General features: G+C 38.0%; 1 protein-coding gene, 1 non-coding gene and 2 pseudogenes across 2 annotated transcripts; 1 reads left to right on the top strand and 3 right to left on the bottom strand.

The window, feature by feature from the left end:
- Positions 1–470: 470 nt before the first annotated feature.
- Positions 471–3442, bottom strand: LOC107768254 (auxin-responsive protein IAA13-like; annotated as a pseudogene).
- Positions 3443–35400: 31958 nt separating this feature from the next.
- LOC107790435 (uncharacterized) lies at positions 35401–37891 on the bottom strand. Its single transcript, XM_016612365.2, has 2 exons — positions 37344–37891; positions 35401–36929 (listed from the first exon to the last, which is right to left on the bottom strand). The coding sequence occupies exons 1-2, from the start codon at positions 37716–37718 to the stop codon at positions 35667–35669; spliced, it is 1638 nt and encodes a 545-aa protein (XP_016467851.1). The 5' UTR covers positions 37719–37891; the 3' UTR covers positions 35401–35666.
- Positions 37892–55680: 17789 nt separating this feature from the next.
- Positions 55681–55787, bottom strand: LOC142175000 (small nucleolar RNA R71). Its single transcript, XR_012704197.1, has one exon. It is a non-coding gene; the product is annotated as a small nucleolar RNA R71 (small nucleolar RNA).
- An 8016-nt stretch (positions 55788–63803) lies between these two features.
- LOC107760332 (pescadillo homolog) lies at positions 63804–65847 on the top strand (annotated as a pseudogene).
- The last annotated feature ends 6242 nt before the right edge of the window (positions 65848–72089 follow it).

The raw sequence follows: 72089 nt of genomic DNA, 5'->3' as shown, positions 1-72089 counted from the left end.
TGAAATTGTACGTTCGGTCTTGCCCGGAGAATGTAATATTCGTGTATATCCTCGTGTAGAAGAAAGTTAGAACAAAAGAAAGACTACTGAAGATAATTTCACACTTTCTATATCAGAAAATTCCAGGCTGGCTGATTTGGAAAGGCTCGAGAAACTGGACCAAAAGATTGAGAAACTTGAAAAGTATTTGATTAAGAAAATCGTTCAATTACAATTCAAGATTGGTGCAAAAGATCCGAAATTTGTACTTGAAATGGATGTAACTAGTAACTAGTCGTATTTAAGTATAGAAATTGGACTTACTGGTCTAATATTTAAATATTGAAAATGGCTTTGTCTTCATAATTTGACCTAGGAAAATAGACAAAACAAGAACTTAGCATATGATCTAGTGAAGTAAGTATGTGTTAAGCTGGGTAAAGTTCATAATTTTTTGTTTAAAAGAAAAATCATTAAAATTTCAATAAATTTTAAAATTTGAACTCATAAAGATAAAAGTGCAATGTATTAGGAGTAACAACATAAAGATTGAACTCATCAAGTTTAACTTCTGACTCAACCTGTACGAAAGATAAAAGAGCATTTCCATATATACATTATGAGACAAAAAAGTTCAATTAAGCACGGATTCGTGTATCAACTATAAGAGGGATTTCAAGAACTACCCTCAACGAGGCTTACATTAAAAAAAGAAGCTAATTTAGACAGAAAAATGGGTACAAAACAAAATTTGCAACCATAGAAAAGTATCAAATTAAAATGTCTAGACAATGAATAGATTGGTTTTGTTTTGTGTCTCTCCATTGTTTTATCCGATTCTTCTTCTACATACCAACTCCATTGGCTTCATTATTCTTAGCCTTTCCACAGTGCTGAGAAACATCCTAGAAGACAATGCAAAAAAATATGTAAGAACCAATGAGGAGAATGGAATTGCATAATTTCCATGCTTTTGTATGACAAGATTTTAACTAACTATAGAGCACTAAGGACAGCTATGCGCACAAAGCATCTTGCGTCTATGCAGGGTCCAGAAAAGGATCGAACTCCTAGGATCGTTACAGGCAGTCTACGTTCCCTAATGCAAGCATTAATGGCTAGGTCACACGAAAATAATTTTACCGTTATTCTAAAGCTCCCCTTCAAAGTACGATAATTATAAAGAGAATTTCTTAACCCCATGGAACATCTCCCACAAGCATCCAATCTCCATCTTTATCCTCATATGTAAGAACAAACTCGGATGATCCATCCAAAAGCTTATAGGACTTTGTCAATTCTTCCTTTTCTTTATGACCTATTTAAAATAGCACAAATGCAATTGAGCATTATACAATCACTAATAAGAACAATCACACTAACATACAATTAACTCGTCGATAGGGATTTAACTAATTAATCATATACATGCTCGCACTATAGAGAATTTTGTCACTATCAAGTAATACTTTTTTTTTGGTAATAACGGTGAAATTACCATTAACAGTCAAAACATACACCTAAAGAGCACCTAATAACTATATCCACACCTTCAAGTAATATATTTTAATTATATTTTAGATAAGCTGATAGTGCAAAAATAATTTTGCAATACAAACTCTCTTAATCCCAAACTAATTAAGGCAACATGATTTTAAAGCGAATGTAATAATTTAACTAAAGGTAGTCTGGTGCACAAAGCATCCATCATTCACGCAGGATTCAGAGAAGGGTCGCACCCCATAGGGTGTAATATAGACAACCTACTCTAATGCAAGTATTAATAATTGTTTTCGAGGTTATAACCCATAATCTATATGTCACATGTAGTAACGTAGATAACTTTACCATTGTTCCAAGGCTAGCTCCCATTTAAATATAGTAGTTTAACTAATGGAAACATAGTTTACAAGAAGAATTCATACTTTTGATTGATTTGAAGAACATTTCCTCCAAAGTTTTGGCTAAGGTTTTATAGCAAGAATGAGCATTCAAATCCACCATTCTTGTAATTGGCAATCCATCCATATTCACCTACGCAAACCCTAGTTGTCCTCTTTCTTTGACAGTAGCAACATCATTCTTGGTATTTTCATGATTTTTCTTTTTCTTGGAATTCTCATGATTTTTCTTTTGAAACTTGGAATTCTCTTCCTTTTCGTTTCCAGCAACTACATTTTCTTGTTCAACATTTGTAACCTTTGATTGGTTAACCAAACTGTTCATCCTGTAAGTTCTTACTGGTGGCCATCCCACAACCTGACTGCTTCAAAAATGCAAATGTGTCAATTATATATACTCCTCTCCACCCATCAAGTATTATATGTACTCTATTTTTATTAACGGTTCTAACTTAAAAGCTAACATGTCAAAAGGGGAAAGAGAGACAAGATGTTCAACGTACTCCCTCCGTTCACTTTTATTTGTCAAGTATTCTAAAAATAAATTTTTATTTTTACTTGTCACTTTTCGTATATCAAGAGAAAAATAATTTATTTTTCCTGTTTTATCCTTAGTATTAATTACTAATATATTCCAAATTATTTTCTAAATTCATTAAGACTATACCACAATTAATATGAGTATCATGGTAAATTATACACTTTATTTATTGTTTCTTAAGGGACGTCCAAAGCTCAAAGTGGACAAGTAAAAGTGAACGGAGAGAGTATTTACCAAATTAATTTATATATATGAAAAAAATATCTCGTTATATATGTATTTAACCAAAAAATAGAATATGTTATTGATAGAATAGTCTAATAAACACCTTTACTTGTCCCGTTTTGTTATCATGGTTATTATACTCCACGGGATTTTAACCAAATTAAATACTAGTAGTTGTTAAAACACACTGCTTTAAGTTGAATATGAAAGTATTTACTCGTTATGGAAACTCTAGGTATCAAAGTGTGGACTTCAAGTTGGCCACGCAATAACAACCTCTAACTCCCCAAATCATTACAACAGGAGGAGGTGTTGCCTATCAACTTACCTTGTCAAGAGGTGACAGAAGCTCAACAAAAAGTTTAGTCTAAATCTACTTAAACAACCTAAAAATGTCCCTAGCAACCACAGTATTCCCCACCACCCACACATCAAATCAAGAAAAGAAGAAAAATAATTAAAAATAAAAACCTGAAAGTTGAAAGTGAATATAGAGTAGGCAGCTAACCTTAAGGGAAGAATGGACCAATAAATATAATTGCTAAGTGACAGAAATGAAACTATGCATAAAGTACAAAACCTTTGGCCTATTTTTGTAAGTATTATGGCAAATATAATGGTAGAATATTATCTTATGTCAGAATAACGAGCAAAAGAGATTCTTTAGCAAATAGTATATAGTATAATCAAGCTCAGTTTCATCAGAATAAGATGAAGACTCTGAAGTACACGTGTCCATTTTTGACACACTTGAACTTGTATCTTCACCAACTAGTAAACCAAGGGTTGTTTCCATGAGAAGGGGTTCAAGATTGTTATAAGAAACAGTTCAATAAAGGGATCGGATGAGAATATAATGAAGTGATGTTGGGAGAGAATAAGAGAACTAGAGAAGTAAAGGTGAAAGGAGAAGAGAGAATGTATAGAGGGTTTAACGTAGCTTAAAAAGCAGGCCGAAGTTGAGAAGCAGAGTCAATATTTGAAATTTATGAGTTCGGAAATCTAATATGCTTCGAGTTATTGGGTTCCGACAAATATTATTGGATTCGGATGAATATATCTAGTAAGTATTGTTTAAATTTTATATTTGTATTAAAAAACTTATTATATATTCATAAATATTTCTGCCATTAAACAATAGCAGACAAGATCTCCTACTGATGGTTATGTCTTCCATTGAGCCAATAACAATGGCAGACAAGAACAGATCAATTCTGTCTCTTCAAGTTTCATTTACATTCGTTTCCACTTCAGTTTGATTTATATGGCCATGTGTTTGACTTTACTAGAAAGTGTTTTTCCATGTCCCCGGATTTCAGGGGCGGATGTTGCCTTTGGGTTATGTGTTTAAGTAGGCGTTTGGACATGAATTCCAAAAAAAATTTAAAATTTGAAATTTCACTAAAATTTGAATTGATGATGAAGTAGTGTTTGGTTATAATTTTTGCAAAATATTTGGATGTCTTTGTTTTCAAAATCATGAAACATGATTTATATCCCACAACTTATAAAAAATATCAAAACTACCCCAATTTGATTATCCTACTTGAAATAACAAATCAAACATGTTATTGTTTAACTGTTATCATATTCTGCTTTAGTGCCATACAGAGAGATGCAAAGTCAATATCACATTTTCTAACATAGTCAGCTTTCCACTGCTATTACCACTGTTACCAAACATGTAGGTTAATAATTGATGGGGTCATTTTATAAATTTTAAAAGTATAGGGTAAATTTGTAAACTTAAAAACTAGCAAATTCTCATTTTCAAGTGAAATTGGAAAAATTGGGAGGATTTTGATAACCAAACATTGTTTTCAAAACAAAATTTGGAAAAAAGGAAAAATTTTGTATATCCAAACGGGCTCTAAATATATTCATAATTTTCAACATAGAGTATAAATTTATTTGTGAAAATCTATTAAAATTTCAATAAGTATTAGGTTGAACCTATAATTTTAACAGTATAATGAGTTTGATAAATAATTAAATTTATTTTTTTGTAAAATAATTCCATATCTTGCAAATATCTTGTCCAACATCAACAATGTAATTTTTTTTATACTTGCAGGTCGCCTAAAAAGTATATACAATTAATCCTTCACAAAATATAAGATTTCTATTCTTGAAAATAATAAGATAAATTTCTTGCTATAATAGATAAAGATGACTTAATAACGTAAAAACTTTAAATCATATGTAGATATTAGTTAAACTCTTTAATTATTCGACTCCTATTAAGTAAACTACTCTACTAGTCTACTATCCAAACCATATAAGATTGGAGTTTTTTCTTCTTCTACTTTACCTTACATCATAAACTTTTAGTGAAAATTTTCATGTTTAATTATATTTAAACAAAAAATATGGATTCCTTTTGATCCTTTTAGTCATATTTGTTAAAGATGAAAATTAATTGTTAAAACAAATTTCACGAGGTTTTTCCAAACTTCAATTTTAAGTATTTTATTACTTCTTAAATTCCACTCAAATATTATCGAACGACCGCTAAAAGCTCGAGACGAGAAAGATAAAAGCATGTCGCATCAAAGAAACAAGCAGACACAAGTCACAGGATTCGTAAAATGTCAAATGTCACGTAATTCGACAAGTCAAGCAGCTGACCAGGAAAGTACATTTTCACTTTAATTCTTTTGTCCTTTTTATATTTAATCTATATCTATATCAATATTATTATAAAGTGAAAAGCGTTAAAAGTTAAATTACATATGTCTTTAATAATTAAATATTCTACTTAAAAAATAAATAAAAAGAAAAGGGTGCTATAATAGTTTTAAGAAGTGTCTTTTCTTAAAGAGCTGTGCCCTTTCATTTGGGAAAGGGTCAAATACGGTTAAGGGAATCTAATCTTCATATCCGAAAAATAAAAGACCCAAAATCCCATTCCTCAAATCAGATTATTTAATATGGAGTATTTAGTGAATTGGTATCTTCTTCACTGTTTTAATTTTGATTGTTATTGAGCATTTATGTTGGTAATTTAATAGAAATGTTATAAGACGTGAAAAAAAGATTATGGGTTATTTTACTTTGCTAACACTTGAGGGGGAAAATCTCCATACCCCGATCAAGTGCATGAAAAAGGACTTGGATTCTAATGTGCTACATACATTTTTCATCCTTTAATTGAACTTATTCATTTTTCTCATTTGTATTATTTTCAAGTGAATATTTAATTTAGTGAGAAATTACTATATCCAATGTGACATCATGGTGTAATAATTTAATTGATTGTTGGTGTTAGATTAATTTAACAACGATTGCTCTCTGAACTCTTAATTTACAATCTATGTTTACCTTTCTTATATAAGTGTAGTTATTCACTGGCGGTATTTTAAATGCAAAAATAATAATTAATTTGAGATGTGATGTAAGGCATTGCATTTATATATGGTAAAACATGATTTGCTCGGAATTAATATCTAACACTTGCTGCTCTTAGAGTGCCATGTTCATAATAATTATGATTTATTTTGTCTATTTATTGGTTGTTGAGTTTCTTTTTAATATAGAAAGGTATTAAAAAGAGGGTGAGTGAGAAATGGAGGGAAATGAAAATTTTGAGTAAAATTTTAAGTTTCCCTCTTCTTTTAATGAGACATTGTCCCTCATTGGTAGAGGAAAAGAAGTTTTGTGGGTTTATATACAGATGCACTTCATGTAGCTCTTAAAGAGTTAAGAAGAAGACAAACCTCGCGCCGTCGTCGTTGCTCGCTCGGCTTCGGCTACGGCTTCGGACCAAATTTATTTGTTAATAGTAAATATTAACGTAATAATATCCGTGTTTGTAACGGATATGTTCCAATCCATGCATTTGTGCGTCTCCCACCATTGCCAAATGCTTGCTCCATAATAGCAAGTGATTACTGTCACACCTCCTTTTTGCGCGCCCCGCCCCGAAGGGTAAAATGCGCGAGGGAGTTTTTCCAATTTAAGTGACAATATTCGAAATGAGATTATTTATTTAATTCAGAGTCGCCACTTGGGAAAGGTTTGGCTTTTGGTGTCCCAAGTCACCGGTTTATCTTGAATCCCAAATCGAGGAAATTTTCGACTTTTCCAAATGAAGTCTGCGAACCAGAAATTCTAAGTAAGGAATTCTGTTGACCCGAGGGAAGATGTTAGGCACCCTCGAATCCCGTGGTTCTAGCACAGTCGCTTAAATTGTTATAATAGCTAGATATCTGATTTAAATACATGTTATGAATTACGTGCTTTTATTAAGTTTAAACCGCTTTTATTATTATCATTTATTTTTATAGAATTACAACGTCGTGAAAATGCATCTCGAACCACGTCACAATCAATGCACTCGTGGTTGTCGACACACTTTGACTCCGTTGAGATTTGGATTCGGGTCACATCAATGTGCACCCATGTTTAAGAAGGTTAAATTATTAAAAGTGCGCCTAGAGCAGCTAGCGTATTGTTATTTTAGGAAGGCCGCAAAATTCGCTAAACGGCTTTTCCCGAATTCTAAGCATTTTAATATATACATTTAGAGGGCCCCGCAGCTTGTGCATTTTTGTTTGTCGAGGCTCGTCTTATTTTTATTTAAAAGGATAAACCTACAGTGACTACATTTCTATTATGTTCGTCTCTAATAAAATGAAAGAAGGAGAAATACACGCTAATTACATGCTTGACCAACTTCGGATTCTTATTTGATTATCTGATTTTATGAGGCGTGAATTGTTTTGTGCCTTATTTCATAGATGAACATGTTGTTCAATTGCTAGAGGAGATTAATGTACAAGATTAATAAAACTGCTAAAGCCTATGTTAAATGTTCTTCAAACCCGAATTTGAAACTTACTTATTTAAACCAGGTCAGTAGAATTAACTATCGGAAACTGCTACTAATAGGGTTTGAACGTGGTCATGCGAACTGCCTAACGAGATCCGATAAAACTACATTATACCTGGCAAGGTTAAGGCATTCTGCTCTATACATGCAAAATATAGCCGAAAGGTTAAAGCATTCTGCTCTATACATACAAAATATGGCCGAAAGGAAGTCTAATTATCTGTGTGCCAAACACTCATGCATTCCTTATCATACAAACCACCAAATAGCTGAAATCACAATTTTAAAACAAACTAAGCTTCAATTAAGTACATGCTACCTGATGTGTTTCTTTATTGAGTTACAAACTAAACAAGTTACACAAATCTAATAACATTCATAAAAAACTGTAACTGCATCAACGAATGATTAAACTCTCGCCTATTTTTATTTCATGCTTTCATCAGATGCGAAGTTCTAGTATGTACCTGGATGTTGGATAGAACAGAAGAAGAAGGGAGGTCAGTAGAGCAATAGAAGCAATACCAAACAGCAGTAGTAACAGCAGGTAACAAATAGAACAAATCCCAGTGCAAGATGCAGCTAGAGCCGATGGAAAAAATGGCAGAATGACAGCAATAACCAGTAGTATGGAATCAGAATTCAGGCAGAACAAATCCAGAAATGAACTAATGCTACACACAACCAGTAACCTCAGTCAGGACTCGGAAATCAGTGTGGAGCTGACAAGTCCAGACCGGTGAAAATCAAGACAACAATGGAAATGCAGTTCCTATTTTCTGTGTTATGCCTCTCTCAATGTGTATCTGTATATCCCCTCTATTTCTCTCTTCTTTTCAAAATTCAGTCCCCAAAATCAATCCCCCAATGTGTATGCCTTACTTCTCTTACCTCTCTATGTATTTCTTTTTGACAAACCCAGAAGAATCCAGTCTCCTTTTGTCTCCTTTTTTTTTCCAGTCCCCTTTTCTAATGGAAATTCCCTCCTCTTATAAGCCCAGCCTCAATCCTTTACAGCCTCTAGACAAATCAGAACCCCTCCCATGTGGTCTGTGGTTTTTCCACTCAACTATTTAAAATAAGACCTCTACCATGATATTCCCTGACAGACATATCTCTGAATGGGCTTATTATTTCTAAATTAAAACAGGGTATAGGCAGCAGGGGTGTGTTCTGACAACACCTGTTGACAAGCTTATTTTAATCCTAAAGGCCCTAAATGCATATGCTGTGCACAAATGCACATGACAACAATTCAGATTGCAACTAAACAAACCAAATCCTGTTATATTTCTGATTCAAATCAACAACTATAAGTAGCTAAACTCAATCCCTAATTGATTCAGACAATGCTTAACAGAAGCAGATCAATTTGTTATTGTTCAAACAGCTGAAACTAATCGACGACATATGTCGACTCGACTATACTAATCATAACATGTACAATCGAAAACCATGATCAGAAATCTAACAGTACTAACAAAGGGGTTCAGATTGCAATGTCAAAACAGAGATTAACTTGGGGATTGACTACTCAAACAATTTCAATTCAATCGATTAGGCAGTTTACATAGACACACATTATCGGTGAATGAGGAAACATTTGACCAAATACAGAGGTCCAGGCAAGGTGAGCAAAAACAGTTGGTAAAATTCAAAACACAAATTAAACAAGACGTTTGGTCATATGAACAGACCTTTAACAAACACACGAAATGAAATAAAGAAAAGCAAACGAACTTACCTTAAAATCTTTGAAAGAAAAAATCAGAAAAATCAGCTCGTGTTTGAACGGACCCTTCTTAGGGTTGAACGGACTTTAATCGAAGTGTTCTCAGCTGAGAATACTTCGATTAAGGTCCATTAGACCCTAATCACTTTAGCTCAAATGGACACAGGCCAGGCTTGGGGTTTCTAGGGTTCATAGATGGTAGATTTGGGATTTGGGTTTCCATGGTTAGATTCGGACCAAACCAAGCATGGTTTGGTCACGAGGGAGGTTCGGGGACTGTCTGGTGCGAAGCTGGGGTACATCGGTGACAGTCGAGGTTATGCTCGAGTCTTCAAATGAAGATTCGAGACGATGGGGGAAGGTTCGAGATCAGTGGTTTGCAGATCTATGTTCAGGGTGTCAAAGTGGCCTAGGGTGTTAAGGTGGAGGTGACCGGCGTCCATGCCGCCGGGATTAATGGTGAAGGGAAAGGGGGCGGCTAGGGTTCCAAGGGGTCTGTGGTGAGGACGATGGAAGGTAGGGGGTGTTTGGATGGGGCGTGGGGTATGATTGTAGGCTTATATAGTTAGTGGGTGAATGGATCTCGGCCGTCGGATGAGACAAGATGAAGGTCCAGGATCCTTCAGCTAGTGGGAAACGGTGTCGTTTCAAGTGCAAAGGGTTGGGGTCGGTCCGGGGTTGAACGGGTCGGGTCCAAACAAACGGGTAAGTGTGTGTGATATCGGCCGTTGGATCAATTTGGTTTGACGGCCCAGATCAATCAATATCGAAACTACGTCGTTTGGATGCCCCTAAGGTCAGCTGGTTTGGACCGGGCAAAACACAGGTTTTAGGCTTGATTTGGTTCAGTTTTGGGCCTGTTTTGTTTTAACTTGGACTGGCCTGGTCCGAAAATCCTTCTCCTTTTTTTTTAATTTCTTAAATTAATTTGCCAAATAATACTATATAAAACATTGAACAACAATTATCACACAATTAACATTTAATTATACTAAACACTTAATGACAAAATACAATGAAAGATGCACACATTTTATTTTTCTTTTAATAAACGGATTACGGTTCACACGACATATATATATTTTTTATTTTTGTTTGAATAAAATAACCACGGGCAAGATCACAAATAACTAGCAAAAATGCCACGTAAAAATCCAGAAAATGTACAGCAAGACCAATTGCTATTATTTTGTTTCTTTTGGAGTGATTGTCGCGTAAAACAAAAATCACGTGCTCACAGCTGCCCCTCTTTGTTCGGAAACACGAAGAGTTTTCGTGCAAAGATAAAGTGAGCGGATATGAGCGATTTTTGCCTATTGGACTACTCCGTGTGAAGCATGTTTTGAAAGATCTGACCGGATCTTTGCTTCAAAGATTTCCTACATATCCTGGGCTAAACAGGAATCAGGTCAATGTAGTTCGGGAAATTCTTGGCAGCTGGGACTACCATGGGATTCCAATGCTTGCTGTTACTGCTGTTGCTATTGTCACCGTTGCTTTACTGACCGCCTTATTACAACCAAAGAAAAATTGAAACTGAACTAAATACTTATATGCATGTCAACTGCTAGTTACAACATTCCTATCTATGATTCTTTTGCGACTTGATCTTGGGTCTTAGCTGATTTTGCTTGGAGACTTCGATCCGAATCTTGATGCTTGCGAGTTGTAGGTGCTTGTTTAATCTCTGGGATACTGAGTGAGACGCGACTGGCAGAGTTCGGGACCTTAATCAAATCTTGGAGCGATCAGCCTTCCATTTTCTCCGGTATCTCGAGACATCTTCTTTTTGTCTTTTTCTTCTTTGATTCTGAGTTGAGACTCATCTCGTGGGTCGTTTCGATCCGTGTGGCTCGAGGTTAGACCTGCGGGAAAAAACAAACGAACGAAATATTCTGCCCGAGTTTCACTAGGAAAAATTTCGTGAGTTATTTGCCAGGAAGTTCATAGAATTGATGAAGGAATTTGGAAAATTTCAGTTTCCAAAATGCCAATTCCGGGATTGGATCCACGGTACGGCCACAAGATATGAGTGCTCAGTTTAGGGTTGGAGCCCTAAGGCTGGCGGGATGGAAATAGTTCAATTTAGGGTTGGAGCCCTAATGCCGACTAGCTGGGGAGAAGTTCAGTTTAGAGTTGAAACTCTAATGCTGACCAACTGGGGAAAAGTTCAGTTTAGGGTTGAGACCCTAATACTGACTGAAGGAAAAAAGTTCCGTTTAGGGTTTAAAACCCTAACGCTGACTGAATGGAAAAGTTCAGTTTAGGGTTTAAAACCCTAATGCTGATTAAAGGAAAAAGTTCAGTTTAGGGTTTAAAACACTAATGCTAATTAAAGGATAAAGTTCAGTTTAGGGTTTAAAACCCTAATGCTGATTAAAGGAAAAAGTTCAGTTTAGGGTTTAAAACTCAAATGCTGACTTAAAGGAAAAAGTTCAGTTTAGGTTTAAAACCGTAATGCTGACTGAATGGAAAAAGTTCAGTTTAGGGTTTAAAACCCTAATGCTGACTGAATGGAAAAAGTTCAGTTTAGGGTTTAAAACCCTAATACTGACTGAATGGAAAAATTCAGTTTAGGGTTTAAAACCCTAATGCTGATTAAAGGAAAAAGTTCAGTTTAGGGTTTAAAACCCTAATACTGACTGAATGGAAAAAGTTCAGTTTAGGGTTTAAAACCCTAATGCTGACTGAATGGAAAAAGTTCAGTTTAGGGTTTAAAACCCTAATGCCGACTAAAGGAAAGTGTTCAGTTTAGGGTTTAAAACCCTAATGCTGATTAAAGGAAAAAGTTCAGTTTAGGGTTTAAAACCCTAATGCTAACTGAATGGAAAAGTTCAGTTTAGGGTTTAAAACCCTAATGCTGACTGAATGGAAAAAGTTCAGTTTAGGGTTTAAAACCCTAATGCCGACTAAAGGAAAGCGTTCAGTTTAGGGTTTAAAACCCTAATGCTGATTAAAGGAAAAAGTTCAGTTTAGGGTTTAAAACCCTAATGCTGACTGAGTGGAAAAGTTCAGTTTAGGGTTTAAAACCCTAATACTGACTGAATGGAAAAAGTTCAGTTTAGGGTTTAAAACCCTAATGCTGACTGAATGGAAAAATTCAGTTTAGGGTTTAAAACCCTAATGCTGATTAAAGGAAAAAGTTCAGTTTAGGGTTTAAAACCCTAATGCTGACTGAATGGAAAAAGTTCAGTTTAGGGTTTAAAACCCTAATGCTGACTGAATGGAAAAAGTTCAGTTTAGGGTTTAAAACCCTAATGCCGACTAAAGGAAAGAGTTCAGTTTAGGGTTTAAAACCCTAATACTGATTAAAGGAAAAAGTTCAGTTTAGGGTTTAAAACCCTAATGCTGACTGAATGGAAAAGTTCAGTTTAGGGTTTAAAACCCTAATGCTGACTGAATGGAAAAGTTCAGTTTAGGGTTTAAAACCCTAATGCTGACTGAATGGAAAAGTTCAGTTTAGGGTTTAAAACCCTAATGCTGACTGAATGGAAAAGTTCAGTTTAGGGTTTAAAACCCTAATGCTGACTGAATGGAAAAGTTCAGTTTAGGGTTTAAAACCCTAATGCTGACTGAATGGAAAAGTTCAGTTTAGGGTTTAAAACCCTAATGCTGACTGAATGGAAAAAGTTCAGTTTAGGGTTTAAAACCCTAATGCTGATTAAAGGAAAAAGTTCAGTTTAGGGTTTAAAACCCTAATGCTGACTGGATGGAAAAGTTCAGTTTAGGGTTTAAAACCCTAATGCTGACTGAATGAGAAAAGTTCAGTTTAGGGTTTAAAACCCTAATGCTGACTGAATGGAAAAGTTCAGTTTAGGGTTTAAAACCCTAATGCTGACTGAATGGGAAAAGTTCAGTTTAGGGTTTAAAACCCTAATGCTGACTGAATGGAAAAGTTCAGTTTAGGGTTTAAAACCCTAATGCCGACTAAAGGAAAGAGTTCAGTTTAGGGTTTAAAACCCTAATACTGATTAAAGGAAAAAGTTCAGTTTAGGGTTTAAAACCCTAATGCTGACTGAATGGAAAAGTTCAGTTTAGGGTTTAAAACCCTAATGCTGACTGAATGGAAAAGTTCAGTTTAGGGTTTAAAACCCTAATGCTGATTAAAGGAAAAAGTTCAGTTTAGGCTTTAAAACCCTAATGCTGACTGAATGGAAAAATTCAGTTTAGGGTTTAAAACCCTAATGCTGACTGAATGGGGACAAAGTTCGAGGATACCAACTGACCTTTTTTTTTGAATTTTCTTGTTTTAGTAGAAGATAAAAGGGAATCTCTTGGAAACTTACCTTTCGAGTGAATTCCTTATTGCCAAACTGTTTCTTGTACTCATGTACCTTCTTCGTTGGGTGACACCTGCTTCTTGCACGGTTGTCTTGGATTATACCTGTTTCAACTTCTCGAACAAAGAACAATTGTTAGTTCGGAAATGGCGGTTGGTTCGGTGACCTTGATTGTTCCCATTGCTTTGTTGCGTCCTTATTTCTGTTGAGAAATCCTGCCATTGATTGGATTCAAATAGCGAAACCCTTTTGGACTGCTCAGGCTTGTATTTCCAAATTTCGTGATGATTTGCCTTGTGATGCTCCCCTTTTTGTGTCCCGTTTTGCTTGGGGATTCTCAATGGGGATTTTATTGGGGATACTCTATGGGAATTTGTACAAAGGGAAACTCTGTGGGGGAATATTTACGAAGTGGATTCTTTGTGTGGATTTTTGTACTACGGGAACATGCTGGGGATTTGTTTCAAAGCGGACTTTCCAGGATTTGTTGGGGTAAGCTCGCTGGGGAATTTTTACAAAGGGACTCGTTGGGGATTTGCTGGGGAAATCTTTTTTTTTTATTTTTTTTTATTATTAACAAAGGGAAGACCTTGTGGGGATCTCTACAAGAGAGAAAATCTGTGTGGATTTCGTTGGGGCAGACTCTTTGGGGAATATTTACGTAGTGGATTCTTTGTGCGGATTTGTACAAAGGGAAACCCTGTGGGGATTTGTACGAGGCGGACTTGCTGGGGAAATTTCTCTCTTTCCTCTTTACTTCGAACGCAGTCAAACATCATGATTCATCAGGTTTGGACAAACGTACCAACGAAATGAGGTGTTTTCCTTCATAAAACGGAATTCCGTGAAACCAAACCTGCCACCTGTCCTTTCCGGTATATCTGGAACTTGGGGTTAAACGTGAAAGGGATTCGAAGAAAAACAAAGGAAGGAGAAAGCAAATTTCAGAAAAGGAGTGTCCCTTCCGGGACGAGAAAGACTTATCTGAGGAAGGCAATGCTGGCTTTAAATGGACATGACATGCTCTTTGGACTGGACGCCTGACCTTCAATGAACTTGCGTTTCCCCAAACCAAAACGGATCTGTGATTCCAAACCGGTGGAACTTTGCCGAGACCTCCTTGGGTGGAGTCATTCTTTCGGCCAACAGCGCCCTTTGCGGGTTTTCGCTGGCTGACCTCTCTCATTTCTCTTCCTATCATCGCTTGATAGCACTCTTTGCGAGTTTTTACTAAACAAGCTCTCTCATTTTGGTTTCTCTACTCCCGTCGCCTCGCGGTGCCTGAAGGTTTTCACCGACGAGACTCTCTCATTTTGTCTCTCTCGAATTAGAGTGTGCCGGCCTCCATTCGTGACGCTTCTTGGCTTCTCGCTATCTTTGGTAATTGATCTGAAGGCTTGTGCTTGATAAAGAGAGGTAGATGATACTAACTTCTAAACCACTTGACGTGCCCCGGTTTCAATTTCAGGGTAAATGGGATTTTATTGTTGGTGTGACTGAACCTCAGGGAGAGGCTGCCTACGTATCCTTTCAGAATCAAGTCAAACGAAGTTGAGGCCTCAATCAATGTTTTTTTTTCCAATGTAACTGGCTCAAGGCTCGTAGAGAGAGTTGATAGTGGGAATAAAACCTTCGGTATTTCAAATATGTCAGGACCGCTGGGGTGTCATTCAGACGTAGTATCTCTTGACTGCATCTGCATTTACTGTTGTTTCGGGGTCATTTCCTTCAATATCACCTAGGTACAATGCTCCTCTCGGCAACATCTTCCTGATGATGTATGGGCCTTTCCAATTTGGAGCAAATTTCCCTTTTGCTTCCTCGTGATGTGGCAGAATACGCCTCAGTACCAGCTGACCTACTTCGAAATTCCTGGGTAGGACTTTCTTGTTGTAAGCTCGGGCCATTCTTCGTTGGTACAACTGTCCGTGACAAACCGCAGCCATTCGCTTTTCATCGATCAAAGTCAATTGCTCTAATCGAGTCTTGACCTACTCGCTGTCTTCGATTCCTGCTTCGACAATGGTTCGAAGCGAAGGAATTTCTACTTCCGCTGGTATCACAGCCTCGGTCCCATAAACCAAAAGATAAGGAGTTGCTCCTACTGACGTGCGTACTGTAGTGCGATACCCCAACAATGCAAATGGTAACTGCTCATGCCACTGTTGGGAACTTTGGATCGTTTTCCTCAAAATCTTCTTGATGTTTTTGTTCGCCGCTTCTACAGCGCCATTGGCCTTTGGCCGATAAGGAGTAGAATTCCTATGCGTTATTTTGAATTGCTCGCATACATCTCCCATCAAGTGACTGTTCAAGTTTGCTGCGTTATCTGTAATGATAGTCGCAGGAATACCGAAACGACAAATAAGATTTGAGTGTACAAAATCCACTACAGCTTTTTTAGTGACCGACTTGAGAGTGACAGCCTCTACCCATTTTGTGAAGTAGTCGATGGCAACCAGTATAAATCTGTGTCCATTTGAAGCCTTTGGCTCGATTGGTCCAATGACGTCCATGCCCCAGGCGACAAATGGCCAAGGTGCAGACATGGGATGCAGTTCCGTGGGAGGTGCATGAATCAAATCACCGTGCACCTGACACTGATGACACCTTCGAACGAAGCTAAATCAGTCCTTTTCCATGGTCATCCAGTAATAACCTTCTCGAAGGATTTTCTTCGCTAAGACATACCCGTTCATGTGAGGTCCGCACACACCTGCGTGTACTTCGTGCATGATCTTTCTCGCCTCTTCGGCGTCGACACATCTTAGTAGGTTGAGGTCCGGGGTCCTCTTGTACAACAATTCACTACTCAGAAAGAAACCACTTGCATGCCGCCTAATGGTTCTCTTTTGATCTCCAGTAGCATGCTCAGGGTATTCTTGCGTTTCAGGAACCTCTTGATGTCATGGTACCAAGGCTGCGTATTTGATCCCGCCTCGATTACATTGCAGTAACCGTGTCTTTCCCTGATTTGGATTTCCAAAGGATCGACGTGGGCGTTGCCCGGGTAGGGTAGCATTGAAGCTAGAGTAGCAAGTGCATCCGCCAATTCATTGTGACACCTCAGGATATACCTGAACTCTATTGATTTAAAACGCTTGCCGAGGTCCTCCACGTGCTGTCGGTAAGGGATAAGTTTGACATCCCGAGTTTCCCATTCACCTTGGGCTTGCCGGATAATAAGGTCAGAATCTCCCATAATCAGTAAGTCTTCGACATCCTGATCGATCGCCATATGCATGCCCATAATGCAGGCTTCATACTCAGCCGTATTGTTTGTGCAAAAGAAACGCAATCTAGCTGTGGCGGGATAATGCTGACCAGAAGGCGAAATCAAAATTGCCCCGATCCCTACACCTTTGGCATTCGCGGCTCCATCAAAGAACATCTTCCAAACATGAGCGTCCTCCGAGTCCAATTCTACGGTGTTTACTTCTTCATCTGGAAAGTAGGTACTCAATGGCTGGTATTCCTCATCGACCGGATTTTCGGCCAAGTGATCTGCTAGCGCCTGGGCTTTCATTGTCGTGCGAGTAACATAGACTATGTCGAATTCAGTAAGCAAGATTTGCCACTTAACCAGTCTTCCAGTAGGCATTGGTTTCTGAAATATATACTTCAAAGGATCCAACCTGCTTATAAGGAAGGTAGTGTGAGCTTGAAGATAATGTCTCAGTTTTTGAGCAACCCATGTCAAAGCGCAACACGTTCTTTCCAACAGAGTATACTTGGCCTCGTAGCCGGTGAATTTCTTGCTCAAATAGTAGATCGCTTGTTCTTTATTTCCGGTTATGTCATGTTGCCCGAGGACGCAACCGAAAGAGTTTTCCAAGACTGTCAGATACAAGAACAACGGTCTTCCTGGCTCTGGAGGGACCAAAACTGGGGGATTCGAAAGGTATTCTTTGACTTTATCAAAGGCTTCTTGACACTCAGTTGTCCATTTGATCGCCGCATCTTTCCTTAACAGCTTGAATATGGGCTCACACGTGCTTGTCAGCTGGGCAATAAATCGACTGATGTAGTTCAACCTGCCCAACAAACTCATCACGTCTTTCTTCGTTCTCGGGGGAGGTAAATCTCTGATAGATTTTATCTTAGTTGGATCTAGTTCGATACCTCTCCTGCTTACGATGAAGCCCAAAAGTTTGCCCGACGGAACTCCGAAAGCACATTTGGCTGGGTTCAGCTTCAAGTCATACTTCCTTAGTCTCTCGAAGAACTTCCTCAAGTCTTGGATGTGATTATCCTGCATCCTGGACTTGACTATCACGTCGTCCACGTACACCTCTATTTCCTGATGCATCATGTCATGAAAAATGGCAGTCATGGATCTCATGTAAGTAGCCCTAGAATTCTTTAGACCAAATGGCATGACCCGATAACAGTAGGTGCCCCAAGGCGTGGTGAAGGCAGTTTTCTCGGCGTCCTCTTCATCCATCAATACCTGATGATACCCAGCGTAACAATCTACGAAAGACTGTATCTCGTGTTTGGCGCAATTATCAACGAGGATGTAGATGTTGGGCAGTGGGAAATTATCTTTGGGACTTGCTCTATTCAGATCTCGGTAATCTACACATACCCGAGTTTTCCCGTCCTTTTTTGGTACTAGAACCACATTTGCCAACCACGTTGTATACTGGACTACCCGAATCACTCCCGTTTTCAGTTGTTTGGTGATCTCCTCTTTAATCTTGTCACTGACCTCAGTTTTGAACTTTCGTTGCTTTTGTTGAACTGGAGGACAATCAGGATGAATCGGCAATTTATGAACCACTAGATCAATACCTAGTCCCGGCATGTCATCATATGACCAAGCAAACACGTCTTTAAATTCAAAAAGAAGTTGAATTATCGCATCTCGCATTTTCTTGTCCGTGTGAATGCTTATTTTGGTCTCCCGGATTTCTTCAGGAGTTCCTAAATTAACCGGTTCAGTGTCATTCAGATTTGGCTTAGGTTTATTCTCAAAATGTTCCAATTCTCGGTTTATTTCCCTAAAAGCTTCTTCTTCATCATATTCCGGTTCTGGGTTCATTAATTCACAGTTAAATAGCTCGTTGTGATCTGGGCGTGCAGTCCGCAAGCATGTCATACTTAAAGCCGCATTATTATAACTGAAAGGAAAGATAAAAGGAAAAATAACAAAAATCAGAACAAAAGAAAAAATGGGGAAGCAAATGACGATTTTTTTTCATTTTCTTTGGGAAGTTGGACGACAACAATGTTTACAACTTAGGAATTCAAAACAACAATTGAAAGGAAGAAAACGTTTAAGTTATGTCCTGGAGATAACTTGTGACACAGGAAAGGTGGCAGGACAGGTCTACCCGGACTTCCGTCTAGTCGGGAATGGCGTGGCCTCCCAGTTTCGAAGTTTGGCATTCGGCCCCACGTACAGCATCTCAGCAGTGCTTGTGCCTTCACCTGGTTGAACCATGTGAGTCTCGTAGAGCATTTCTCTCATTGCCCCACATATCTCCTCGATTTCCTCAGCCGTGAAGACCTCATCGTCTTCTTCTTCGGTGTACCTTGGCCTGATGAAAGTTTCATATAAATCCGGCAATGGTCGAGGTAACTTCCAACCCTCATTTTTCCTTTTCTTTGCCCACTCTTCATCTCCTGGAGTGGGTTTGAAACCTAGTCCAAATGGTTTCTTGGCGGTTGGCAAGGTGATGGGTTTTGTTATTACCTGCAGGGTTCGTCCAAGCCCTTTCCCTGGCCTGAACCCGTGCCGGATCATCTCTTTGGCTACCATAACCGAGGCGTTATACAAGAAAGGCTGGGGGCAAGGTATTCCCTCTTCATGCTGCTCTGCTAGTACAATCTCGAAAGCTTGATAGACCGTGTGTTCGCTCCCTTCTCTTGGTTCAAGATATGGGATGGATGAGTCCCGATAAATAGCATGCTCGTCTTCTCCATGGACCATGATCTCTCGGTCTTCGTACTCAAACTTCACCATCTGGTGAAGAGTGGAAGGCACAGCTCCTGCCACATGGATCCAAGGTCTGCCGAGGAGAAAATTGTAGGATGTATCCATGTCGAGCACCTGGAAGGTTACTTCAAACTCGACTGGTCCTATGACCAACAACAGGTCTATCTCCCCCATGGTATCTCTCTTGATGCCGTCGAAAGCCCTTACGCAGACATTATTGGGTTGGATTCTTCCGGTCCCAATTTCCATTCTTTGTAGCATGGAGAGCGGGCAAATGTCAACACCTGAACCCCCATCCAACATTACCCGCTTGACATAGTAGTCCTCGCATTTAACTGTTAGATGCAAGGCCTTGTTGTGTGCCGCTCCTTCTGGGGGTAAATCGTTCTTGCTGAAAGAGATTTGGTTAACGACGAAGAATCTTTCTGTCATTCGCTCCAGTTGTTCAACTGAGGTTTCTGCTGGTACGTATGCTTCATTCAAGGTCTTGAGTAAGATCTTTTGATGCTCGGTTGACTTCATCAACAATGATAGCATGGACACTTGCTCGGGGCACTTGCGCAGTTGATCTATCACTTCGTAATCCGGCATTTTCATTTGTTGGAAGAACACTTCCGCTTCTTCAACGCTTACAGGCTTCTTTGGTGGGAAGCGCCTTTGTGTGGCGTTGTTCATCTCTTGGGTATTTGAATACCTTCCAATGAAAGTATTTTCTGGAAGTTCTCCCGTGACTTCTTTACCTTTGTACATTACCAAAGTCCTTTGATAATTCCACGGCACTGTGGACGGGTTGGTCATCGGCTTTTGTGGCACGCGTCCGATAACCACTGGCTCATTTAGCCGAGGTGGTTGAATCGTCCCCTGGACCACATAGGCCCCTTTTGGCACGTACATAGGTTTTGCCTTTTTGATCCCGAAGCTCTGCGGCTTCTCTGCTCGACCTCGTGGTATGTAAAGAACTCCATCCTTTACCGGTACTACTTTCTTCTCCACCTTCTTTTCAGGCTCGCTCTTTACAGCATTGGCCTCCTCCCCCTTTTCTGGTTTCTGGTCTGTCTCAGGCCTTTTCCTCGTGTCGACAATGGCGATTATAGCCTTCAAAGCAGGGTCGAATTCGTTGTCTTCGCAAATCATTCCGATCAACGACCCGTTATTATGAGCAGGTAATGGGTTGTTAGTCACATTTGGGACCTCCTCGTCCCTTAGCACTATTTTCCCTTGCTCTATTAAATTCTCGACCACTCTTTTCAACGACCAGCAGTCATTTGTATCGTGCCCCTCGGCCCCTGAATGATAGGCGCATCTGACTCCAGCTTTGTAAGAAGGTGACGTCGGGTTTTGCCTTGTTGGAGGGACTGGTTGCAGGAAGCCCAACTGGACTAGCTTCGGGAACAAAGTAGAGTATGGTTCACCGATGGGCGTGAAAGTCCGCCTCCTAGGTGGCTCCTGAGGGCGGAAGTTATTTTGCGGAGGTTGCGAGTTATAGTGGTTGCGGTAATGAGGCTGATTTCTGGGAGGTGGAGCTTGGCCTCGGTTGGCTTGTTGCGGCGGATGGACATAAGGCTGGGCATTCATGACCATATAGGGTTGATGAGCATATGCCAGATTTGAGTGGGGGTAATAGTGTTGTGGGGTTCTTTCCGGAAAACGGGGCCTGGGATTACGATATTCCCTTGCTTCTGAGGCTGCCATGGCCGCTTCTTCCTTTTTATTCCCTCTTGCCATTCCTCCGGACCCGCTTTGGACGGCTTGGGAAGTCGCCCTTATGGCTGCTTGACTCAAAATCCTACCCGTTTTCAGACCATTCTCCACCATCTCTCCAATCTTAATCGCTTCTGCAAACGGCTTTCCCATGGCTGACATCATGTTTTGGAAATAGTCAGACTCTTGAGCCTGGAGAAAGGTAGTGACCATTTCCACTTCATCCATGGGAGGCTTCACCCTCGACGCCTGCTCGCGCCACTTAATAGCATACTCTCTGAAGCTTTCTGAAGGTTTCTTTTTCAAGTTCGACAGAGAGTTTTGGTCTGGTGCGATGTCGATGTTATACTGGAATTGTCTCACAAAATCTCTAGCGAGATCATCCCAGACATGCCATCGGGACATGTCCTGATCCATGTACCATTCCGAGGCTATTCCTACCAAACTTTCCCCGAAATATGCCATTAGCAATTCCTCTTTTCCGCCGGCTCCCCTTAATTGGTTGCAATATTTCTTTAGGTGAGCAATGGGGTCACCGTGCCCGTCGTACTTCTCAAACTTTGGGGTCTTAAAACCCACTGGTAGGTGTACGTGAGGGAACATACATAGGTCGGCGTAAGAGACGCTTTTCTGTCCGCTCAAACCTTGCATATTCTTTAAACTCTGTTCAAGGCTTCTCATTCTTTTGGCCATCTCATTTTGTTCCGCAATTCTGGGGTTCTGATCCTGTCCAGGTGCAAGCTCGCACTGAGGCTGTGGAGGATTAGTGCTGGTGGCGAACCTAGTTAGTTCCATTGAGAAAGATGGGGCTTGGAATGTAAACGAGGACGAGTCAAAAGTCGGCTTGTATGCAGCAGGTTCTGCCGTGATCGGGCAAGGTGGTGCAGTGAAGATATTGGTGTTTACATCCGTCTTTGACATTCGAGGATGAGACTCAGAGGGCGATCCAGCAGAGAAGGCTGAAATGGCTGGTTTATCCGAATGGGGTAGCAGGATAACTTATGGGGACATTAGAAGTCCCGCTTGTCCTGGAGAATAACTCAGGGAATCCAGGGACGATGCTTGGTGGCTCTTTTCCATTATTCCAGTCATCAAGCATTTCCAGCATGCGAAGCCGCAAGATTCTATTTTCCTCCGCAGTTGCGGATTCGGGCGTGAGGACGGCCGAGATAGAACTTTCCTCGGAAACAGGGATTGTTGGCAACGGAACCTCTGAAGACATTACTACACTTCCTTTTGACCTTGTGAAGTAAGTGTGAGCACTGCTTCTCGACTTAACAACAGGTAGTTGAACACTCCTCTTTGACCTCGTGAAGTATGAGTGCGAGGCCAGACTTTCACCAAACCAACCGTCTTTTCCAAAAAAAAACCTGGAATGCTCAATGACAAATGAGCGGTTAATTCGAAACAAATAATAGATAGGCAACCTCACGTTGAGCATGATGCACCTATACAGTTAAGTGAATTCTACATGTTTGCGACGAAAGCATGCGTCATTCCGGCATTCTTTTTAGGCTTTTTTATTATTTTCCCTTTTTTTCAATTTTTCTCCTTGGTTAAACCGCAACCGGATCCGATGAGGATTGCCTACGTATCACGATGTCACGTGAATCAGATCATTACGTAGTTCAAAAACACAAATGAGTGTAAAAGAAGCAACCTTTTTATTGTTGAAACGGTCTATTACAAACTATATTTTGCAAAAGAAAGAGGAAACTTTGAAAATAAACCTAGACTCAAAATAGACTAAAAATCATCCTGATAGGAAAAACAGGCAGAAGATGCTAAGATACAGACTTGACTTATGAGTACATTATGGTTTTGAAAATTGGTGCCCGCGGGGCATCGTTCGGTCTCGCCGCGGTCCTAGGTGTGAGATCCCTCTCAAGTTGCTCCAGCTCATGCATGGTCTGCTTGACATAACCCATTACTGCCGGGAGGACGGTAACGCTGGTCATGTTCTCACATCGTAGACATCGTCTGGTGATGGCATGGGCAATGGCCTTGATCCCATCTCTGGTTTGCTTCTTCTCTATGAGTAGGCGTTTTATCTGATCGCTACACATCTTGAATACCTGAGCATCCTGTATATGCTGATTCTTCAGTCGCCGTACTTCTAACTTCATCTGGCTTAATATGTCATAACAGTATCTGCTCTCAATTTGGAAATCCTTGGCCTGATTAGCTGCCTTGATCTCAAGTGTAGCCATCTCTCTCTTCATTTTAACAATAGTTTTCTCGTGGTCGCCTTTCAATTGATTCAAGTATCGGCGATGCTTATCTGTTCTTGTATCCCACTGTGCCCTGAGCTCTGCTATGACGTTTTTAGATTTCTTTAAACCCTCTTGCCATTCCCTGACTTCACTTTTTAGCCTTTTTATCAACTGCTCGTCTGATCGACGCCTCGGCTGTTTATCCGCATCCATCCTCATCTGTTTGATCTGGACTCTGAGCATTTCGTTTTCCTGAATTAACCTGTTTTGCTCTCCCAGATCGGTAGCAACTTGCACGTTGTGTTCGTATTTCAAGCTTTCCACTTGTTGCTTTAACCTGCTGATTTCGGCACAATAGCCTCTTTCTTTTGCTAACCAATCCCACTGTCTTTGCGATGATTCGGCGAAATTCAGGATGTGGGGTCTCTTAGCCGGCCTTTCATGCTCAAGTTCCCTTCTATACCAGGCAAGGTAACCTGGTGCCGTCTCACCTTTGGCTCGATCCCGCACGCAAGTATCTGATTTCAAATATTGACACTCACTCCAGATTTGGCGAATTTTCGCTTCTGGAAACTGTCCGTCATGACTTATCTCAATTGTTTGAGCGCTAAGATCTTCCTCATGCGGTACTGTCTGGCATCTTCCGAGCTGTCTCAAAACTCGGCAGGGCGCGTAAGGTTGAATGCTCTTAAGCCCCATTAGTAAGAAATGAGTTCTAGTTGTTGGCATATATATGACTTCGTCAACAGGCAACCATCCCAGTGTCCACTGTATTTGGCTGGCAGTAAGAGCTTGAAAGAATAAGGTCCATGCCATAACTCCTTTGGGCAGACTGATCTCCTTGGTTCTCATGTAAAATTCTTCTACGCAAGTTTCCTCCGAGGAACCATGGCTCAAGAGCTCGGAACGATGGCAAAGGTGTTCAGTCATCCACATTTGTAGCAGCAAATTACAACCTTCGAAGAAATTTCCCCCGGCTTTGCAGGCTGTGAGAGCTCGAAAGATATCAGATACTATCATAGGCGCGAGAGCGCTATTGTTTTGAGTGAGCAAAGTACTGACTACCCCAGATATTTTCATATCAATATTCCGTCTTTCCTCAGAAATATCAGAAGGCCCAAAAACATCATCATGAAAGCTACCCGTCTGTGCTTGTCCCACTTCTGACGAATACCTTTGCTACACAATTTGTTGATCGGATTGTTGAATCCTCCTTCATGACCGTACCTGTCATATATGAAGCATGGAGTACAAAAACCGGCAGCCAGATCCGGGTTGTGGACCGTCCCGGGTATCTTTAGTGAATCTAAGAACCGATGCACTGTGACGACCCTTGGGGCGACCAGGTATCTATGCTTTAATGGAAGTTCAGCATTTCCGATGTACCCAGCCATTTCTTCTAGAGTCGGGGTGAGTTCAAAATCGGAGAAATGAAAAACATTATGCGCCGGGTCCCAGTAGGTGACCAAAGCTCTTATGATATCCCCTCGAGGCGGGATTTCCATTAGACCCGTGAGACCCTTCAGATATTTTTTGACCTCGGCTTGCTCCTCAGCACCTAAATCATTCCACCATAGCCGTAACTTGACAGGGATTTTGGTCATTATTGAAAAATGTTCATTTTGCATTGTGCTCATCCTGCACATTTAGGTGATTTTAACAAAAATAACTTGACTCAAAATATTTTACAAGGAGGATCAAGTTTTCGAACACGGCCTTTCAGCACTTCGGGGATGAAGATTTTAAGGCTGTGTGGGTCAATTGGATGAAAATCCTAAACATGACCCAAAAGGTGACTGTTTATGCAAAATCAGCCTTCCGGCGTCCCTTTGGGAACATTCGGCTATTTATGATAAAACAACACCACCTGACTTATTTTGACACATTATATTTTTTTTTAGTTTTGGCTATCTTAGTAAAAACGGGGTTGAACCCGATGGGGGTTGCCTACGTATCTCACATCCGGTGAGAATCAAACCGGCGTAGTTCGGTATATCGTGAATAGAGAAAATCAATTAAACCCAGAAAAGCAAGAATATGTTTTTTTTTTCTTATTTTCTTTTGAAAAGGGATAAAGACTAAAGCAAATATTTTTTTTAAGGAAATATTTGGACTATTAGTCTGAATTTATAAAAGAGGTACCACGAAAGAAACAACATTTTTTTTCTGAATTATGAATTTTCCATTTTTTTTTAATTTTAAATAAATATCTTTTTTGATTTTGCAAGTGATTAAAAAGAAAATTTTTATATGTTTTTTTTAATAAATCAAACTAGAAGACAAATTTTGTTTTTATTCTTTTTTTTTAGAAAAATTCCGGCGAGGTTTTGGCACTACTTGGACATTGGTTTTATTTTTCCAAAATAAGTAATTATCTCCCTATGCTGCTATTTTTCCCCTTTTTAGAAACCGGTCAGCATGCGGAACTGAAGCAAATAAATGCGCAAAACAAATAGGATGCAGCAGGATGGTCTTTTCATTTCAGGTTGCCTGTCCTAGACGGACCCAACCCCTGTGTTGAGTCCCCTAAGTCAAATGCAACATGATGCAAATAAGCGTTCCTACTAGGGATCCGGCATGAAGTCAAGTTATTCTAGGTTCGTAACCTGGGTATTTGTTCTAGACTGTGTACCCGAGCGGACAACTCGAGTCGAGGAGGGGGCTACGTACCGGGGACTCACGAGATCGTCCGGCTTTGTAACTTGTCCGGCCTCTTTCTTATTTCAGGTATTGACACTAACAGAATAGGGAGTCTCGACCAGCGAGCTTCTCCCCGGAGGTAAGAAGAGAAGGGTTTCGGCACAGTTTATATATAGTTCAGATAATATCAAAGCGGTAAAAGACAACATTTAGCACGTTATGCAAAAACATGTAATAAAGATCAGATAATAAAGCCAAATATAACAATTATTCTAAGCTCGAATTCTTGAACCCTGAACCAGTGGTTCTGGGAACTAATTCCCCAGCGGAGTCGCCAGAGCTGTCACACCTCCTTTTTGCGCGCCCCGCCCCGAAGGGTAAAATGCGCGAGGGAGTTTTTCCAATTTAAGTGACAATATTCGAAATGAGATTATTTATTTAATTCAGAGTCGCCACTTGGGAAAGGTTTGGCTTTTGGTGTCCCAAGTCACCGGTTTATCTTGAATCCCAAATCGAGGAAATTTTCGACTTTTCCAAATGAAGTCTGCGAACCAGAAATTCTAAGTAAGGAATTCTGTTGACCCGAGGGAAGGTGTTAGGCACTCTCGAATCCCGTGGTTCTAGCACGGTCGCTTAACTTGTTATAATGGCTAGATATCTGATTTAAATACATGTTATGAATTACGTGCTTTTATTAAGTTTAAACCGTTTTTATTATTATCATTTATTTTTATAGAATTACAACGTCGTGAAAATGCATCTCGAACCATGTCACAATCAATGCACCCGTGGTTGTCGACACACTTTGACTCCGTTGAGATTTGGATTCGGGTCACATCAATGTGCACCCATGTTTAAGAAGGTTAAATTATTAAAAGTGCGCCTAGAGCAGCTAGTGTATTGTTATTTTAGGAAGGCCACAAAATTCGCTAAACGGCTTTTCCCGAATTCTAAGCATTTTAATATATACATTTAGAGGGCCCCGCAGCTTGTGCATTTTTGTTTGTCGAGGCTCGTCTTATTTTTATTTAAAAGGATAAACCTACAGTGACTACATTTCTATTATGTTCGTCTCTAATAAAATGAAAGAAGGAGAAATACACGCTAATTACATGCTTGACCAACTTCAGATTCTTATTTGATTATCTGATTTTATGAGGCGTGAATTGTTTTGTGCCTTATTTCATAGATGAACATGTTGTTCAATTGCTAGAGGAGATTAATGTACAAGATTAATAAAACTGCTAAAGCCTATGTTAAATGTTCTTCAAACCCGAATTTGAAACTTACTTATTTAAACCAGGTCAGTAGAATTAACTATCGGAAACTGCTACTAATAGGGTTTGAACGTGGTCATGCGAACTGCCTAACGAGATCCGATAAAACTACATTATACCTGGCAAGGTTAAGGCATTCTGCTCTATACATGCAAAATATAGCCGAAAGGTTAAAGCATTCTGCTCTATACATACAAAATATGGCCGAAAGGAAGTCTAATTATCTGTGTGCCAAACACTCATGCATTCCTTATCATACAAACCACCAAATAGCTGAAATCACAATTTTAAAACAAACTAAGCTTCAATTAAGTACAGGCTACCTGATGTGTTTCTTTATTGAGTTACAAACTAAACAAGTTACACAAATCTAATAACATTCATAAAAAACTGTAACTGCAGCAACGAATGATTAAACTCCCGCCTATTTTTATTTCATGCTTTCATCATATGCGAAGTTCTAGTATGTACCTGGATGTTGGATAGAACAGAAGAAGTAGGGAGGTCAGTAGAGCAATAGAAGCAATACCAAACAGCAGCAGTAACAGCAGGTAACAAATAGAACAAATCCCAGTGCAAGATGCAACTAGAGCCGATGGAAAAAATGGCAGAATGACAACAATAACCAGTAGTATGGAATCAGAATTCAGGCAGAACAAATCCAGAAATGAACTAATGCTACACACAACCAGTAACCTCAGTCAGGACTCGGAAAAAATCAGTGTGGAGCTGACAAGTCCAGACCGGTGAAAATCAAGACAACAATGGAAATGCAGTTCCTATTTTCTGTGTTATGCCTCTCTCAATGTGTATCTGTATATCCCCTCTATTTCTCTCTTCTTTTCAAAATTCAGTCCCCAAAATCAATCCCCCAATGTGTATGCCTTAGTTCTCTTACCTCTCTATGTATTTCTTTTTGACAAACCCAGAAGAATCCAGTCTCCTTTTATCTCCTTTTTTTTTCAGTCCCCTTTTCTAATGGAAATTCCCTCCTCTTATAAGCCCAGCCTCAGTCCTTTACAGCCTCTAGACAAATCAGAACCCCTCCCATGTGGTCTGTGATTTTTCCACTCAACTATTTAAAATAAGACCCCTACCATGATATTCCCTGACAGACATATCTCTGAATGGGCTTATTATTTCTAAATTAAAACAGGGTATGGGCAGCAGGGGTGTGTTCTGACAGCACCTGTTGACAAGCTTATTTTAATCCTAAAGGACCTAAATGCATATGTTGTGCACAAATGCACATGACAACAATTCAGATTGCAACTAAACAAACCAAATCCTGTTATATTTCTGATTCAAATCAACAACTATAAGTAGCTAAACTCAATCCCTAATTGATTCAGACAATGCTTAACAGAAGCAGATCAATTTGTTATTGTTCAAACAGCTGAAACTAATCGACGACATATGTCGACTCGACTATACTAATCATAACATGTACAATCGAAAACCATGATCAGAAATCTAACAGTACTAACAAAGGGGTTCAGATTGCAATGTCAAAACAGAGATTAACTTGGGGATTGACTACTCAAACAATTTCAATTCAATCGATTAGGCAGTTTACATACACACACATTATCGGTGAATGAGGAAACATTTGACCAAATACAGAGGTCCAGGCAAGGTGAGCAAAAACAGTTGGTAAAATTCAAAACACAAATTAAACAAGATGTTTGGTCATATGAACAGACCTTTAACAAACACACGAAATGAAATAAAGAAAAGCAAACGAACTTACCTTAAAATCTTTGAAAGAAAAAATCAGAAAAATCAGCTCGTGTTTGAACAGACCCTTCTTAGGGTTGAACGGACTTTAATCGAAGTGTTCTCAGCTGAGAACACTTCGATTAAGGTCCATTAGACCCTAATCACTTTAGCTCAAACGGACACAGACCAGGCTTGGGGTTTCTGGGGTTCATAGATGGTAGATTTGGGATTTGGGTTTCCATGGTTAGATTCGGACCAAACCAAGCATGGTTTGGTCACGAGGAGGTTCGGGGACTGTCTGGTGCGAAGCTGGGGTACATCGGTGTCAGTCGAGGTTATGCTCGAATCTTCAAATGAAGATTCGAGACGATAGGGGAAGGTTCGAGATCAGTGGTTTGCAGATCTATGTTCAGGGTGTCAAGGTGGTCCCAGGGTGTTAAGGTGGAGGTGACCGGCGTCCATGCCGCCGGGATTAATGGTGAAGGGAAAGGGGGCGGCTAGGGTTCCAAGGGGTCTGTGGTGAGGACGATGGAAGGTAGGGGGGTGTTTGGATGGGGCGTGGGGTATGATTATAGGCTTATATAGTTAGTGGGTGAATGGATCTCGGCCGTCGGATGAGACAAGATGAAGGGCCAGGATCCTTCAGCTAGTGGGAAACGGTGTCGTTTCAAGTGCAAAGGGTTGGGGTCGGTCCGGGGTTGAACGGGTCTGGTCCAAACAAACGGGTAAGTGTGAGTGATATCGGCCGTTGGATCAATTTGGTTTGACGGCCCAGATCAATCAATATCGAAACTACGTCGTTTGGATGCCCCTAAGGTCAGCTGGTTTGGACCGGGAAAAACACAGGTTTTGGGCTTGATTTGGTTCAGTTTTGGGCCTGTTTTGTTTTAACTTGGACTGGCCTGGTCCGAAAATCCTTCTCCTTTTTTTTTTTAATTTCTTAAATTAATTTGCCCAATAATACCATATAAAACATTGAACAACAATTATCACACAATTAACATTTAATTATACTAAATACTTAATGACAAAATACAATGAAAGATGCACACATTTTATTTTTTCTTTTAATAAACGGATTACGGTTCACACGACATATAAACATATATTTTTTTTTTTCTTTTAATAAACGGATTACGGTTCACATGACATATATATATATTTTTTATTTTTGTTTGAATAAAATAACCACGGGCAAGATCACAAATAACTAGCAAAAATGCCACGTAAAAATCCAGAAAATGTACAGCAAGACCAATTGCTATTATTTTGTTTCTTTTGGAGTGATTGTCGCGTAAAACAAAAATCACGTGCTCACAGCTGCCCCTCTTTGTTCGGAAACACGAAGAGTTTTCGTGCAAAGATAAAGTGAGCGGGTCCGTGTTTAGCAGCTAACTGCACTATAAATAGATGGAGCTATTGATCTTCTCTTCACCGAAAACTCAACGTTGGCTATAATTTGCATTCCTTCCTCTCAGAATTTCCATTCGACTTCTGAGTTTTCCTCTCTTGTTCTGCATTATTTTAAACTACAAACAAAGCATCCGTAAGTGTGATTTGCTGCCGAACTTTGTGTTCGCTGAAACATTGGGGTTTGAAGTACGCTACACCAATGTGTAATTCGTTCTATCCTGGGAGGAAATAATCCATAACCTTGGGTACTAGGAGGGGATTAAATTCCTTAAGGAAACACTGTAAATTCAGTGGGCTCGAATTAATTTGTGTTTCATTTATATTTACGTTAATAAGCTAACATTCTAATTTCCAGAATCATTATTTACAAATACAGGCATAATAACATTGGTTTCTAATTCTTCTTTCTCCAGTTAATTCGGCTCATATGTTGAGTATGAGTTATCTTTCGTGGATAGAGCGGTGACATAAAATTACTGTTTGAAGAATCAGAAGAGAAGCCTAATCCTCATTTCTGGTCGATCGCTTTGAGTTAAGACCAAATTAGTTTGGAGCAGTCGAATTCAAAAAAGGAAATATACCCAAGTATAATTGAAAGCATGATTACTAGAAGAACAGAGAAAAAGTTGATCAAAGAATATGTCTTTTGAGTTTTTTCATAAAAGGTCTTAAGGTTACATTAAGATTTGTAATTTATAATTTAATAAAATATTTTTTTTGAATATGTATGCATTAACTATTTTTAGTCTTTTTAAAAAAGTAATATAAAATAGCACATGGAGAGAGACTAGTTATATTAAAAAAAGGAAGCCCTTGATTTAAAAGTTAAATTACAAAATGTCCTTCTAATTAATCTAAGTTTCCTAATTAGTAACTATTTAAACTAATCTAAAAAACATTATATGAAAGCGATTAAAAATCCAATTGTAACTTTGTCTGCCTTTATATTTTAAATACACGGCTTCCGGTGCATGCTTTGAAATAAATAGTAACAATGACCAATGATATAACCTCATTTTGTCAATTGTTCCAGTAAACTTTTGACAAAAGATGAGTGAATAATTTTTTGAAGTTAAATGGGATGGGAATACTCATCGATAAGAGGAGGATGCATTTTTCACATCAAAGTGATAAATCAAAGAGAATGTGATAATAAAAACGGGTTCTACTTTCTTAATTTGTATATTTATTAAAAATGAATAAATAAAACTATCAAATTTGTTTGAAGGGGTGTTATTTTAATTTTATTTGAAGGGGTGTCTTTCAGATTAGTTACTATATTAAAGTTAGTGTCACTGCTTACTTCTCTTCGCAGTCAAGCCTTTCAATATTATCAATGAGATGAAGAATCAAATGAACAAATCGTGCAACTTTCTTATTTATGTTTAATTAAGTTCCTTTTGTTTTTTTGTTTGTGATTAGTTCAGAAATGTTATTTCAAGAATATAGTCCGAAATTCATGCTTTCTTGGAATTCTATAATTGGTGGGTTCGACTGTTTGATTGTTAAGACTACTCGTCATAATGTAATGAAGATGAGGTAGAGAGATAAACAACACGATTTTTCTTTGGATGCAAGCACTCAAGTCATAAAATCATCAGATATATCTATACACTCATACTTCCCGGGAATACAACTCTCGGAATCATCACCTGTTTACAGTTGCTATCCGTACACGACATCCACAGCAGCCACAATATAGCAATCAGCTATCAGCTATCATCTATCAGCTAAGAAATTTCATTACTATTCGCCTTTTATTTTCCGCATTGCATAAGGCTACCTTTCTGCCTTCCGAGGTTAAGCTCTACCTCCATCTACATTGCATAAGGCTACCTTTCTGCCTTCCGAGGCTATGATCTGCCTCCATCTGCATTTTCTGCATTGCATAAGGATACCTTTCTGCCTTCCGAGACTAAGCTCTATCTCCATCTGCATTTCTCTGTATTGCATAAGGCTACCTTTCTGCCTTCCGAGGCTATGCACTACCTTCATCTGCATTTTTTGCATTGCATAAGGCTACCTTTCTGCCTTCCAAGACTAAGCTCTGTCTCCATCTGCATTTTCTGCATTGCATAAGGCTACCTTTCTGCCTTCCGAGACTAAGATCTGTCTCCATCTGCATTTTCTGCATAGCATAAGGCTACCTTTTTGCCTTCCGAGGCTATGATCTGCCTCCATCTGCATTTTCTGCATTGCATAAGGATACCTTTCTGCCTTCCGAGACTAAGCTCTATCTCCATCTGCATTTCTCTGCATTGCATAAGGCTACCTTTCTGCCTTCCGAGGCTATGCTCTACCCCCATCTGCATTTTCTGCATTGCATAAGGCTACCTTTCTGCCTTCCAAGACTAAGCTCTGTCTCCATCTGCATTTTCTGCATTGCATAAGGCTACCTTTCTGCCTTCCGAGACTAAGCTCTGTCTCCATCTACATTTTCTGCATTGCATAAGACTACATTTCTGCCTTCCGAGGTTAAGCTCTGTCTCCATCTGCATTTTCTGCATTGCATAAGGCTACCTTTATGCCTTTCGAGGTTAAGCTCTACCTCCATCTGCATCTCCTGCATTGCATAAGGCTACCTTTTTGCCTTCCAAGGTTAAGCTCTACCTCCATCTGCATGGCTGAAATACCGCCACCTTATTTCTCTTGCATTGACTGAAATATCGCCACTCTATTTCTCTTGCATGACTGAAATACCGACATCTTATTTCTCTTGCATGGCTAAAATACCGCCACCCTTTATTTACGTCTTGCATCGGCTGAAAGATCGCCACCTTCTGCATTTTCATAGGCTGAAAGATCGCCAAATTGTCCAAAGGCGTCATTGTTCGGAGGCACCATTTTCATAGCCCGAGAACGCCATGATATGGCCTAAGGACCCCATTTTATCTTTTGCATATCATTATTCAAAGGCATCATGGTTCGGAGGCATCATCCTTGGCGTTGCGTTTTCGTTGTCTTCCCTACCGGCTTCATTGAGGGAATTCAGGAGGTTGTTCGTGATACCTACTATTGCCTTTAATCTTGCTTCTACCTTTCCTGCCATTGTTGGCCTTTGCGAGGCTAAGGAGAGGTGATTATTTCTTTCAAAGATCTAGACGAAACAAAGATCTCAGCTATAGAAATCCTCACAGACGGCGCCAAATTGTTTGACTCAAAAGATATTGAAACCTTTTTGAATAAATCAATCAAAGAAATAAAGGGGTAAATCTTAGCTAAGTATAATAATCTCTAGAACAAAAGATAGATAAGGAGAACACAGAAGATAAGATTTCTTTATCTTGTTAAGATCAACCCTTAAACAATAATGACATCATTTATTTATGTAAACAAGTGTTTTGAGTTAGGAAAATGCCCGGAGGGCTTACAAAGTTGTTTTACGCTCTATATATAAGGGACAAACCCCTTCTAAACCCTAAAAGACAAGTCATAGGGAATATTCGAAAGAATATTCCTAATGTCCCCTAATGGGCCTGCACTGCTGCAAAAGTCGTAGTCTCTTGTTCGCCTGTAGGTCGTCTCCTGCAGGATGTGGAGCTACAGGGATCTCGCCGTTTGTCGTACTCATTAACGATCGTGGTTGTTCAAATTTGAACCATACAATGTTCTCCAATTTTGTCTATGATGATGGAGCCGTACAATTATGTCTTGCATTTATGAGAAGTAGGAGGCATTTACCATTTATTATATGGAAGGAAATCTATGACTTCATCCGAAAGATTTGTGGCTATTTATCGCACTCATTGATAAGTAACGTATTTTCGCGTATCTATTGTACATTTTTTTCCATTTAGTATGATAGAATATCAAATATGTTTACTAATTTTGGCTTCTTAATTTCTTGAAAAAGTAGTAGCGTGCTTACAGTTTATGTAAGATTGTAAAATGTATAATTTTTTAAATAATTACATACGGATAAATTACAATTAATCAATAGAGTTGCGTCAATGTTCCTTGATATTGTAGAGAAATAATTGAAGAAATATTTGCGAAGGTGCATGTGAAAAATTAAATTTTAACTTTTTGGAGAGAGTATTATATCATTCACATCAAACAATAAAAAAAATCTATTGAACAATTTATCGAATAAAAATCATTTACATGCTTAAAAGGGAATAAGTACTGCACATCTCGTGGCATAAGAGCCATAGGAAGGAGAAATACAATAAATTAATTTGAGGAGCGAATAGATATTGTCTTACAGAAGAGAGAACTAATGTAAATAGGTGTGTGCTTTCACTATTTTTTGTTTGTTTGTTTGCATTTGAGTTCGAATATTTATTACCGTATAAATTTTAGATTTTTAGACAATAAAGTTGGAGGCCAATTTCATATTTAGAGGAATGATTTAACTCTATTAATTCATGCACCTTTCACCTTTCAAAAGATGAATGGGAACTCCTAATAACTGTAAATATTTTTGGTATGTGCGACATATCATAGTATTTCCAACACATATTTCCCGGTAGCTGTATATTACGAGAATAATAATCATCTTGATGAAATCCAATCATCTTGATCTCAACAATCGACAATTCACGTTTATCATTCATTAAATCTGTACTTATTTTTCATCCATAATTATTTACACAAAATTTCTGTTTCAACAATATATTGGTTTTATTTTACAAATTGCGTACTATATGACTGGGCATACACGTGCAACACACGTAAAGAGAAACTAGTATAGTTAAATTCAGAACCAATTCTTTTAAAAAACTACTAATTGCTTCAAAAAACAACAAAGAATTTTAATAAAAAATAATCCACGCCCAGTGTTTACATAAATCTAATAGATGTAAGACATATGTATTTAATATACAAATATATAATTCATGTATAATATGTATATAATTATTGTATAATCATGTATACCGACTGGAAAGCAATAAACAGTGAAATCAGTCGGTTATTTGCGTAAAGATCCCAATTCATATAGTTACAAGCGTTTGAGCGAAGTGATTTTTTGCAAAACAATAAGAAAAGAAGATTAGCAATCAACCATGCATAAGACAATAAATGATTTATAGTCTGGATAAGTTTATCTTCAGAAACCAAAATTAAAAAAAATTAATACAACATCTTATAAACAATAATAATTAATATTTTCTTTGGAAAAGTGGCCTAACCAACATAGATCCCCTAATAGCATCTTGTAGTATAATGTTCTCCTTCAAAAGACAATTGCAAGTTGAATGCGTTTTCCTTCATTTTCCTTTCCCTTATTGCAGTAGGGCCTTGAAGGCTTATTTGGGCTTGGGCTTGGGCTTTCACACCCATGACCGGCTTCCAACTGATGGGCTTTGAAACTTTGGGTTCAAACTTTTCCTTTTGGGCTTACCACAAATGCATTGACATTCATAACCATAAAAGTTACCAAAGCAAGAAAACAAACCACTTCCACCATCAGTATGCCTTCTCGTGTGACGACCGGTCGAGTGGTAGCTACTCGAAGCCATCCCGCGGTCGTAGAGTGGCGGTAGCTCGGTCCGCCACCTCTCGAGCTTCGACCTGAGTCCTTCGACGCTCTCGTCCAAGCTCCAACCATCCAAAACTGAGCTTTTTTCCTCTTCTAATGGATATTTCTTTTCAGCCATAATTGCAGCCACCTCAGAGGGTGAAGGCCCAACTTCTGAATCAGACCACATTGAATGGGCCTTATATGGGCCTCCAAATACAAACTTCCCATTTTGCCCTGGTCCTGGGCCTAACCCTTTTGGGCCTCCATAATCATATCCACCATTGCTTGGCATGGGCTTTCCTATTACTGTAGTTTGTTTCTCTTTGGGCATATCACCAACTCCTAAACCTTTGGACTTTGTAACAGATTTTTCATCAACTGCTTTAGTTGTTGGTGAGTCAGTTCCAGTGCCCGTCTTCTTTTCATTTATGGGCTTGTCTTTGTCCCCAAGTTCTAACTCTATAAGTTTGAGTTTGGGCTTTTCATCTTTGGGCCTATTATTATCTTTGGGCTTGGGCTTATGATCATCTTTGGGCCTGTTTATAAGACTAGATGACTCTTTACTCACAATTGAATCACTTAGGACTGAACCAGACTTACCTTTCTTATCTTTTGTTTTTGGTTTTTCCCTTAGCTCAGCACCACTTATTACAGAACTTGCTTTTCCTTTCTTCTTCATCATCATATGCTTTGGAGGTTCAAATGAAATGCTAAGTATTGAACTCTCTTTTTCAACCGCCACAGCCTTTTTTTTTGGAGGAACTGCAACTAATGAACTGTTAGCCATTGAGGCACTATCGAACGTGACACGTTCGCTACGTTCACTCTTTGTACGACGTAGTATAGGTTTTATCGTGGTGGCATTGTTGTTGGTGGTGTTATCGACCTTGTCATTTTGAGTTTCTATTTTTTCGTTATAGTTGGGAAGATGTGCATCTTCTTCCATCAAATCGCGATATCCAACTGCTGACATACTCAATTGTCTGTACAATGGCATGCTTCTCATAGTGCCACCAAGTAATGTCACACCAATGTTTAATATACCCTGAGGACGACCTGATGGACGACGTATCTATTCCCAAAAAATAAAACCACCTTTAGATCCTAATTAATTACACATATATTTAGTCAATGAAATATTGTGAATCATTGGCTATTGATTTGCAAGAATCCTAGATGTTTTGAGAAATCTAACATATCATAAACTACGAACCCAGTGTAAATGGGTTGTGGGTTCGGTGGCAAACAATGGTTGTCATAACCCACAACTGAATTCGTCTATGAAAGGAGGAACACCAAATAGCAAAAATGAAAGAATAGAGGACAATTTACATTTCATACTATAAAATTATATTTTGTAACTTATAATAAAGGAGATAAAAAATAGGAAAATCAAATATATATATGCATGCAACTTTCTACGTGGACGTAAACAATATTCACAAGAAGACTAAAACCAAAAGAGATTAAATCGAAAGAAACAAACCTGAAGTGCAACAAAACGCATACCAATATGGTGTTGGTGCTGCAGCCTAGTAGGAGGAGGGATGAGATTTCCGACGAGGACACGAACGGAGCCGACGAGCGAATCGCGAAACCAATGGACGGAATAAATGTCAATCTGAACGGCAGATGTGTCCTGCCGAAGAAATTCCTCATCTACCCGAAAAACAAACTTATCGTTCCACGTGGGGTTGTTACCTCCTTCGGTATCAACCCCGGTGGTGAGTTTTCGGGTAGGGTGGACCCACGCGGTCGCGTAGGTTTTCATTCTTTTGGACACGGGTTCCAAATCTTGGGCAGAAATGATGTTCACTTCCAATAATTGGAATGGTTTCAAAACTCCCCCTTTGGGAGGCATTTTGAATACTAGTGATGGCGGTGGTGGTTGATGATAATGGAATAAAGAATTTCCGCCCGCCGCCCGTCGTTGATGGGACGACGAGGGAAAAGTTTTGCATTAACGTGGAAGGAGACCCCGAGGAGGGAAATTGGGGAAGGAGAGGAAGGTGATCTCTCGAGAGGACATTAAAGAAAAAAGCGAATACAAAGGAAGTAATTGAATTCAAAGTCTTTTTTTGACCATAAGGCTATCAACACATTTGAATGATTTGTAATTCTCTAAATGTTATCTTCTAGAGTCAATAATCGTGGACCTTTAGTTTTAGACGAAAATCTTTTCATATGTGAAATTTTATCACAAATAAAATCTACTCATTTGGGCATTGGTTGCACCTGTATATAATCTATATCTATATCTATATCTATACTATATTAAAAGCACAAAGGCCTTTAGCGAAATATCGTTCGCTTTTTTTACCCTTAAAAAGTATATTTCATATTGGATAGAACAGTAAATTATTTTTTTTCTAATTTTTAATACTTTAAAATTAACTAAAATTTTGGTTATTAAATCATTCCTTATTTAAAACGATACCAAATACACTAAATCTCCTTTAATAAATGAACTGCTAATATTTAGAAATTTGAGATCATTAATAAAATTTGCCACTTTTATTCCCAAAAAGAAAGTTCAACGTCTATATGAATGGAAAAAATCTTAAAGCCTACGAAAAAGTATGCTTCCAACCATCATACCAAATCGGGTGGCAATTCACCTAAATACAAAATTAAGTTTTTTCTTTCTCCATTTATTCCAACAAATGATTAAATGTAGTTTTTATTATATTAAATTATTGGTGTTAGTTGATAAATCTTGAGAAATTGTGATAAAAGCATATGAAGCAACAAATATCCATAATTTTTGGATTTAATAATAGGCCACACAAATAATAATATTTTCAAAAGATATATTGAAAGCATGATCTTTTTAAATTTACGTGAAATTGATCGATCAAACTCTTATATAAAGTTGAACGACCTTTTAACCTTAAAAAGAAGCACTTATTCTATAACATTTATGTACCAAAAAATATCCATATTCTAATAAATTTTTCCGTTACCTGCTATTATTATATTTTTTAATTCAATATTGAATCATACAAATAATTCATTAATAAAAGCACACTTAACTATGGCACATCAAGTTCAAACGATATAGTATCCAACATTAAAGGAGACAAAGATATTATTATTACATCCTTATAGTTTAATTTATGTAAATCAAGTATATTCTATTGATTAATTCCAAAATAAATAAGAATAATATAACTCCATAACGTAAGACACTAAAATGGAAGTCCAAAATCATCACTATTTAATTTTGAACTTCATTAGAACAATAAATGGAACTATAAATAGCACGCGACTTAGTAATTGTATACTCGATATCATCAATTTCCCAAAATCATCAAAGTTTTTTCTAATATTTTAAAGTTTTTAATTAGTCAATTTTTTTTGTATTAAATCCTTACTTATTTGAGCTATATATAAATTTTTAATATTAAATATATCATATAAATTCTTAGAATTATGTAAAGTTTTATGTTATAACTCAAATATAATTTTAATATAATACTAGAACTACACTATTTTAGCCAAATCAATTTTCTTTTTTATAAAAATAATAGAGTACTATTGGTGTATTTCTTGTTATTTTTTCTTATATGCAAATGACTGTTTATTTCAATTGTATATTTTTTTTTTCAGTAAAAGGAAGAATGGCTAGAGCTCCATTATTTTTCTTGGCTGATAAAAAAGATATCGCCAAAATAATAGAGTTGCAATTGTATACTTTTTTAAAAAAATTTTCTTTAGATACAATGACTATTTATTTTAACTATGTATTTTTTATAAAAAAATTATGAAAATATACTTGCTTAGAGCTCCATTATTTTTAGTCTAACAAAAAATTGTAAACAAAATGGTAATGAAGTTCAAACTATGTATTTTTACTTAAAAAAATTTAAATACAATGATTATTTATTTTAGCTGTATATTTATTCTTCTTTAGATAAATTTGTAGGAGTTTTAACTGAAATTTCATCATTTTAACCAATAAAATAGATATATTAATGACTACGTTTTTAAATGCATACTTATTGATTAAAATTTTAAGAATATCAATAGTTTCTTTTGAAAGAAAATAAAGAGGAAAAATAGGTAAGAAGACAAAAATTACAAAACATTTATCGTCAGTTGTAGGAAAAAGAAACTTACCTTCTATGTAAGTATTTTTTTAAAATATTTTTGGTTCTTATTAGGAAAAAGATATTTAACATAAATTTAAAATTTTAGTTGATTTAGAACTCCTAAATATTAGGGAATAAGGAAGGATTTAATTACTAAAATTATACTTGATTTTAAAGTCCTAAATATTAGGAAAAATAACTAAATTACAATTTTGTCCCTTGTAAAATTTATTTTTAAAGGACAAAATAGGCGAACGACATTTCACTAAGGGCCTTCGTGCTTTTAATATAGTACTAGTTTTTAGAGTACGCGCGTTGCGCGTGCATCCTATCTCAATGAGAATTTTTCCTAAAAACATATTGTATAAAAATTATATTAAAAATGTGTTTATGTTATAAAAAAGTATAAATTCCTGAAATTGATGAAAGTCTATATTATATAGCTAACTCAATAAATAAAAGAAATTATAGCCCATAAAAGTTCTCAGTCATCATCCAATATATTCAATTTCACAAGCTATTATGCTCCCTTTTTAGATTCAGCAAAAACAAATAACTTAGAGATTTTAGAATTTCTTTGAAAACATTTTCAGAAAACTATTCTCAAGTTTAGTCGAGAGGACACAAACATGGTTAGCTATATTTTATTCTTATTTTTTTTTATAGATTTCAAAAACATAAATTGAAAAAATCTTTTTATCTTTTAGAGATTTGGGAAAGAAGAGGTTGGTCCTATGACTCATGAAAACAATTGATAAATGACAATATAAAGTACAAAAATAACTAATGTTAAGCTAAAATTTTGTAATAAAAAATATATATATAATTAATAAAAACTTATTTAGAATACGTTTTGTTTTCCACTTTTTTTTTATCCTTATCTAGCACTTTTACCAAATTTGAGTCTTAATACTGAAATTAATAGAATTAGATTCTTTTTCTAATATGGTATTTTAAAGATTTAATTATTTATTATTACTATTAAAGGAAATAATTTTTTCTTATGATTCAATTTTTTTTAATATTTAACTGTAATAATTATTTTATCAACTAAGAGTCTATTTAAAGAATAAAAAATCGATGCCTGTGTCTTAGGGTTCTTGAATTATAAATAGGAAAACAAACATATAAAAGTGAATATTCTATTTCATATTTAGCTGTGTTAAATAGTCAGAATTTTATTGTTAATTTGATTCCTTTGGATTATGTTCATTATTCTTATTATTATGCCAGTGTTTCTTTATTTTTGAACTACTATATGATATATATTGCTATCATATTTATATTTGCTTCCTTATTTGATCATACAAGCATTAAGTATTACTTAATGACTATTCCATTATTCAATATGATTTATATATGAAAGGTAAATTGCATAATGTTAGTGCTCTTTTTTATGTATTTATTCGAATTGAAGTGGTAAATTTTGGATCGATTTTAGAGTTTTAAACATTATGACTTCTTACATAGTTTAAATAAAGAAGAGTTTATTAAACAAAACTTAGTTGATTTTAAAGTCCTAAAAATTAAAAAAAAATGACAATTTTGTCTTGTGTGAAATCTATTTTTAAAGGTCAAAATAGGCAAATGACATTTCGCTAAGGACATTCGTGCTTTTAATATAGTACAGATAGATAATAGTTTTACTTGAAAATTTATGTTGAATTGATATTGTTATAGATATCTTATTGTCCTTCTCAATATTGTTAACAAATTGATGAACTATTTTAAATTTTAATGTTTTGGGATTCAAAAGTTTAGAAGTAAAATATTATCGATGCTACAAAGGCCAGCTGCCTATAAAGTAAAAAGATATGACGAATGAAAATTCTTTGGTTGGCACCGGAGAGAAACATTTAACTAAGAACCTCTAAAAATAGCATTTTTCCCTAGATAATGTGGAGTTGTATATATTAGTTACCCTTAATATCATGAAAAGAGAAAAGATCGGGTAATATGTTGGTATTATAGTTATGTTATACAATTTAAATAAAGAAAGAACTTATTGAGAAAAGATCGGGTAATATGTAGGTATTATAGTTATGTTATACAATTTAAATAAAGAAAGAATTTATATAAAGCAAAAAATCTTCATAGATTTTAAAGTCCTAATACGAAAAGATTTAATAATTAAAATTTTAATTGATTTTAAAGTCTTAAATATTAGATGATTAACTAAATGACCGTTTTTATCTATTATAAGCTTTATTTTTAAAGGGTAAGAAAGGCGAACGACATTTCGCTAAGGGCCTTCGTGCTTTTAATATAATATAGATATATAGATAGATAGAGTACGCGCTTTGCGCGTGTACCCTATCTTAATGAGTAAAAACTTATTTAAAATTTATCTTTGAGTTATCAAATAAAAATATAAGTTCCTGAAAATGATGAATGGTGATTGTGTATAATTAACTCTATAATGAAACAATTGTCCAACATAAATACTTAATTATCAGTCAATAATTCAACTTAAAAATTATTTCAATGACTGAAATTAGAATTCTGTATTTGGTTTTGCAGTATCAGTATTCAAGTGATATGAGTAATTCAATAGTATTAGCTAATGCCAAATTTTAAATATTTAACTGTAGTTATATTCTTTTCAATAGGATTTTTTTTTTCAAATAATAAAAAATCAATTAGGTAGAAAAAGTCATCCATGAATGACATGTTCCCAGAAAGAAAAAACAAATAAAAATACTTTGTATATCTCAATCATTATATACAATAAATAAATTATAAATCAAATGCAAAGCCATAATTGTCGTCAAGAAACCTACTTATATTCATCTAAATTTAATATTAAAAATGTTAAGATATCTCATAAATTATCTTTTTGGAATAACTGATAATTGTTTCATATAAATCCGAGCGTACAAAGTTTATAAAAAGACTTTAACACCTATGTTATTATTCAAAACCTCATACTTCCTCTTTCTTTGATCTTTTTCATTATTCCCTTTATTTTTTTTATCATTTATATATAGTTAAATGCAAGATTTTGATAAGGTAAAATTTTAATAATTTTAAATTTCTAAATATGAGGACTTTCAATATAGTTCATATAAAAAAGATTTAATATGTAAAATTTAGTTGACTTTAATTAAAATAATAATTAAATTACTATTTTTCTAAGTGCAAACTATATTTTTAAAAGGTAAAAAGGCTAAAAACATTTCGCTATGGGACTTTATGCTTTTAATATAGTTTGCACTTAGAAATAATATTCAAAGTTGTATTTATATTTTAAATTAAAAATTAACAGACAATTATATGCTCCTTAAAATGATAAATACTAATCATAGATAGGGATTTGTACCTATTTTAGAAGATACAAAGAGGATCAACTAACTCGCAAAAGATATCTTCTTTTATTTTTCTCGCAAAGAAAATGCAAAATTTTCAATTTCTTTTATCAATAAAAAATAATATAAAAATTATTTTCAACAGATTAGAAAAGAAGAAATCACTATTTCTTCGTCTTGGAGAAAGCTTTCTTTTCTCTGCCCAATTATATATTAATGTATTTATTTGGATGCATCCAAATGGTGTCCTTTCACGGAGGAAGAATCAATAATTAAAATTGAATTACTTGCAATTGACGGGTTCTGAAAGGACTATGTTAATAATATCATAGAAGGAGTACAAATATGAAATTTATATTAAAATTAGAATTACAATTTGTTCTTTCAACCAAATCTCATGAATATAGTTTTTAGTTTTGTTATGTCTGTATAATCAGTTCTCATTTAAACTTGGATTAAAAGTAAGTATTATTTAATTAAAATAATATTTTAATTTTTATATTATAAAAAAAATTATGAAAAATAATTTACAAAAAAAGCTTTACATTTTTGTTTTCTAAAAATATTTTGTATGAATTTTTTATTTTACTTTATTGATATGTATTAGTATGTCGGACCAATTTCCTGTTAGGGAATGCAAATGATCCGAATAACCTATATAAAATTTGTAAAAATGTCAGTTTAAACTAATAATCATACATGAGATATCGTAAAAAAAAAATCATAACTGACATCCTTTTAATTTTCAATTGTCTATCAAAAATTCACTTTATTAATTTACTTATACTTTATTTAAACATAAAAAATATTTCAAACGTTACCTGCATATCTATAGTATATGTTTTTGTAATATAAAATTATAATATAAACATAATACATCAAATAAATTAATATGGCGTAGTCACCAAAAGTACATTATAACTCTATATTTTTAAGAAGTGGCATATAAGATAAAAGAACTATATCGAAAACGGGAACAAACAAATAACTGGAAAAAGTAATTTCTTTCTCCTACCAGAAAAAGAAAGAAGACGAGCATTCATAGATTGTGATTTAAAGTTCACAAATATGACGTCTTCATGAGTTCATGTTCATGCTATATAATTTTTGAAAGATCATGACGCAAATTTAATGATATATAGATTGTAAGTGGGCGAATGTTGACAAAAAGGAATGCGTAAATAGGTTAAACTACGAGGAAAAAAAGGACTTCAAAACCTAAAAATGATGGAAGAAATCCTAAATATAAGGGAAGTAATTGATTATCTATTCCTAAATATAGGAAAAATAATTCAACTTTTATTCTCAAATATTAGGAAATATTAAATAATTATTTCATCTAATGTGAAATCAAATTTCAAAGGGTAAAAAAGGCGAACGACATTTCGCTAAGGGCCTTCGTGCTTTTAATATAACAAGTAACTTGAGTTGGCATAGCAATATGTATTATTAATTATACAACAAACGAGAAATAATACTAATATTTAAGTAATAAGACTTAGATCGAATGTCTAACCGATTTTCTGTGATGAATTGCAATTGTTCAATAACCTATATTAAAATTATAAGTTACGTGAGATTTGAAATTAGCCAAGTCCAAAATATGAAACAAAACATTATATAATAAAAATTTCTTGATGCAACACTAAAGATAATGCATGCAAACGTGCTTGCAAAATATGAAGTAGCAAAAGATATTGATATTAGTAAAAGAAAAAAAACCTGAGATCGTGATGTTGGAATAGGGCGAAGTTAGACGATTAAATTGTGACGCTGTAACTTCTTTTATAGAAGTATATGGTACACAATTTGATACATGAAAAGAATTATTTAAAGTAAATTTATGTGTAGGTCAAAAAGACAAAAAAAATTTACCAAATAATAAAGACTTCTAACAAAATATAAGTCGTAACGTAAAGGAATTTTAACCAAGTCCAAACTTTCCTTGTGTAACCAGCGTGAAGAAACTTTTACCAAATATTAAGGCACATTTAATACTCCAACTTTCCTTGTGTACCAAAGTCCCAACTTTTACCAAGTCTCAAATGTAAAGGGAATCTAACTAAGTCCCAAGTCCGAATTTTTCCTGTGTAACACTCATGAAGAAAACTTTTATCAAATAATTAAGGCAAACATAATAACTCATTTAATACTCCAAAGAGTAAAAGGAATCTAACGAATTTAATGAGATAGTGTCATTTAATGAGAGTGAAAATTAGAAATTCTTTTTTTATTAAGTTTCCTTGCGTAAGAAACGTGAAGAAAATTTAACCAAATAATTAAGGCAAAGTTTAATAGCAAATAATTCAAGATTATTTACAAAAATTTACCAAAAAATGTTACAATACTTAAATTACTATATTGTCTAATGGGAACTTTATGTTTTAAAGGGTAAAAAAGGTGAACGATATTTCGCTAAGGGCCTTCGTATTTTTAATATAATATAGATAGATAGATATAGATATAGATATAGATATAGATTTATATAATCATTTTATACATATTATTGAGATGGGGTACACGCGCAAAGCGCGTATCCTAAGACTATTACTTAATATACTGAAAGAGAAGTCGAAAAGAAAACATAAAAAAGGAAGATAAAAACAAACAAAAGAACTTTCTATGTTCTAAGCACCTTGGAGTATTTTTATTTTTATGATAAAGGCATATTGGTTGGTATGAGTGATCAATTGAGAGAGCTCTTTTCTTTTCTTTTCTTTTCTTTTTTAATAAAAAAACTTTTTCCAATCTGATAATTTTTTCCACTGCAATATTTAAATAAAGAGTTTAATAAGTTTTAAGCAATACTGATAGATCGAAATTATACTATTTACCGAATCAGGTTACTTGTAATTACAAGGTAAATTTTTACATATTACTAATTGATAATTTAGTAAAAATAATAAATACATATTATCACGATTATAATTGCATTTAGCATGTAAAAGATATTAAATTTGTAATTTATATGACTCAAATCCAAAAGAAAATCACTTACATAACACTAGGGCGCCCACAAAATGATCTATTTTGAAAGTGTTCCCAAGGATGAAATGTCTTTTAATATTTGTACAATGTTCTAAGCTTTGAGTCAAACTCTTATAGCTTCTTTTTTCCTAAAACGTTTCCATGCTATTAAAAGTATTTCTACGATATCGGATATAATTCGTGGATTGGTAAATGATAATTACCGCCACATCAAACTAACCCTTGTCTAGATAAGCCCCCGAAGTTCTCTCAATCAACATCTTTCTTTAGCAAACACTGCTATGGAGAATCAAAACACCATAGCAAACTCTTCCACCAGATATTCACCAAACTGGTGTCAATTCCCCAGCAGTCCACCAAACAAGTGTTAATTCTCCAGCAGTCCAAACCACCTTCAAGGAAAAATTGCTGGCAAGCGAGCAAATAATCGATATTGACATGGAACATCAAGATAATGAAGATAAGCAAGGAGTTTGTGATACAATACCCAGTGACCAAAACCTCAATAGCTTATCCAGTGCAATAAAGGCTATACAATTATCTATCTCGAAAAAAGAAAGACTATACTCCACATGGAAATATTCACTAATCATAAAGCTCTTTGGAAAAAGAATTATGCATCACTATTTAAAATCAAAGATACAACAATTATGGAACCCCACAGAGCAATTTCCGCTAATCGATCTGGGCTCTGACTATTACATAGTGAAATTCACAAAGGAGGAAAACATGAATAATGTCCTTAAGAACGGGCCTTGGTTTATTAACGGACACTTCCTCTTTGTGAAGAAATGGGAACCCAACTTTGTGACTGCAAAAGCAAAACAAACGTATGCAGCAGTCTGGGTTCCACTGCTCCAATTACCAATGGAATACTATGATGAAAATTTACTCAAACGTATAGGGAACTCACTAGGCACACTACTAAAGATCGATGCATGCACCAGCTCCATACTGAGAGGAAGATACGCTCGTCTATGCATCCAAGTTCCACTCGAAGAACCAGTGACCACGTGCATTCAAATAGACTCTCACCTTCAACAAATTATTTATGAAAGGGAGGGTTTCCTTTGTAAGCTATGCGGCATATTAGGCCATACAAACGTCCACTACCCTCACCACCAACACAGTACACAACCAGTGCCAGAATCACCACCAGGCAAGGAGGCAGCAGATCAAGCGACAAACAAAGACCTCAACAATCCACATCAAAGCCACCAAACACTGAACAACAACACCTATGAATGGCACACAGTCTCATTCGCCAGGAGAAGGAATAAAAACAGGCCATCACAGGAGGTAAGAAAAAACAACAACGAAAAGAAGTCTCCAAACTCTCCAGGTATGGCTGTTAACCTTTATCCAAGAGAACAAGGTACGTCTTCTAACCCTCCGGCTATGGGCTATAAGCCTAAACCCAATAGGACTCAATTCAATTACCGGTATCTAAAATATTATGATGAAAAACCCCACACGCCTCTAACATTAATTACAGATACTATCATGGAACCTCCCCCTAATACTTCTCCTACTAATGGCCGAAAAATGAAATTACCCAATGAGAAACGTTTAATCATATCCAATCAAATTGCAACCCTTCCTTTACCCAATATGGGTTCTGAGGAGTTTGTGAAAACCACCACTCCTCACGCCGCCTCTAACCCTACCATACACGCTTCACCCCTTTCGAGACAAACAAGAGAAAATATTCCCAGCACTCAGCCACATGGGACAAACGTGTCCCTATCAAGAAATAAGACTGCCACTACTCAAATATATAAAAATACGCTGCCAAGTAATCTCCAACGTATATCCTCAGGAAAAATTGAACATTACCCCCCCCCCCCCCCAATACCTCCACCTCTCCTTGCCCATCATACTTGGCAAATTACTTAAGCCAAGTAGACATGCAAATGGATTTTCTAAATCTGGATACCACCACCAACACGCCAAGCTCCCCCAATACCAGCCCTAATATATCTTCAAACCAAGATTTGCAATCATTGTCTCCCCCAAACCCCCTTCACACATCTTCCGATATTAACCTATCCTTTCTCCCTCACAATGCAACGCCACACTCAACTCATGCACACAACAACTCCTCATCTCCCTCACTCACGTTTTCACAGAATCACAACCACCCCAATGAACAACCTCCCACCCCAACTAGCGCACCACCAGTTGGTGTATGCAACACAAGCACTCCCTCCACTTCACCAACCTCAATCCTGGATCGAACAAGGGATCCCAGGACAAGCTGGTTTCTTCACAATGGTGATAAATGGAGTGGAATTTCTAATTATCATCCAAAATCCCAACTTCCTAGCACAATAGATAACGGAGGGAATGTTGCTCGCCATGGACAACTACATGAATCACATGTGCTTAGCAAATGTATTGGATCCACTAGCTCCAGCGATTGCCCCAGCCCTATACCTCAACATGCAACAACAATGGAACCTACCCCCACACTTCAACCCCCTTCTCAATATGAACCACATTTACGATCCCCCCTTCTTCCCTCCTCAGGAGATGATGAATATCAACCCTCTGTTCTTCCCTTGCAGCCCCAGCAATTTCAATACCATGTCCAACCACAACATGCCCCCATGCACATGAATGCACAACCTTCTCCACCACCACAAGAACCAGAAGAGATCCACATAGTGGAGGAGATGCCTCCCCCCGTGGGCTCGTTCACAGAAATCTCAAGGCTCAGAGACACAAGCCTTATGATATTCTCAGAGAGAGAGAGGAAAAAAAGTACATCCTCAACTGCCCAGTTGCACTGACAAAGTGCTCATTTGATCTACATCTAGCGATGAACAGAGCTTTGTCCAAGTATACAGTGGTAATGAGCCCAACCCTAAGGGGGAGCCAATTTCCTATGAAGAAGAGTCGGAAGACTCTTCACCCCCTCTCCCCATCTTCCCCTCATGAATCGACCAACTAGTTTTATAGTTTGGAATACCAGGGGGACCCATAGTGATGCCTTCAAACGTAATTTTAGAGAGCTTCTTACCACTCACAAGCCATGCATGGTGGCCTTGCTTGAAACTAGGATGGAAAGCCATGTGGAGCTCAAAGATGAATTCCACTTTGATGATTTCCTTGAAGTACCTGCCCAAGGTAGGGCAGGGGGGATTGTGTTTATGTGGCTCACAAATATGATCACCGTCACCCACATTAGGCAAACGGACCAAGAACTTCATGCTATAATCCAGGTATGGCCCAACCCCATTTCATGGCTGTATAGTATCATCTATGCAAGTACTAATCTTAGCAAACGCAGACTCCTATGGGATAGTTTAGAAAATGTTGCTGACACTTATAGGGGTCCTTGGTTATATTAGCAGGAGACTTTAATAAAGTTATTAATCAAGACGAAAAATGGGGGGTCGGCTTATTAGTCGAGGTAGATCTCACAGCTTTTGGTCTTGTTTAAATAATTGTAATCTAATAGATTTAGGATTCAAAGAGAGCCGCTATACTTGGTCCAATCATCGTAGAAGACGCAAGGGCTTAATCCTTAAACACCTTGATAGATGTCACGCTAATGAAATATGGCTTCAACAATACCCTAATGCCACGGTCACTCATCTCCCTAAGGTGCATTCGGACCATAACCCTCTCCTAATTAATACTAGTACTACGATCTTTAGACCTACAAAGAAGCCTTTTAAGTTACAAAGCTTTTGGTGCTCTCATCCAGATTTCCATAATATTGTTCAACAAAGTTGGCTTCAAAACGACCTTCCACAAGCCACTGCCACTTTCTAAAATAATATAACTACTTGGAGTAATGCAACCTTTGGCAATATCTTCAGTATAAAAAGAAAATTTTTAGCTAGATTAGAAGGCATTCAAAATTCCCATTCTTATCCTACTAGCAATTTCCTCCAATATCTAGAAGCAGAACTCATTCGTGAATTTAATAATATTTTGCAACTAGAGGAAGACTACTGGAAAATTAGGTCACATGTTAATTGGCTCAACGAAGGCGACGCAAACACCAAATTCTTCCACCTATTCGTTATTAATAGAAGAAGAAAAAATAGAATCTCCTTCTTCAAAGATGAAGAAGGCAATTGGATTACAGATCATAACCTATTGACCCAACACACACTCCATTACTTTCAATCCATCTTCGCCATGGAACATACCAATACCAACTGGAGCGATATCCTTAAAAGCCCCACTAGCTACCACCAAATAGATCTATCACCCCTTGATAACCCCTCCTCAACCAAGAGGTTATTCAAGCATTATTCTCCTTCAAACCTTTTAAAGCACCGGGCCCCGATGGCCTCCACCCCTTCTTCTATCAAAAACACTGGCGCATAGTAGGAAAGTCTGTACTGGCATATTGGCACCAAATTTTTAGATCACAAAAGGTTCCTGAAGCTTTCAATGAAACTTTATTATGACTTATCCCGAAATTTAAGAATGCTAACAATTTAAAGAATTTTCGACCAATAGGGCTGTGTAACACAATCTAAAAAGTTATTACGAAAGTCATCGTCAACCTCATTAAACCGTTCCTGCCTGAACTCATTGGACCCTACCAATGCTCCTTCCTCAAAGGAAGAAGAGCAAGTGATAATGCTATACTCGTTCAGGAAATCCTTAGACATGTTAAGCGCTCAAAAAGGTAGTAAGGGCAAACTGATGCTAAAAATCGACCTTGAAAAGGCATTTGACCGCATAGAATGGTCATTTGTATACCGTACTCTTCGCTTCTTCAAATTTCCCCCAAAGATCACCTCCCTCATTATGAATTGTATTACTAGCAGTAACATTGCTATTTTAGTTAACGCTACGAAAACTAACTACTTTTCCCCATCAAGAGGCATCCAGCAAGGTGACTCTTTGTCCCCTTACATTTTTATCATGTGTATGGAACTGCTCTCTACATATATTAACCACCAAGTAGACCTTCAACGCTGGGACCCTATCACTCTTAGTAATAAAGGACCTCAACTATCCCACTTATTCTACACAGACGACTTAACCTTCATGGCCAATGCCAGTCATAAGTCATACATTCGATCCACAATAGCCTACAATACTTCTGTTACTTTTCGGGACAAAAAATCAATCCCACCAAATCCAAAGCTGTCTATTCCCCCCAATGCCATGAGGAGACTAAACAACTTGTCTTTCAACTCCTCAATATCAAAGCTACTGATAATTTTGGCAAATACTTGGACTTCCCCATACTCAATACAAAACTAAAGGCCTCCGATTTCCAATACATCATTGATAACATGAAAAATAGGTTATATAGTTGGCAAACTAATTCCTAACACCAGCAGGAAGAGTCACCCTTGCAAAATCCACCTTAAATACAATCCCAGCATATGCCATGCAATATTTCCTCCTTCCAAAATTCATCTGTCACAATATTTATAAAATTCAACGAGACTTCATTTGGGGGACCCTTCCTCAAAAAAAGAGAATTCATTATATTAGCTGGGATGTGGTAACGCTCCCAAAAAATCAAGGAGGACTGGGCCTTCGTAAAGCCCATGACAAAAATATGGCCCTTCTGACGAGTCTCTCGTGGCGTCTGTTTTTGAACCCTAAATCTCTTTGGGCGCAAACATTGATTAATAAATACACCCCTATACGAAACTCTACCTCTCATTCCTTCATCTGGACAAATGTTCTAAAAGGGTGAACGTATTGCATTAAGGGTATAGCTTGGTCACCTGGGGCAAATTCCTCAATCGATATATGGAACTCAAGGTGGATCCCCCAATCCCCTCCACTTAGAGAAATTGTTCATGGCCCCCTAACCCAAAATGAACAAGGCATGACACTCATGTTCACCTATGGAAAGATAATGAGTGGGACTGAGCGAAGTTATCTTTCCAAATCCCCTGCGAGACTACCCTAAAAGCCTTAGCCACATCTATCCCGGCCTCTGACAGTGTTAAGGACACGCCCTACTGGGCACTCAACGCCAATGGCATGTTCACAGTCAAATCTATTTACTCCCTCATTCACACAAACCCCCCATACACTACAACTTCAACTGGATATGGTCATTACACACGTTGGAAAAAATAAAAATTTTCCTTTGGCTATGCTCTCGTAATAGGTTACCTACAAGAATGTACCTTCACCACATAGGCCTAAATGTAGAACCTACTTGCACCATTTGCAACACCACACAAGAAAATAAACACCATATATTCTTCGAATGCCCGATAGCAATGAAATTTTTGTTAGACATGCGCTTGAACGTTTAACAACTACCATACCATGATCTCCACTGGCTTCAACTCTTAAAAGATTTAAATATCTCGCTCCACACTCATCATCTTGAATGACTTGACTTTCTACCATTTGCGCTATGACATATTTGGGTTAATCGAAATCATAATTCCTTTGAAAACAAGCGTCAACTACTCCCCATCAGCACCCCTATTAAGAGGGCTCTAGAATTCATACACATAATTGCTCCCAAGGAAAAGAATAGAGAAACAAGGCATATTCATGTAAAATGGACACGCCCCATTTCTGGCATTTATAAACTAAATACAGATGGGGCCTACAACATTAACACAAATAGCGGTGGAATTGGTGGAGTATCAGAAACTCAAATGAAGACTGGGTGATTGGCTACTGGAAATATTCATATGCTATAAATCACACCCACATGGAAATATTACCACTACAACAAGGACTGCAACTAGCCATATCACATGCTTTAAGTCCAATTGAAATTGAAATCGACTCAATGGAAGTCCTGCAACTAATAGAACATTGCACTCCTATCTATCAAACACTAATTGATTCTTGCAGGTGCCTATTGAGGAAGTTGGGAAATCCAGTGGTCCGACATAGCTTTCGCGAGGCAAATTCAGTAGATCCCTTTTTGCCCAAGGAAGGATCCAAGGAAGCAAGGTGCAACAACCTCTTAGTATTTTGGCAACCACCTACAACTATATGCAATAGCCTGCAAGCTGATAAAGAAGCAGTACCTAAAGAAAAAATAGCATCAGTTTCTGTATGTAGTAACTTGGCAAAGCTTGGAAACCAAAATGTACTTCATATAGGAGACACTACTACCACCAGTACTTCTACCTTTGTAATGATGGCTCATAATAGAGCTCCTGTAACAGTTTAGTATTATCTATAAAATCATCCTATTGACCAAAAAAAAGTATTTCTACATCTTATAATTTATATGTAATTTTATTTTTACCACCAAAGGATGTGGTGCAGTGGATGAAACTGCTCTTCCCTTAACTAGAAGTCTCAAGTTCGAGCCGTGGGTATTGGAAAATATCTTGGTAGGAAGCGGTTCCCCTCGAATGGGGCCCTACGCGGCACGTGTCCGGATATAGTCGGGTTCCAACTCGGGTACCAGGCACCGGCGGGAAACCAAAAAAAAATATAATTTTGTGTTTGAATCAACTTTAATTCGATACTTTATTTGCATACCCAATAATTTTGCAGATTGATAATAGGTGAATTGGACTATAATTAGGCCCTAAAGAACCACCTTCTTGTATAGTTTTTATGGTAAAAAGTGATAACAAAATGCTCTGATTAGTGCTTTTCATGCTTTGCAGGCTATATACAATAAAAGAAGTCTATGGAGTACTTTTGGGATCAATTACGGAGAAAAAGAGGCCAATCTTACAATATACGCTAAGTGCACCACGCGAAGGCAGCAAAACCAGAACTGGAGATGGACTGTTGCGGTCCTGGTGTAACCACGGTCGGACCGTGGAAGAAGGCTGTTGCGGATTCTAAGAGGCTAGTTGGCTGCGGTCCTGGCGTAACCGCGGTAGGACCGCGATATGAAGCGGAAAATTGAGGGACTGAAGTGCAAAACACGGGATTTTTAGCCCAAAACCCTATATTAAACAATAGAACTCGCCCAAGGGAGGCATGTAATGTTTTAGAGAGTACTTTGGCAAGAAAAACAAGTGTGAGAGATCACCCAAAACATCATATTTTCTTCTTCTCTTTATTTTTCTTGCAATTTTGATCATGAATATTTTCATAGTTTATTTACCCATTGTCATGAGTAGCTAAATCCTTTGTCTAGGGTTTTGATGGAACCTATTGAAGGATGAACTTCTTGATTATGTTAATATAGTTTGCCAGTTTAATCTCTATTTGTTCAACTACGTGTTTGTTGTAGTTAATTGACAGGATCCTCAATTAGCTGTGCCTAATTAGTGTGCATAACTCGGGAGAGAGTGCATGTTTAGGTGATTGTTGAACAATACCACTCCCAAAATATAAGAGAGATCTATAACTGCGGGTTTAAAGGTGAGATTAGGGATAACGAAGTCTTGGGTGCAATCTAAAGTGAATTGTAATAAACAAAGCCAACTAGCGTATCTCGAGAGAGTGCGTCTAGTAAATTATCGTGATTACTCGGGAGAGATTCACGATAAAAAGAGTGTTCATGATTGATAGAGATGTGTTGGTAAATCTATATGAAAGGATTCCATCAATAAGGGAAATCACTACCTTAAAACCTTCTCATTATTGTTCACAACTTAAGCATATTTAGTTTACAACTGTTTATTGACATTCAATCTTAGTTATTAAATATACTATCAACTGTTATTCACAACGTTTGGGGAAGCTGATTCTAAAGAATTTAGTAAGTCCAACGAAAGTAATTGATAGGTTAATTCTGTGGATTCGACTCTGGGCATAAATACTCAGGTTATATTTGCAATGTCCGCATTGTCCTTTTATAAGGCATAGTTGGGCGTGATCAAATTTTGGAGCCATTGCGGGGGAATTAATAGTGTTATCAATTACAATTGAAAGAAGTACAAAAATTCTTATTGTAGTCATTTTTTCTCTACACCCAATTTTTACATTGAAATTTTAACGTTTGTTGACTTGGTTGCACAGGTGCATGCCTAGAAACTCATCGAGATCTGGTGAAGTATTTGAAGCATTATCAGATCCCAAGAAAGTTTTTAAGGCCTTGAATCGGGCTAATCGAAAAAACAAACAACAACCAACAACTGCACAATTCGAAACAGTCATGGGGGATCACGACGAAAACCCAGCGGTACCAATAGTGCCAGAGGCTGCTCTCTATGACTGGGCACAACCCACAGCTGAAAATATGTCCACAGCCATTGTAGTTCCGTAGATACAGGCTGAGTCATTCCAAATTACGAATAACATGCTGCACTTGTTGCAGAACAAGGGACTATTTTCGGGGTCGCAAGTCGAAGATCCTCAATAGCACTTAAAGAACTTCCTCTCTATCTGCAAAACCCAAAGGCATCCCAACGTAACTCCTGAAGCAATAAAGTTGTTATTGTTTCCATTCTCAGTGACAGGAGCTGCCCAGACTTGGCTAAACTCACTTCCCATAAATTATATAACAATTTGGGATGAGTTAGTCAGGCAATTCTATAACAAGTTCCACACACCCAATAAGACTGCTTAACAAATTGATGAAATTTTGAGTTTCAAACAGAGACCAATGGAGACACTGCATGAAACATGGGAACGATTCAAAGGGATGCTGGTTATATGTCCGCACCATGGTATTCTAGATCTGATGTTGGGACAGCGATTTTACATGGGATTGTCAGATAGCGTGAAGAACATTGTTGATGCTTCAGCTGGTGGAGCATTTTTGAGCAAAACATGGAGAGAAGGCCAGAGTCTGCTTAACAAGATGGCACAAAATTCAGGATGGACAACCAGGAATGCACCTATCACTCCAGTGGTTCACTCAGTGCCCTTAGATCCATCCAACTCTATGGCTGAAAATATGGCCACCTTATTGACACAGATGAGTATACTCACCAAAAAGGTGGAAGAGTCAGGGCAAAAACAGTAGGTACATATTGTAGATACTACCAATGGGGGCTTGTGCGCATCTTGCATTAGTCAGCCAATCGGTAACCAATGGAATGCAGAACATGATCATCACCACTACCCTAAAGACATAAATTATGTGTCTAATTATGGAGGCCAGAGACAGGGTGGTCAGAATTGGGGCCAACAAAATCCGCAATACAGGCCAGTTCATCCACAATTCAACAATAGAAACATGGGAGGTATGAGACCCCCTAACAATATGGCACCTTACCCAAGGCCATAGGGATATAATAATCAGAATCAGCAGCAGGGGTATCACCCTCCTCGGCAGCAGCATGGTGGAAGGCAGGAAGATGGGTTTGCTAAACTTGAGGCAATGATGTAGCAGGTTATTGGGTCTAATGCAAAGATTAATGAGAGAGTGGATGCACATGATGCAGCAATCAAGAATATTGAAGTACAGGTGGGCCAAATTTCTATGTCTCTGAACAATCGTCCTCATAGGACACTACCTGCAGACACCCAGATAAATCCAAAAGATCAAGGCTCAAAGTAGCTGATGGCGGTAAGTCCACGTAATGGAAGAGATCTGGATGTAGAGCAAGAGAGGGCTCTAGAAACTAGACAAGCTGAGACACTTATACCAGTGCCCATTGAGCTGGATGAGTCAACAAAACTGACAGAGGTTCTAGTCCAGCCTGCCCAGGAAGAAAATAGCATTCAGAATGCGACCGAGAAAAAAGCTGAGATAGTCCAGGAACCAGTAGTTGATGTAGCAGCTGATAAGGATCAATCCCAGTTGATTGGGAAGAAGAGACCTCCTGCACCTTTCCCTCAGAGGCTGGCTAAGTACCAAAAGGAGGAACAATACAAGAAGTTCTTCGAAATGCTGAAACAAATCCAGGTAAACATACCATTGATTGAAGCTTTGAAGGAGATGCTTGGGTATGCGAAAATGATGAAGGACTTGATGTCCCGAAAGTTTGATTTCCAAGACTTGGCCATAGTTACTCTTACTCAGACATGTAGTGCAGTGGTGACTAGACCAATTGCAGAAAAGCTGTTTGACCTAGGGAGCTTTACAATTCCATGCACTATTGGTAATTTTGCTTTTGCTAAAGCACTGTGTGATCTAAGGGTCAGCATCAATCTTATGCCCCTGGCGATTTAAAAGAGGCTGGGCATTGGAAGAGCCAGACCCACCTCTATGTTGTTGTTGCAGCTGGCTGACAGGACAGTGAAACGACCCTCTGGTATACTGGATGATGTGCTAATTCAGGTAGGGAAATTTGTGTTCCCTGTAGATTTTGTGATCTTAGACTGCAGAGTGGATGAAGAGATTCCCATAATTTTAGGAACAACATTCTTGTCCACAGGAAGAGCTCTCATTGATTGTGAAACCGGGGAGCTCAAGATGAGATTGAACGATGAGGAGATAACATTCAATGTACAGAAATCTATGAGGCGACCAAGTGAGTTCGCCAATTGTTCTCTTATTGATGTCGTGGATGTAATCGTAGAGACTGATGATGAGGTGCTAACCATTGAGGACCCCCTTGCTACATGTTTAATGAATTTGGATGAGGTGAATGGTAAGGAACTGGCGGAATGGGTGTTGGCATTAGAGGGTAGAGGGTTCTGGGATAGAACTCTAGAATTTGAGCCCTTGCACTTGGAAAATCGAGAGACTCCTCCAGCCAAGCCATCTATCGAAGAACCACCAAAGTTGGAGTTAAATCCATTGGCCAACCATCTCAGGTATGAATTCCTTGGACCTAACTCCACATTACCTATTATTATCTCATCTAGTTTGTTAGATGTGCAGGCGCAACAACTCTTGCAGGAACTTAAGGAGTCCAAGACCGCCATTGGGTGGACCATGGCAGACATAAAGGGGATCAGCCCCGCCTACTGTATGCACAAAATTCTACTGGAAGAGGGACACAAACATTTCAGGGAACACCAAAGAAGGCTGAACCCTAACATGAAGGAAGTGGTGAAGAAGGAAGTAATAAAGTGGTTAGACGCGGGAATTATCTTCCCAATCTCTGACAGCAGTTGGGTTAGCCCAGTTCAATGTGTACCTAAAAAGGGTGGCATGACGGAAGTTAAGAATGAAAACAATGAATTGATCTCTACAAGAACAGTCACGAGCTGGAAAATTTGCATGGATTATAGAAAGCTAAATCTAGCCATTCGGAAAGACCACTTCCCACTTCCCTTCATTGATCAGATGTTAGACAGACTGGTAGGGAGGTCACACTTCTATATTTTGGACGGGTACTCAAGATACAACCAGATCTCCATTGCACCGGAGGACAGAGAGAAGACCTCTTTCACTTGCCCTTATGGCATTTATGCCTTTCGGAGGATGCCCTTTGGCCTATGCAACGCACCTGCCACATTTCAATGGTGCATGATGGCCATATTCACTACATGGTAGAGGACATAATGGAGGTGTTCATGGATGACTTCTCAGTGGTGGGGAATTCATTTGATGAGTGCCTGATAAATCTGACGCGTGTGCTGAAATGGTGTATCAAGACTAACTTGGTTCTGAACTGGGAGAAGTGCCACTTCATGGTACAAGAAGGCATAGTCTTGGGGCACCGGGTGTCAAGCAAAGGAATTGAGGTGGATCGTGCTAAAGTGGATGTAATAGCAAAGCTACCTCCTCCAACTTCAGTAAAAGCAATCAGAAGCTTCCTTGGGCATGCCGGTTTCTACCGGAGATTCATAAAAGACTTCTCAAAAATTACCAACCCTCTCTGTAAGTTGTTAGAAAGAGATCACCGTTTCTTGTTTTCTGATGATTGCAGGGTAGCATTCGAGGAGCTGAAAAAGAGACTGGTCACAACACATATCATTGTTGCCCCCAACTAGGAGCAACCATTCGAACTTATGTGTGATGCCAGTGACTACGCAGTGGGGGCAGTGCTGGGACAGCGGAAGGACAAGTTGATGCATCCAATCTACTATGCTAGTAGAACGCTGAGTGGAGCCCAGCTGAACTATACTGTGACTGAGAAGGAGATGTTGGCTGTGGTGTTTGCTTTCGACAAGTTCAGATCATATCTGATTGGTTCTAAAGTAATTGTATACACTGATCATGCAACTCTCAGGTACTTGATTGAGAATAAGGAGTCTAAGCCGCGCCTGATTTGTTGGGTGTTGCTGCTGCAAGAATTCGACCTTGAAATTCGTGATCGTAATGGCACAAAGAACCAAGTCGCTGATCATCTATCACGACTTGAGGGAGCTGAAAGTGCAGTTGAGGTTGAAGATATTCTGGAAACCTTTCCAGACGAGCAGCTGCTCGCTACTAATCTTGAGGAAGCGCCATGGTATGCAGACTTTGCAAATTACCTGGCCTGCGGTATAGTTCCCTATGACCTTTCATTTGTACAAAAGAAAAAATTTTATCATGACTGCCACATGTATTATTGGGATGAGCCTTACCTGTTTAGAATTTGTGTTAACAATATGATCCGGAGGTGTGTCCCCGAGATAAAACAATCTTCTGTTTTGCAGGCTTGTCATGCATCGGCTTATGTAGGACATTTTGGAGGGGTCAGGACAGCTGCAAAAGTGCTTGAGGCCGGATTCTTTTGGCCAACAGTGTTTAAAGATGCTCACCAATGGGTGAAGGGCTGCAATGAATGTCAGCGGACCGGGAACATTTTCCGTCGCCATGAGATGCCCATGAACCCAACTCAAGAGGTGGAAGTGTTTGATGTCTGGGGGATTGACTTCATGGGTTCCTTCGTCAGCTCCTATGGCAATAAGTACATACTTGTTGCTGTGAATTACGTGTCCAAATGGGTAGAAGCTAGAACATTGCCCACTAATGATGCAAGAGTGGTGGTGGGGTTTTTGAAGAAGAACATATTCACCAGATTTGGGACACCAAGAGCGATTATCAGTGACGGAGGCACTCACTTCTGTAATAGAGCTTTCAAGAAGTTGCTTGCAAAGTATGATGTACGCCATAAGGTGGCTACCCCTTATCACCCGCAAACTAGTGGGCAGGTTGAAGTGTCCAACAGAGAGATAAAGAGTGTGCTAACCAAGACTGTGAACGCCACAAGAACTGATTGGGCGAAAAAGTTAGATGATGCACTCTGGGCCTATAGAACTGCTTTTAAAACACTGATTGGTATGTCACCATATAAGTTGGTGTTCGGGAAGGCCTACCATTTGCCAGTGGAACTTGAACATAGAGCGTGGTGGGCACTGAAACAGCTAAATCTAGACATCGAGGCTGCGGGCACAACGAGAATCATAGAATTGCATGCACTCGACGAGTTCAGACATATTGCTTTTGAGAGCACAAGCTTGTACAAGGAAAGAATGAAGAGGTTGCACGACAAGAACATTGTGGAGCGAAATTTCAATCCTGGAGATATGGTGTTGCTTTATAACTCACGATTAAGGCTATTTCCGGGTAAACTCAGGTCACGATGGTCTGGACCATTTAGAGTGGTTGAAGTTTTCCCTTCATGTGTTGTCGAGATTGCCACAAAGAAAGAATCTCGTACATTTAGAGTCAATGGGCAGAGATTGAAACTATATGTGGGCATGTGCGAACCAAAGGAAGTGTCTGAGCTACACCTGACTGAACCACAGAGGTCGAGCGAGCCTTAAATGCGCTCATCTGCATCGTGCCGCGACGTTAAATCAGGCGCTTCATGGGAGGCAATCCACGAATGTGTTGTAAGTGTAATGCATAAAAAAAAGTAACAAGAACATGCCCAGACCGCGGTCCCAGCGTAACCGCAGTTGGATCGCGGTCAAGGACCTCTTCTGAAAGAAGTCTACCGCGGTCCCCGCGTAACCGCGGTAGGACCGCGGTCAAATACCCCCTCTGAAAGAGGTCTACCGCGGTCCCAGCGTAACCGCGGTAGGACCGCGGCAGACCAGCACGGGCCAGATTTTGTTTCCCCCCCCTTTTAATAAACCTAACCCCCCACTATTCCCCCAAACCCTTCTTTTCTTCAAACCACCCGCAACCCCCATCCCCTTCTCTCTTCTCTTCTCTCTTTCACACCATCTCCTATCCCTCAAACCTCCATTGTTGCCCCTCCTTTCTTCTCCATCTCTCTCTCTCTTCAACCTATCCCTTCCATTCATCCTCAAGGTAAGCTTCTCTATTCTTTTCTCTTTCTTTTCCATAACTTAGTATAATGAGTAGTCTAAATTAGTTTCAATTAAACCCTAGGTAGTGTTTTAGTGTAAATTTTTTTAATTTTTTTTCTTTCTTTTCTTTCCTTTTCTCCATTATTTGTTTCTTTTGGACATGATTGATGCTTAAATGATTGGGTTTTTATTGTGCTTAACTTGGGGGCGATTTTTAGAATGTTTGGAGGCCTAAACAAATTTTTTAGGGTGAAGCTTGGTGGAGGGGCCTAAATGGCCGAAAATTGGGGTGTGTTGTAAAATTTTGGAGCACTTTGTGCCCTTCTTAGTTTGTGGTGGTGGTAGCATTTGACATGATTCCCTTGTGGGAGATTGTGTGGGGTATTATATGGTGAAATTGTAGAATTAATAGTGGTGTGAGGGCAATAGTGGAGGTTGTCAACTCTGGGCACCTTACTAATTGGGCATACTGGTATTGATAGACAAAAGGAAACTGTTTGGTGCCATCAGGTGGCGAAGTCTGAGTACCCATCCGATTGGCACATGTTAGGATGCATAAGATTGTTACCCTGAATTGTCTGCAGGTAATATGGCTCGCAAAAGGCGAAAGAGCTCGGCAAGTACTTCCCAAATGCCAATATATGATGCCACCAGGTTCCAGTCACAGGAGGCAGAGGACGCGTTTCATGCTAAGGCCACCAAAAGCTTTGTCCCTGAGATTCCTGTTGATAGGGATGCCCTCCGTATGGAAAAAGCATACATGTATGAGGAAATCAGACGGAGGGAGATGGAGTTCTTGTTTGATGAACCTGAGACGGCAAACCCAATAATGGTCCGGGAGTTCTACGCGAACTGCCCGGAACATTTGTGCCGGTCTGCGATTGTGCGGGGCAGGGTGGTAGATGCCTCAATTCTGAAGATTCGCCAGGTCTTGCAGCTGCCCCAGTTCACTGGTGACATTGATCATTACCACGACACCCAAGGGGTCACTTGGGACACTATGATTGAGACAATCTGCGCAGGGGGTCGACCAATCTGGCTACAAGAAAACATTACCCTTCACTCCAAGTCGTTCACACATGAGGCTAAGTGCTGGTTCACCATTATTTGCAGCCGGTTATTGCCCACGGGAAATACGACAGATGTGAACCACCTACGGGCTCTATTGGTGTGGTGCTTCGTCACCAAGAAAGACTTTGATGTGGCGAGAATTATTGGAGATGAAATGATCCTTCGGTCACCTCTACTATCTAGGGGGTTTTACTTCCCCTCACTTGTGACAAGGTTGTGTCTGCTGGATGGTGTCCCCACCAATCCTACAGATGGATCTTTGCCTGCAAAAGCGGCATTCAGAGCTTCAAAGATCATAGTGGGCAGAAATGCACCCACAACCATTGAGCTTGATGATGAGGATGACGCCCCAGCACCCATGGCACCATCCAGGAGATCCTATGATGGAGCTGGATCCTCTCGGTGACCCCATACTGGGGCAGGGTTCTCTAGATCACAGTCCAGCCAACCCATGTTGCATTCTTTGGAGGAAGAGGTGGCAGATCTTCGCTCCTCGATGGATGGCATGCATGTGTGTATGGATGCTATGTCTCAGTGGCAGGCCAGGTCTGAGATCCGGATGATAGCTTGGTTCCATGCTTTGGGGAGGGCTTGTCATGTGGATCCCAGCACCGTCTCCGACTCTGAGTGATGCTCAGGGAAGTCTTCTTACCCTTCTGCACTTTATTTGTGTTATGACATGGGGACATGCCATATTCTTTTTATGTGGGGTGGGAGACTTGCTTTAGTGGTGTATTCTTAGTGTACATATACATTGATTGTAAAATAAATAAATGTAGGAGACTCTTCCCGAGGACGGACCACTTGGAAAGTACTCTTGAGGGAAGTAGTCCATTTAGATTTTTTTTATTTTATTTTTCTTTTTAGGTAGTGTAGTAATTCCTCCTTGGTTTTTCTTTTGACCACGGTTCTTTTCCAAGGGCTTTTCATGAACCGGGTTAGGTAAATTTTTCTTTAATATTTTTAGGACCCTTAGGACTCTATTGGACCAAGATGGGTGAAGACAAGAATGCAACCCGTAATGTACACACCTGCAAATAACTAAAACGAACTTGAGGGTGCGACGTCTAGGCTCGTTTGTAGACTCGTAATTTTATACCTTAATTCTGCACACCTTGTCTTTCTTGAACGCTCACGTGAGTGTGTTGACAAACTAATTCGGAATGAGTTACATGACAAGTGTGTGTGAGATAATACTTGTATTCTGTGCTTGCATGCGATACCTAGAACTTGCTCTGTGTGTTTGCAAAGCGAAATAGAAGTTGTTTGGCCTTAGAGATGATTGATGTAGTTCTTTGTGTAGCCTGTATAATTATGAATCCACCTGTACATATTGCCATAGTTAACCCCTTAGAGCCTGAAGCCTGTTCTTTGATAACCTTACAATAACCTACATCCTGTGTTTGAATAGTTTGACTGTTTGAACCTGTACCTCCTAGAATCACTTGAATCGTTAAAGAGCATATAAAAGTCAAAGTGTGGGGTGGTAATGGAGTGGGAAAAGGAAAATCAGGAAAATACTTGAATGGTGCAATGGCTGTTAAAAATAAAAAAAATAAAAAGAGAAAAAAAAAGAGGTCAGTTGCACCTAAAGAAAAGTGGGGGGAGTTTCAATTGCTTTACCCTAAAGCCGCCATCGACAGCTTATCGTTTGATGCAAAAAAATTGATGCAATTTGTTTATTGTTTTCAGGGAAAGAAAAAGGAAGGAAATGCAGCAAGATATATTACAAAATCACAAGCTGTGAAATACCTTCAAGTCAGTTTATCACTGTTCAGGAAGCTATGCATCTTGAAAGGTATTTTCCCCCGTGAACCAAAGAAGAAGGTTAAGGGAAACCACCATACCTACTATCACACGAAAGATATTTTGTTCCTTAAACATGAGCCCTTACTCGAGAAGTTCAAAGAAATGCGAGCATACGAGAAAAAGATTAAAAAAGTAGTCTCAAAGAAAAACCGGGATCTTGCTGAACGCCTGTTAACTCGAAAACCCACTTATACCCTTGACATGCTTATTCGAGAGAGGTACCCTAAATTCATTGATGCACTTAGAGATTTGGATGACTGCCTTAGTATGGTGCACTTGTTTGCTGCATTGCCTGCTGTAGAAAGAGAGAAGATATCGGTAAACCGTGTCCATAACTGTCGAAGTTTGAGCCATAAATGGCAAGACTACATTTCGCGCACCCACAAACTATAGAAAACATTTATATCAGTGAAAGGAATATATTACCAGGCAGAAATAGATAGGCAAAAAATCACTTGGTTAACTCCACATGCATTGCAACAAGTACTTCCTGCTGACGTTGACTACAGCATTATGCTGACTTTCTTGGAATTTTACGAGACACTCCTAGCTTTTGTTAATTTCAAGCTTTACCATTCAATAAATGTGAAATATCCTCCCATTCTTGATTCTCGGCTTGAAGCTTTAGCTGCTGATCTTTATGCATTATCTAGGTTCTTCGATAGTAGAGCCTCTACGACAGAGACAAAAACTGCTAGTATCTTTGACTCTGATGTGAGTAAGGACCTGGGAGAGGGGACAAACTATGATGAATCTGAACTTAGACTGGCTCAACTTCAATAATAGCTCCCTTCCAATGAACCAGGTGCCTTAATGCACCTTGTTCAAAATGCTGCAGAAAGTGATGAAGATGATTCCGAAACAAGAAAATGCAAAGCATTTTTCAAGGATGTCAAGTTCTTCTTGAGTTGTGAGGTTCCGAGAGAGTCACTATTGTTTGTTATCCCTGCTTTTGGTGGTATAGTTTCTTGGGATAGAGAAGGGGCACCATTTAAAGAGACTGACCAGAGTATTACTTATCAGATTGTTGACCGTCCCACTCAGGGCCATAAATTCCTTTCCCGAGAATATGTCCAGCCACAGTGGATTTATGATTGTATTAATGCACGTATCCTTTTACCAGTTGATGAATATGTTGTGGGAAGGATTCCTCCACCACACTTGTCACCTTTTGTTGATAATTAGGCCGAAGGATATGTTCCTGAATATGCAGAGACCATCAAGCGTCTACAGGCAGCTGCAAGATAAGAAGTGCTTCCAATGCCAGGGGTGGGAAAAGAGTATTTGGACGACCCTCAAAATTTACTTGTGGAAGGCGTCATTGACCGTGCTGAAGCTATTGAAGCTGCCAAGAAAAAATGCAAGATGTCAATTCTTCAGAAGCAGTATCATGATGAACTAAAAAAAGAACTTGGAAGTACCCAAATTTCTACTGCTTCAGATGGGAACAAGGATAGTATTTCTGAGGACATTGATACTGGAGGAGATTCTATTCCAGATATAAGACAAATTTCCAAGGACGCAGACAACATGTTCGATGTTCTCATGCCTCGTAAAAAGAGGAAGCTACTAGATGCTATGAAGAGGGGCAAAGAGAAGAAACAAGCTAATGTTGACCGTTTGAAGCAGAGGAACAGAATGATTAAAGAAGGAAAAATATCAGAGAAATAAGGAAGCAGTTAATTATGCCTGTCATTTAAAGTTATTTTCATTGTGCTGTAGTCTTTCTTCTGCTTTTCTTTTGTACTGGTAATTCTATAATCTTGTATATTAGTTTATGTACTGCCAATCGGCTAAAAAAAAGTGGGGGTAGCCTATGAAACAAGTGTGGAAGAATGATTGGGTTGAACATGGAAATTAGAATAAAGGGAACAATTGTATTAAAAGTGTTTAGGGAGGTTAGTCACTATATCCAAATATATCCTACACGTCCCTTAGCCTACATTATAACCAAATAAAGACCTCTTGATCTTGGACTGAACAACTCGATTAGTAGAGTATTACACTAAGGGCAAGCTTATGGTGTATCTATGTGGCATGTGAATGTTCTTTGCTGAGAGTGAGTGGATTCGTTCTATCTATAGTTCCTTGTTGCTTGATTTTATGTGTGTGGAACTTCTCTCAGAAATGTGATGTGAGGGCATGTGACTCAGTAAGAAAAAGCAAGTTTTCACCTCTGTTTAGAGTAACTAGAGTAAGCACGAGTGTGGCATGGCATTAGAGTCTTCATCTGAGGTGTGGCTGTTGCACTGCTTAGATTGTTCTTTCATAATGGTGGGTGTGACATAAACTGGGTAATGCATCGAACGATTAGGCCTAGAAGTGTGGTTCAACTTGCTCGAGGACGAGCAAAGATTTAAGTGTGGGGTGTTGATAATAGGTGAATTGGACTATAATTAGGCCCTCAAGAACCACCTTCTTGTATAGTTTTTATGGTAAAAAGTGATAACAAAATGCTCTGATTAGTGTTTTTCATGCTTTGCAAGCTATATACAATCAAAGAAGTCTATGGAGTACTTTTGGGATCAATTACGGAGAAAAAGAGGCAATCTTACAATATCCGCTAAGTGCACCACACGAAGGCAGCAAAATCAAAACTGGAGATGGACTGTCGCGGTACCGGCGTAACCGTGGTCGGACCACGGCAAAAGGCTGTTGTGGATTTTGAAAGGCTAGTTGGCCGCGGTCCTGGCGTAACCGCGGTAGGACCGCGATATGAAGCGGAAAATTGAGGGACTGAAGTGCAAAATACGGGATTTTTAGCCCAAAACCCTATATTAAACAACAGAACTCGCCCAAGGGAGGCATGGAATGTTTTTAGAGTACTTTGGCAAGAAAAAACAAGTGTGAAAGATCACCCAAAACATCATATTTTCTTCTTCTCTTTATTTTTCTGGCAATTTTGATCATGAATATTTTCATAGTTTATTTACCCATTGTCATGAGTAGCTAAATCCTTTATCTAGAGTTTTGATGGAACTTATTGAAGGATGAACTTCTTGATTATGTTAATATAGTTTGCCAGTTTAATCTCTATTTGTTCAACTATGTATTTGTTGTAGTTAATTGACATGATCCTCAATTAGTTGTGCCTAATTAGTGTGCATAACTCGGGAGAGAGTGCATGTTTAGGTGATTGTTGAACAACACCACTCCCAAAGTATAAGAGGGCTCTATAACTGCCAGTTTAAAGGCGGGATTAGGGATAACGAAGTCTTGGGTGCAATCTAAAGTGAACTATAATAAACAAAGCCAACTAGCGTATCTCGGGAGAGTGCGTCTAATAAATTATCGTGATTACTCGGGAGAGATTCACGGTAAAAAGAGTGCTCATGATTGATAGAGATGTGTTGGTAAATCTATATGAAACATAAACAGAAGGGATTCCATCAATAGGGGAAATCACTACCTTAGAACCTTCTCATTATTGTTCACAACTTAAGCATATTTAGTTTACAACTGTTTATTGACTTTCAATCTTAGTTATTAAATATACCATCAACTGTTATTCACAACGTTTGGGGAAGTTGATTCTAAAGAATTTAGTAAGTCCAATGAAAGTAATTGATAGGTTAATTCTCTATGGATTCGATTCTGGGCATAAATACTCAGGTTATATTTGCAACGCCCGCATTGTTCTTTTATAAGGCATAGTTGGGCGTGATCACAGATCCAATGTGTTTAGTACAGATGTCGACTTAATTAATTACTTAAAAGCTTAATCGTTCATGAATATATGCTTTTCAAATTCAATGATGTGAATGCTATTAGAAAAAGACGTGGGAAGTGGTGGTAGTGGTCAATTCAAAAAGGAAAAGAAGAATAATGAGCATAGATTAAAAGAAAAAATTCTATTTTGTATCTCATACAACTGACACTAATTGTATCAGACAACTTTTTTGTTTCACAGTTTTGTAGATCCAGATTTCTGTGGATCCAAAAGTGTAAGATTGTGGTCCACAAATTTGTGAGACAAAAAGGAATAAAACTTCTCGACTAAAAGGGATTAGAAATGTTTGAAAATCTAGTGAATTCTATTTCCTCGAATTCACGTGAATATTTTCTTGTGTAACTAACAAAAGTTAATATTGCAAGTGAAACTGTAATACTATAACATAATGAAACAGTAATATTTTTGAAACAGAAAACAGAATCAAAAGTAAAGCTTAATCTCGAAATAATCAAATATAATATGAAAATAAATTTCGGAATGAAAATCGAGCCCACTAGATGCACAGTGTATCCTTAAGGAAATTATTTCCCTCAAATACCTGAAATATTGGAATATTATCCTCCCATGATAGAACGATTTAATCATCAGAGTATTGGTACCAAAAATGCTGGTAAACGACGGACCACTTAATGACTGTAAATCACACTGGAATTTACTTGTACAGAAGAAGAAGAAGAAGTTCAGAAAATTTTGTAAAGAAAGATTCTGGGATCAAGATATAATAGCCATTTTCTGGCACTGTTTCTAAATATTTGCAAGCTTTCAAAAACAACCATGGTTGTTGGAAGATGCGATAACGTTCAAAATATTTTGGAAAAATAATTTAAAATAATCGGGGAAAGAACCTGATATTTTATACTTCAATACCACACAAGAGGGGGGAAGGGGTGATTTGTGTGGTGTTCAATTTTTTGCTTAAACTGATTAAAGAAGAATCTGGTTCTTCTAAGTGTTCCTTAACCTACTATTCCAGAAATAGTAAATGCGGAAAGTAAAGAACACAAGTATTTTACGTGAAAAACACCTGGCTCAAAAGGTGAAAAAACCACGACCTACTTTCCAGTAGGATTTTTCCAAACTCTCCACTAAAATCACTGAGCCAAAAACAACATTTACAAAAACTCTTTTGTAAACCTAGGATTAACTCTAATCTCATTGTAGCACATAGGCTCAACTATTGCGACAACTTCAAGTTAACTCTAACTTGAAAACTCTGAGTACCAAATATAGTTGCTTCTAGATAAAGCAGAAAGGTACAATATGAAAACACCTACTACAATTGAACTAGAAATAAAAGACAGATACTTGGAACTGGTTCTTCTATCTGGTTCAAGTAGCTTCAGGTTTGCACGTTTGAATCACACATAAATTGCTTGCAAAATTGCCTTGCTATTTTGCTCTCAATTCACATTTAACTTCTGCTTATGTGTGTTACTTGTAAAGAGAACAATACTGATATTTATGGAGTTAGTAAATAAAGATTGACTAGAATTCTGATACTACTCTTCCTTGGTGGAAGAGTTCTAGTTGATCTCAACACCTAACTCTATCATTCTCTTAATCCGTGTTCTCTTTGAGTAAGGAGTCTTTTTCCTTATCCAATATGCAATCTTTTCGATTAGGATCAGGAGATATCACTTCTGGTAAGTTAGGTTTATCTCCTTTACGTACATCTCATATGCTTAAGTTGACCACATCTGTGCTTCACTAGGATGGACTTGGTCCATGTTTGAGTTCCTTTATCAATCTTCAAAACTCACCTTTACTTGGGCCAACAAATTCCCCCTTTTTGATGATGACAAACTCTATGCTTTTCACTCGCTTAGGCCTTATCAGAACTCAGCTCAAACATCAATGCAAAGTTAGAAAATTTCCACTTATCATCAAAGACCAGGTTCATTAGGTTATAAACATCACTTATTCAGAATATAAAGCACAATATCTTTTCCCCCTTTTGGCATCATCGAAAAGTTGCATAAACAAAGTGTTATCCCCAGAATTTTAAAAATTACTTATCGTCGCTGGGGAAACTGCAAGTGCATTCATGGATTAATCATCAGTAATAAAATATAAATATTCAAACTATCAAGGAAAAATAAACAGACATCAAGAGCAAAAACAACAAACTTCATTGATAAAGAATATGATTCTGCCACAATTCGCAAAAAGAAACAAAAACAGTTAAAACATGAGCAAAACAAGAAAAATACCTAATTTGGGTCACTGAAAGGTCTAGACAAAGTTTAAGAAATGAAGGCTAATGAAATTAAGGTTTGGAAGAACTAGAGGGTTGGGTTTTGGCTTGGAGAAGGTGCAACATGTCTTGAAGAATGCCATCATTCTTCTCCTTTTATTTTGTGAGCTCAGTTCTGAGAGCGTCTCTCTCAAATTCAACCTCTGCCAATCGAGTCTTCAACCTAGCTATCTCAGCATCCTTTTCCCCCACTCTCCTGCAATAGAGCTCTAACCTTGCTATTGATAGGTGTCTTTTTAGATGAACCAGGTTCATTGGGAATGACATTGACCTCATAATCACAAGCAATCAGAGGGTTGATTCCAAAATGATCTTTGCTTGTGGACATCTCCCACTTCTTCAGTGGCACCTTACAACGAGCAAGAACAGTAGTGAGAATAAACCCATAAGGAGTGGCATGGGCCTTGAAGCCATTGATAACCCTATCAAGTAGCATGATCATAAATGCAGGCCAGTTGATCTGCCTTCCACTTTCAAAACACTCCATCAAAACCAAATCCATGTATCTAGCAATGTGTTTTCTTTCCTGCCCAGGCAGCAAACACTTTGTTAATTTGTGTGAGTTCACCAAACAGTAGAGTACCTAGTCCTCTACAAGATTCTGCTGAGAATGCTAGTAAAATAGTATGTAAATAAGGCAAAGGATTTTTAACTTCACTAACTTCCAATCTCCCCATTACAATCCACTTTACAATAACCCTATTGCAAAGACTTCAACTAACTTATGATGCTCTCATCACAATACACTCCATAACTATCCTAGTTACAAAGGCTTTGACTAACTTGTGATGTTTCCACCACAAGCCACATTGTCAACTACGGATACAAAGGTTTTTGCTTATGACTAAACCTAGCCACAAAATAAACTCAAGGAGTTTACGGATTTACAAAGGTTTCCTAATCAACGCTTCTAAGAAAGTAGGATAGGAGTTACAATGAAGAACACATAACAAAGACTCAACACAAGGTCCTAAGGACTTAAGATATCATCAATCTTGGATCAGGTCTTTGAGGTTGCAGCAACTTTGTTCTTGAGAGAGGTTCTTGAGAATATTTCCTTTTTTGATTTTGCAAGATGTTCAAGTGATCAGATCCCATGCACCAGGTTGTTATATTACAAAAGGAATTACCATGGTGATGTCAATTCACAATGGTGATGTCAAATCTTGATTAGTACATGTTTTTTCTCAATGGGAAGTGACTGTTGCACTGTCTGCTGCACTGTTGCGTGTACAGTTGAAGGCAGTCACTTTCTGCAGTTGATTTCCAACTGTAGTTAACTTGTACATTTGTCAGATAACCCTAAGGGACCAGGTCCCTGTTGTGTTCGTCTTTGTACAGTAGCGGACAGTCACTTTCTGCAGTTGTGTTCCAACTGTATAGTTTATTTGTACTTCTGTCAAGGGAGCACCAAGGGATCAGTTTCCTAATCTGGTTCTTGTGCACACTGCCCAGATTGTCTTGAGTTGAGTAACTTGAATGATGTTTTGGATAAACTCATTGTAGGTACACCTTGATCACATCACTTGAAGTGATGTGAGCACTTTAGTTGGTCAGAGAATGAGTGGGCGCTGGAAATAGTGCAGTGCGGCAGAATCTTCATTTCCAGCTGTGTCCAATTAACTTTGTACTGTCGTGAGGAACCCACAAGAGTATCAGGTCCTTGTTTGGGTTCCTACCTCCTGAAGCTGTAGCAAGTTCACATGTGGTTGGAATCCGTTAGATGCAGTGTAATCCAAGTGAGTCAGGTTCCCTATCTGGTTCTTGACATTAAGTTTGTTAGATCATCAAAACACAAGGCAAATATATTGAAAACCTATCAATTTCCCCCTTTTTGATGATGACAAGCTTAGCATTGAAAACGAGGAGTTAGAGTTCAGAGAACCAGATTGAATAATAGGAGACCACAGGTTCCCCCTGACTTTATGCCCTTACTTACACATGTTTCCCCATATGTTCCCCCTGACATTTTACTATCATTCTTGGTCTTTTATCTGGTTCCATATAGAAATTTTGTTAGATT

The sequence above is a fragment of the Nicotiana tabacum genome, chromosome 20 (genome assembly GCF_000715075.1).
Source record: "Nicotiana tabacum cultivar K326 chromosome 20, ASM71507v2, whole genome shotgun sequence".
NCBI lineage: Eukaryota > Viridiplantae > Streptophyta > Magnoliopsida > Solanales > Solanaceae > Nicotiana > Nicotiana tabacum.
The sequence above is the reverse complement of the archived record's forward strand: the minus strand, read 5'-3'. Positions and strand labels throughout refer to the sequence as shown.

Bases quoted from the DNA above. Each gene is read 5' to 3' on its own strand.
- LOC107790435 (XM_016612365.2), bottom strand. From the start codon at position 37,718: ATGCCTCCCAAAGGGGGAGTTTTGAAACCATTCCAATTATTGGAAGTG. The intron at 36,930-37,343 runs GTTTGTTTCTTT...TTTTGGGAATAG, and splicing joins TGCGTTTTGTTGCACTTCAG to ATACGTCGTCCATCAGGTCG.